Here is a 54,220-nt window from a genome sequence, read left to right as displayed (position 1 = left end):
TATCTTACCATGACAGTTGACAAAGAATCCTGGCTCCTCGAGAAAGCGGGTGTGGCGTTAAAAGCCGGCGGGAAAAGCATTCAGTGACCTGTGAAGGCGGACACACACACACACACACACACACACACACACACACACACACACGGGCCCGCTGCACTCGGTCCCAGCCCTGGAGGGCCAGGGCTCTGTCTCCACAGGAGGGCCCAGCAGAGGCCGGCCTGCGGGCCGCTGCGATGTAAGAAGGAGCGGAATGTCTCGGCGGCTTCGTCTTCCCTTTTTCCTTCTCTCTCTTTTTTTAAACCAGGCTTTTAAGCGCTGGCCCGCAGCCTGCTGATTGCCTCTCCGCAAAGCTATTTAGAAACTTCCTGTTCCACATGCTAATTAACAGTCTATGAATTTTAACTTCCACCCGGGCCCCGTGCGGCTCTGATGCTCCTTCGTGGAGGCCGGCCTGTGCCACTCCAAGTCCTGGACGTGCCTTCCCGCTTCCTCCCCGACCCGGACACATGGGGGGCCTGGCAGGATGGCCGGTGTTCCAAGGACCGCTGCAATTTGGGCCAAGGGAACTGGGGTGGCATCCTTTATCATGACCCACCTTGCCATTCTGGCAAGTTCAAGGCAATGGCTCATTCACCAAAACAGCTGCATGACAGGGGGTCTGTGCTGGGCACCCACCCCCGTCCCCAAGATGCTCCCAGCCTCAGCGCAGGCAGGTACACAGTGGTCATTCTGGGGAATATCGTGCATCTATTCTCCACAACAGCCCCTGTGGGGCCAGGGTCCTTTTCCAGACAAGAAAACCAAGGTTCAGTGGGACTGAGTGGCTTGCCTAACGACACCCAGCTAGTAACTGGCAGAGCCGGGATTTGAACCCAGGCAGCCTGTGTCCTGGGCCCATTTTCTTCTCTTGAGTTTGGTCTTGTTGGTTTGTAGGAAGTCTTTAAGTATAAAGGAAATTGTCTGTGATATCGTCTCTTTGTCTGTGATATTGTCTCTTTATCTGTGATATGAGTTGCAAATATTTCTACCTGTTTGTTGCTTGCCTTTTGGTGTGATTTTTTTCTTGCAGTTTTTAAATTTTATATAAGAATTAAACAACCTTTTCTTTATGGCATGTAAGGTTTTTTTAAATTAATTTTTTAGAGACAGAAAGGGTGGAGGGAGAGAGAGAAACATCAATTTGTTGTCCCGCATATTTATACATTCATTGGTTGATTCTTGTATGGGCCCTGACTAGGAATCGAACCCACAACTTTGGCATGTTGGGACGACACTCTAACCAGCTGAGCTACCTGGCCAGGACAGCCTCTGAGTTTTGTGTCATGCTTAGAGAAAGCACTTGCCCCATTCTGGAATTACACATGAAAATGCTGTGGCTTCTCCCAACATTTTGGAAGTTTGGCTTTTTACGCATAAATATTTGTTCCATTCAGGGTTCGTTTCGATGCCCAGTAGGAGGGTGGTTCCCCCTTTGGTCAGCTGTCACGGGGTTCCCTCAATCAGGAGAGCCACAGCCCAGAATGTGGGAATGACTGTGTCTGTCTAACAATTGTCGGTTTGGGGGATTCTGGGAAAATGGAAGGAGGCCACTGTCCACGCTTGAAATCGTGACTTAGACCAGCCTTCCTGATTCTTCTAGACCCTTTGCCACTCAGTAGCAACTGAAATTCAGGGCCCCCTGAGCTGGAGGCCTGGGCACCCTCTTGGGCCAAGTTGGGCATGGGTGCTGGGGGTCCGGGGTTGAATAAGTCAGTCCCGCCCCCAAGCACCATGCAGACCAGTGGACAGATAGACGGGCAGACAGACAGACCCGTGGAGTGAGCCGTTAGGAGAAGGCCAGCCCGGGCCACAGTGGTGAGCTCTGAGCAAGTGTCCCAGGAGAGTTTGAGACGTGCCCACGCAACTGGGTGGCGGGGGGGGTGGAGGGGGGCTGTGGCCGGCAGGGGCCGCAGAAAAGCGGGTGTGCAGAACCCAAACAAGGGGACGGAGTGGAGATTTGGCCCAAACTCGAGTGAAGGCGTGTTTCTCCCCCTCCCACCAGTGCTTGAGTGAGAAGAGACGGGAGGGTACAGCCCGAATTGCGACATGTAGGATTTCCATTGTGTTTTGGGCACACGTGTGTACAGCTGCCCTTGCTGGCCTCATCCAGAAGCTTCCTTGGGAGGCGATCGTGACGACTCCTTCCGGTTCGAACATCCAGGGTGTCCCTTGCTCAGCTGCCACCCCCCGCCCACCCCCAGCTGGGAGTGATACCGGCCTCCTGGGTTCTTAGCTCTGGGGGGCCGGGAAACCCAACTACTTTCTGCTCTGTGGCAAGGAGGGGACAACGTATACTTTTGCAGAGTTACTGTGGGACCAGATGGGATAAGTGTCCAATGCCTGGCAGGGGTTGGGTGCTTGAGAATTACAAATAATCACATTGATGTTGATAATTGTTACTATCTAATGATTATTGTCGTGTAATCAGTGTTCCACGCACACAAGTGTCTGTGTCAGCCCTCGGCTCACGGTTCCCACATGGTACCGGTGCGGGGAGGTGGCCCGTGGGGGCCCAAGGGAGACGTGGCCTCCTCTGGCTGGGGAGCTGCCGCCCTGGCTCAGTGGCCCCCCTCCTCCACCCTCCACCTGTTGTCTCTCCGACTTCCTGTAGGTGACGATGGTGAGAGCCATTTCTGCAGGCCCCGGAGCACAGACACTGGGCTGAGGACACCCCTACCCCGCCCTTGGGCGGGAATTTCAGTTTGTTGGAGGCAAGTGACCTCATGTTGGCTGCGTGGCCCTGGGCAGTTACACCTCTCGGGTCCACAGTCGTCCAGGCAATTAACTGAAGGACCAGATGCCTGAGTTCTCACTGGTGGATGATTTCACAGCTTGCTCTGTGAAGATGCCCCACACGCACTTCTGTCTTAAAGCCTTTTTCGGTGTCTATTTTTTGGCCCAAAGCATAAATGTGTCTAGAAGAGCAACTTGAAAAGCTCCTTTTTACCCTACATTGCAGGCAGCTCCAGTTACCCTGAAACACGGTTCACAGTACAAGAGGTGGGGGCAGGGGGCAGGTGGGGGGACCTCCCGGGGAGGCGGGGGCGCTGTTTGCCTCTGCTGGGCCCCCTGGGGAGGCAGCAAGATGCAGAGACTACAGCCCTGTGATGGCTGTGCAGCCCCCGGCTCACAGATGGCCTTCTCTGAGCTGAACTGCAAGGAGAGGCAGGCCCGGGGGCCCGGAGCATGCCTGGCTGGAAAGCTGTGAAAGGGTTGGGGGTGGGGGGACTGCTAGCAATCCCCCTTTTCCTGCTTTGTGTCTGGCGGATCCCTCCACTGTCCTGCTCCATCTCCTTCCTGCTGACAAACAAGATCGGGGCAGCTGGGGAACTTATGTAATTCAGGGTACTTTAGGCCGGGTGGAGGGTGTCTTTGAAAAGCTTCTAATCTGCTGCCAGAGCTTTCTCCTACCTGGTCTTTTCCAGAACTCTTGGTTAGGGGCCCTGGGGCTGGTTCCACCCGCCCCTCCTGCCTGCCGCTCCCAGCCTTGCGGGGATGACCCAGCCATAGGCGCTGCTCTGGCACCGCCTAGTGGCGGGCGCGGCGAGCGCACACGCGCCTAGACCGACTCCTGGGGTCCCGGCCCCCTCAGCTTTTTTGGCTTCCCGTGAGTCTAAGCCAGCCAACAAAACGCCTTCCCTCTTTCTCAAACGTTTAGGTTATTTGCGGCGCGTGAATTATTCCTTTTCCTCATTGGTTGGGTGTTTACATTTTATGCCGTCGCTTTCCTCATTGAAACTTCTCAATGGGGGAGCAGCCCAGGGCTGACGTGTGTGGGGCCTCACCCCGACTCTCTCTGCACCCCAGCTTTCTCATCTATAAAGTCGGAAGTCAGATTCTGGGATTTTGTGCAGCCTTTAAGTGCGATGACAGTTGTGAATCTTAGTGATGGGGGAAACGCTTATGTTGAAACGCTAGGCGAGAAAGTCAAGATTTCATCCAGTGCGGTGGAAATTGCGTTAGTTTCTATGAACATTTAACACATTTATAATTGATGTGATGTGCTATGTAAATACAATACGTGGCACACAGTACGCAGAATAATGTTTGTGTCCAGCGAGGCGGGGGGGGGGGGGCGGCAAGAACCACAGTGATGGCGGCAGGACACGCCCTGAGCTTGCCGTCACCGTTCTGGGAATTTGGAAACAGAGGCTCTTAGCTCTGAACTTGTCCTCAAAGCAAGGAGGCTGCCAGGACAGGGAGTGAGTTCCCGTCCTGGGACATCTGCTTACCAGGGTCCGATGGCCTCGATTTCCTTGGCTGCACATTAGAATCACCTGACAAGGTTTTTATAAATCCAGATGCCCAGGTCTCATCCCAGACGAATTAAATTGGGTTGTTAGGCACGGGGCCTTGCCATGTGTCCCGCTGAACTTGGACCTGTGGTGGCCGGAACACCAGGCAGGAAGAGCGGTCTCCTACAGGAGAGCGGGGTGCCAGTGCGGGCTGTGTTCTCGGGCCTCTGGTTCAGAGCTCCACCGGGCTGTGTGTATGTGTGTGTGTGTGTGTGTGTGTGTCCATGTGCACCTGTGGGAACCACTGCTCTGACAACGCGTGAGTGCTCACTTACCATCGGGCACACAGTGTGTGAATGTACGTGCACTTCCCTGCTGGTCCACCCAGGAGGTGAGTTTATGCACCCCATGTCCAGGGCGCCAACAAAAGCTGGGGTAATGAAATGAATGAACAAAGAGTAAATTCATAAGTGGACAAACAAATCAATGCGTGCCTGGAAAAATCAATAATGTAAAGTTGCAATCAGAAAAATTCAAAAGAAGTTACTTTTTTTTGGCATACATGCACATTTTCTGACATTTGACATTTAAAAAAAAATAACCTTTTCTTTCAAATTCCGTATAGAAAGCAGGGAGTCTCCATGAGCTGTTCCATGCTCAGGGCCTGTTAATGGTGGTGCGTGACCCCAGCACACACAGGTGCTAGTACACGCATGTGTGAGCTCACAGTGTGCATGTGATGTGTAGTCCTGGGGCTGTCTGTGGGTGCCTGTCGGCATGAATCCATGCACGTGCTGTGTGGGCATGCACAGCTGTGTGCACAGGTATGTGCACAGGTGGGTGCTGGCAGATGCAGGGCTTCCACATATCGCTCTGTGCACCTGGCAGGCACGCAGGCTCTGATGGGGCGTCTGTGGGTGTGCTGCTGTGGGACACGCTTTTCTGCCCACGGAGAAGAGGCCTTTCGTAGCTCAGCCACTACCTCTTCCCTGCAGTGCAAACGGCAGAAATGAAAGTCCTTAGGATGGAAGAAGGGATTCTAGAGCTGAGTGGGCTCCTTGACGCCTCACAGCTCAGACACGCATCTCCCTTTGTCTGCAGCCTCACTCGTGCGCTGGCCCAAACTCTGAGACCACTGAGCACATGCGTGTTTGTGAACATGGAGACAACCTGGTAAGTGGGAATCAGCCATCCCATCCTGCCCAAGTCCTGCATTCCAAGTCTATTACGATTAGGAAGATCTGAGACTTTTGATCTACCAGTAAAGAATGACCACAACTCAGTAAAAGCAAGGCAAGAGAGTATTCCAGCAGGTGATTACCATTTCAGCTGGTAGGTAAGGCTTGCAGGAGGGTGAGGGTTGTAGAAACGTGTTACCACAGCATTCCCACTTCCTGTTGCCCTGCTGTGATGGTGCCTCTTAGCTCCCCCTGGTGATGGGTTCTGCCTCCTGCAGCTAGATCTGGGAAGGAGGAGGGGAGAGGGGCTCCCTCTAGGGCACTACCCAGAAAAATACAGACTGTTAGCCTGGATATCCTGGAAACTCTCTCATCCTCCGCCTCCGGACAAAGTCCTGTGATCTGCCCAAGAAAGCCAAGTGACCTGCCCAAAGTCACCTGGCCCGTGCGTCCAGGACAGGGTGCCTTCTCCTGACCTGGCCGTGCTTGGCCACGCCCCAATCCACCTGTCCTTGCACCCTGCAGTCCTGGCCCCAGCTAGGTCCCCAGCCAGAGTGTGAGCAGCAGGCCGGAGCAGGTGCTAACTATGATTTCAAAGTGCCTGCACCCTGGCAATGTCTACCGTTTGTGTTCGTTCAGCCATAGCCTCAGAAGGTCCCCATTAAAATGAAACTTCCCCTACATCAACTCCGAAACATTTTCTGTCAAGGGCCAGATAGTAACTATTCTAGGCTTTTCGGGCCAGATGGACTCCGTCGCCGTCGCGAAACGGCCACGGGAGAGTGAAAGCAGCCTCCGACAATACGGGAGCCAACGAGAGGCACTCCTCTTCGTTTGTGAAAACAAGGGTCGGCTTTGGCCCCTGGAGCTTGTAGCCCACGCCGGCTCTACGGGGCAGACCTGTGCCCACCTCCCCCCCACCCCCCGCCCAGTCTGCCCAGCGAACCTACTTCTGTTGGGGAAACAAACCTCCCCGTTGAGAACCAGCCTTCCGCATTTGCAAGTGTCGGGCGTGTGTGCCCTCAGCCTTTGGTGGCCTGCTGGGCCCGGGTTAGTCCCTGTGTCCTTCCCTCTTAGCACCCCTTCAGATGCTGGTTGTTGTTTTTTTAATTTTTATTTATTAATTTTTAGGGGGTGAGAAAGAGGGGGGGAGAAACAATGCATGGTTGCCTCTTGCATGCCCCCTGCTGGGGATCTGGCCTGCAACCCAGGCATGTGCCTGAGACTGGGAATGAAACTGGTGATCCTTTGGTTTGCAGGCTGGTCCACTCAGCCACACCAGCCAGGGCTCAAATGCTAGTTTGTTCAAGAACACACACCTGACCCAGTGGGTGCCAGTGGCAGTGGGGGGTCTGTGTTCAACAGGTGGGGGAAGAGACACCGCCCGCAAGGCTGCGAGGTCTGGCACTTGTGCAGCGAGTCTGAGCCTTGAGGGAGAAACCCTGGAACTGCCAGTGGTTTCTCCCTGCTTCCCACCCTGCACTCTGGAGCCCACGGTGGGAGGCAGAGAGGAACAGTGGGAGATGCCTTCTCCCTGGTGACATCCTTTGAGCCCCTAGATCAAGCCTTACCTGAAGCTCAAACAATTGTTGGACTTCTCAGTTATGAGAGCCAGAACATTCCCTTTATGGCTCAAGCCATCTGACCTCAGTTTCCCATCACTCACAGCCTCACTCCCTAACTGATATATCACCCATATGCTCTCCTGGGGCCAGTGCAGGCCAGCCTCCTGTGTGACAACGGGCTTGAGGTGCTCCAAGGTCACCTCTGAGGTACTGGCTGTGGCCTCTCCCACAGTCGGCTTTCAGGGCAGCCTGAGCACAACCTCTCCGGGGCCCCAGGACCCTGAGCCAAGGCTCTGGCTTTGGCCTCCAACCAGGGCTGAACTTTGCCATAATAGTTGGGAAGCCTGGATTCTTTCTCCAGCCCGTGAACTCGAAAACGTTCTGTAACGGAAACATCTGGGCCCTCCTCTGGCCCCAGGGTGCACACCTCTCAGACTGCCATAAGTCACGACAGCGCGCCAAGGGTTTTATTGGGGTTATGAATTATGGATATGGCCCAGGCTGTGCACTTTTCATTATTTTTTTCCTGCCGCAATTAAGCCACAAATCATACTTGAGAAATGGGAGGGCGACCGAATTAGTCAGGATTCGTTCATAATAGGCCGACCCTGGAAAAGTCATCCAGAAGGAGGCAGATGTTGGTCAGGTCCCAAGAGTGTGGGCCCGGGGACAGTGGTGTCCACTCACCCAGGCTTCCGGCTGATGGACTTCGGACCCCGAGAGCCTCCCACCGCCCAGGCAGGGCCTTCGTTTGGCCTCAGCTGGAATGGAGAGATGCCCCACGGAGAACGGATGAAGGCGGAGGCTGGGTTGGGCCCCGCTCCTTGACCGACTATCAGACCGAGGACCAGTGACAGCCCCTGAGTGGCTGAGATGAGGAGTGACTGGGACCATCCCCAAGTCCCGAGACTCTGGGATAATAAGAGGGGTTTTACCCTGCCAGAACAGGTGACTCCTTACCTTCTTGATTTGACTTTTTTTTGTTTAATTGAAATAGAATGGACCCAGGGAAAAAGTGCAGAGCGTGATGAATTTTCAGCCTGTGGACCCGGATCAATGCGAGGATTTGCTGCTCCAGAGAAGGGCAGAGTGGGGCAGGCCTTTGGGCCCTTGAGGAGCTCACAGGCAGCCGAAGAAGAAGATGCACGAACAGCTCACAGCCGTGTTAGCCGGCACAAAGTCAAGGTGCAGGGCGCCAGCACACCGCTCTTCAGGCGGAACGTGCAGTGCTGTCTGCTGCCGCTGGGAGGAGCCCGCCTCTCTCCCCTCCCAGGGGCAGGGCGGAACTCCCCGCCCCGAAGCAGCTGGGTGGGTCAGGTGACTGGTTCTGGCCAATCAGTGTGAGCGGACATAACCCTGGTCACTTGTGGTCAAAAGATGGAATTGCTGGCCCGAGAGTCTCCTAAGACGTCTTTCCCTCTGCAATGTGACCAGCGATGACTGAGATGGAGCCGCCGAAGGCAGAGAAGCGGAGCCCACGTCCTCGGCTGGCCTCAGAGGACACGCCCACGGAGCACGCTTTCCTGATGAGCTGCTGAGACCGCGGGGTCGACTGCTAGCACAGCAGAACCCAGCACATCCCCGCTGATGCGAGGCCTCGTTCTGCTCATCCTTGCTGGACGTCTGATGACAGCTCCAATGTCAGCTGACAACCAAGGCTGACAATGAGGAGGAGTAATTTGTGTTACTTAGCTGTTGCTGAAATAAGATAGTGGGTGATGGGCGACCCGGATCACCCCTGCAGACATTGCCTGATGCTCCATCCCTGTGAACCTGCTCTCCACATTCCCGTGACCAGGCTGGCCATCTACTCGGGAGCTGACCGTCTGCCTGTCGCCTTCTCTCCGTCTGCCACACAGAGCCCAAAGTAGCGAGTACTCAATGTTATTGTTATTGTTTTATGACTACAGTCTTTGTTTGGAAGCTCAGGGTGTGAGAGAGATCCAAGCAGAGCAGCTGGGGGCAGAGATGTCACAGAAGCCCCGACATCCGCCCCGAGGAAGTTCCTTGAAATTATAAGATCCCTGCAGTGCCCAGCGGGGAGCCACTGGGTTCTGCCGATCAGAACTCTAGGTTGTAAGTAACAGAACTCCCTCCAGTCAGTTTGAAGAGGGAAAGGCGGGTGTAACAGGAGATGGGCGGCTGGCAGGATCCCCGGGACAGCCAGGGGTACAGGCTTGGAGGCTCATGGGCAGGAGCAGTGTGGGCACATCTCACCCCAGTGGAGCACCCCGTACCACAGCAGCAGGACAGATGAGAAGCAGGTGAGGATGACGCTGGGCACTGTGCATTACCACACGGAGCAGGGTGGAGTCAGCAAGGCAAGTCTACAAGGTGTCTCTCATCATTATCACTGGCTTCCGAATAAAGCCTCCCAGGGCTGTATCTGATTGGCGAATTCAAGGTCACATGGTTGCTCCCTAGCTGCAAGGGAAGCTGGGAAATAGAATTGCTGGCTTTTATTGGGAAGGCTAGGATTTCTAAGAAAGATTTTGTTTTCTTGTTGTTGTTATTTAGATTTTATTTATTTACTTTTAGAGAGAGGAGAAGGGAGGGAGAAAGAGAGGGAGAGAAACAGCAATGTGTGAGAGGTACATCAATCAGTTGCCTCTCACATTCCTCCAACTGGGGACCTGCCCCGTAATCCAAGCATATGCCCTGACCAGGAATCGAACTAGCAACCTTTTGGTTCCCAGGGCGGCACTCAGTTCACTGAGCCATATCAGCCAGGGTAGAGGGGCATCCTTGAACACAGCAAAAGGGTTCAAAGGTTCTGGGACGTTAAGGAGCACCACACACATCCTCCATATCCACACTGGTCCTTTCCCAGGCCCACGAACTTTCTTACAGCTCTTCACCGCCCTGCGCCCTCTCAAGGCTCCTTCTTGGCCCTGTTCCCCGGTGATCTCTCATCTAGCTCCCCCGCACAGAGCTTTTCCCACTTCCTCCCCCTGCTTTCCCCCTGGTCCGTGCCCCGCAGGGCCTGTGCAGACCTCTGTCCCAGCATCCGCCGAAGCCAACTGCCCTGATGGATTTTCATGTCTGTCTCCCCCCTGGACGTAGTTTCTGGGTCAGCGGCCGTATTTTTTTCCACCTCTGACCAACACGTGCAGCGGCTAGCAGACTCGCAGTCGGTGCCCTGGGCGCATGCGCAAAGGAACCGAATGAACGGCCAAGCCCGAGTCGCAGAGTTTCACGCGGCCCACGGCAAAGGCATCTGGAAACCCTCACTTGCTCGGCGATCGGAGGCTTCCAAGTGAGCTCATATTCACCGTGCAGACCTTCTCTGGATTCCCCCCCCCAAAAAACAGTCTTCCGGGGGGTCTCTCCAGCTAGACTAGTACTTGGGGGGTGAGCCCAAAGGAAAAGAACCCAACAGAAAGTGGGTCTGTTTCCCGGGTCCATGTTGCCTCTCCACTGCGGCGGGCGCGGTGGGGGGGGGGGGGGCCCTTCCGGCCGAGTTGGAGACCGGGCAGCAGGCCTAGGCTCCTCCCGTTCCCGCCCCCCCGTCCCCCGTCCCCCGTCCCCCGTCCTGATTCCTTCTAACCGCTCCAGGAGAAAAGCCGTGCCGTTGGCGGGGACAAGGAGTTAATCTGGCACTAAATGAGTAATTAAAAGTGAGGCCTTGGTTGTTTGCATAATGAGCCGAGCGTACTTTCCACGAAGCTGTCATGCAGGCTCTTTAATCAGCGCTGTCTTCACCGTTAACGGCAAACGACAGTGTTTATACAACGGCCAGGAGGAAGAGACCGCCTTCGGATGGCCCGGCCCAGTCTGTCTCCCCGCATTCCTGTCTGGGTTTCCATGTCCCTCGGCCTGCACTGCTGGGTTGGGTCAAGGCCGACCAGGATTTTGGCTCGAAGGTGGCAAAGGTTGATGGGATGGTTCCAGAAGCCGGTCTTGCCTAGATGTGGGGGTCAGGGCCAAAGATCTAAGGGAGGCCTTTAAGAGGGAGAACACATATGGTGCATGTATGTATGTATGTGTGTGTTTGCGCATGCTCTTATACGTTGTTTTGTAATTCCTCAGCGGATACTTGCCTACCCATTCATTCCCCAAAGACAAAAGCATCCAGGATGAAAAGCCTGTGGTCCCTCTCACTACCCCTGCCCTTGCGGTCCCCACACCCCTGCGCCTGTGTGCACAGATGCATGAGAGGTAGAGACAGTCACCTCTCTCTCTACTCCCCGGATGTTGTCGCAGGCCAGTCCCGTCTCATAGCTTTCCCGATCACTCCTGGATGGTAAAATGTCCTCTGTCTACTTTTAGCTTAAGAAGCAATTCCTTTGTTTAATTTCTTAGTGTAATCATGAGAATATGGAATTCCACCCAAAGGCAAACTTCTCCTTGCCCCACCACACACTCCGGTGGTGGATCTGGGGGGCCTGGGGGGCCTCCTCCCTCCCCTGGGCCTCACCAGGCATCCTCCCTGCTGCTCCAGCGGTGAGGGAGAGAGTGGGGAGAGGCGAGGTGCAGAAAGGTTCCACCGGACGGAGTAGGGGCGGTCTGGGCTCGGCGACACTCACTGACCACTATTCTCGCCAGATGCCTCTGCGGCACTCTTAGCCATTCGCCCAAGGAGCCCGCGGCCGCACTTCGTGCTGCTGGACACATCTCTCACCCTTGCCCTTGGCCTCTGGGCTCTCTCGGCACGCCCTGTCCTGGGGTGTGGCACGGGTAGCACACACTCAGTGTCTTCCAAAGGGCCAGCCAGGTGGCTTCTGCCACCAGGAAGCCACCTGCTTTGTGAGAGCCTCCTTGGCCCACCACCACCTCCTCAGCCGGGGCTCAGGAGCTCCAGGCAGCACGGGCTGGTGTCAGAGAGAGCGGCTGCTTCTCCCTCTTTTTAGAGAGGGAAGGGAAGGAGAGAGAGAGAGAAACATCAATGTGCGGTTGCTGGGGGTCATGGCCTGCAACCCAGGCATGTTCCCTGACTGGGAATTGAACCTACAACACTTTGGTTTGCAGCCCGAGCTCAATCCACTGAGCTATGCCAGCCAGGGCTTGCTTCTCCCTCTTCAACAGCAGCATAATCACCCCAGCAAATGTGCCCCCTCGATGTGCTGCTCCGGCACACTCCCTACTTGGAGTTCAAGGCACTGGCCACACAGCAAAGTCAAGAAAAAGACACGTGAACCTTCCTTCTTTTTCTGAAACGCAGATGACAGAGCCCCGTGACAGGGGTCCTCCCTGTCCCAGAGGGAAAACACACTCCCGTCTCCAAGAGCAAGAAGCCGAGGCCCAGGCTGCTCCACACCAACTGACCCGTTCCAAGCACCGCCACCTCCTGTCCGCCTCCCTCCGTAGAGGGGCCGCGTTCCCCAGCGGCCGCCCCTTGCCCCAGGCCTCCCCCTCTGCGATGGCTGGTATATGAACAGCGCTATTGACTTTGGCATGTTTATCATGTATCTGGCCACATAACTGAACTCTCATTACTTTAAATAGCTTTTTGGATGATTCTCTTGGGCTCTCTTGATATACCACACTGTCTAAAAATACCTGATTTCATCCTCCCGTCCAGAAATAATATCTGCTATTTCTACTTTATAGAGACTTGCGCTGGGTGGGAATTCAAGAACGACTTGGACAATAAAACACTCCCAGCACCCTTTTATCACCCCGATTTCACGGCAGTCCCTGTGGAACCTCACCGTCCAATGTGAGATGAAGCTCGATGCTCTGGTCTTCCCGGTTTCCTGAAAGGTCTCCGAAATGGAAGTTGAAAAGAAATATCACACTTTATCAAATGCCCTTTACCAGTGGCATTTGTGGAGACTGTTTTCATGAATGAATTTTGCTCAATTAACAGTTTACCTGCTATTAAGACGTTGTTATAAACGGATCTGATTTGGGGCTTGCGAATGCTTACCTGTTTCTCCACTCACGTTTTGTGTCGGTAAGTGCTCGTCCGCAGGTCTGTGTGTGCGGGCCATTCTAACCTTTGTGGGACCTACAGTGAGTCACCGAATACAGACCCTGCGGTCAGAGTATAAAAAGGGGCCCACCCACCATGCACCTAAACATTTAAAAGCTGTAAACCAGACTTATAAGCCACTAAGTAATGCATATTCTGGTCTGCCTCTTCACATATACCTTTACAATGACAAAACAAATAATCTGTAAAGCTATGATTTTTATACGATTAAAACTTGGCAAAATATTTGTGAAAGAACTTAATCATCACAGTGCACATGTGGGTGGGTGTTCTGGTGACAAGTATCAGTGGTCAGATGTGTAATGCAACTTATAAAGAGAAAATCCTTAAACCGCTATACATTTATTTCAAAACCTATTTTCATTTCTTCATTTATTCCTTCCTTTCAGCAAAATTGCTGATTATATCACTATGATCCAAGTTATCACACAATATTTTCTATTGAGAGTAATGAGCTAAAGCATTGAAAAATAAATGTGATTGAATTCAAAGTATGTAAAATGTGAATATGTTTTCATAAAATGTAATAAAAAATATAAAGGACAAAAAATTAAAAATTTTTGATGTTTCCTACTTGTTTTTTTCTTCTAAAATATTTACAATTATCTTTTATTAAAGGACGGAATGCGGATTTTCATTAATATAAAACTTTAAACTAGAACTACTCAAATACAGCACAATGTATTTTTAATTTTAATATTATTAAATATTTTATTTTATATTTTTCAAGATTTTATTTATTTTTACACAGAGGGGAAGGGAGGGAGAAAGAGAGGGAGAGAAACATCAATGTGTGGTTGCCTCTAGCACTCCCCCTAGTGGGGACCTGGCCCACAACCCAAGCATGTGCCCTGACTGGGAATCAAACCCGAAACCCTTTGGTTCAGAGGCTGGCACTCAATCCACTGCGCCACACCAGCCAGGGCAAAATGTTTTAATAAATACAAAACCCTTTGCAAGTCTAACATATTTGGCAACGTGAAAAACCTACCCTAAGTGTCCTGTGGGTTTGTCTAGACCTGTGTTATGCAGATTTGGGAGTAATAGCAATTATGTAATACTGGACAACATTCTCCAGCTGTTGTGAGCAACCGTTTGGGAACATGGCGCTAATCGGTGAGTATCTCCAGCGGCACACACTGCCACGTAAGAGAAGCAGAAGCACGAACGTTAGGACTTCTGGAAAATGACACATGATCACGTAAGAATCTGCAGCGTTCTTGCTCTCGGAGAGGAGGGGTGGACAAGGCTTCCTTCTTGCCCCAGCACCCAAGCCTGCCCGCATTCAGAAGCAGCCTCTGTCTCCCAAATCAACAGGGACACAGCCCACAGTCCTTCCCAGCATCTGGACACACTTATTTTCTGTTTTGACAACATGGGGCAAAAATGGTGGAGACACACTTCTTTTGCCCGGGCCCTGAACAGTGTGCATCGTGAGAGGGGGCGTGTGGGCTGGGGCTGGGAGTCAGGGGTGCCGCCTTGGTGTTCTTTAGTATATTCCAGTGCGTGTGCGCTTGCACACTGCGTGCAAGGGTCTACACGTGTGTGTGTGTATACACATGTGTCTTGATGTCTGCAACTGACTTTCAAATGGATGAAAAAAGATGTGTGTATGTGTGTGCGTGTGCACATGTATGTGTATGCGTGCACAGACGTGTGTACTGTATGGGTAGCCACAGATCGGAAAGCCGTGCCCAGAGCTTAACAAGAGGCGAGGAGAAGCCCCCCGTTTGTTGATTGGATGACTTGCAAGGGGCAGCCAGCACTGTAAGGGACGAAGGAGAGGGAGTGGGGCCTCTTGTGACACGCTGTTCGCAAGGAGCTTGAGCCTTTCCAGGTGCAGGTGATGAGGGCTTAGTCCTAGGGGCTCCCACCAAGATCGCCCCCAAGTGCAAAAGGAGCATGCGCAGCACAGGCCAGGCGGCAGCAGGCTGCTCTCTCACCTGGCCCCGGTTCAGCTTTCTCAGCGCCACCTTGATGCTGAGCGTCCACGGGGACCACGGCAAGCCCCCAGCGAGTATCCAGGGTGTATACGCTTGTGCTCAAATTAGCTTAAAATAGTTCTTATTCCAACACATGGGGTCAGTCATGCTCGATCAACATTGTTCTTCGGTGCATACAACTCCAGGTTAAAGAAGCTCTCAAAGTGGACTGGATCTACCTTATGTGACTCCTTCAGTTGAGACTTCGGTTCCTTCGGGTGGGCCAAGGAGAGACCCTTCTGCTCTCTTTTGGTCCCCTACTGGGGCTTCAGCTTGCAGATGTGGGAATGGGTGGACCAACCCATTTGGGGATGGGGGTGGAGCTACGGGAGTGCGTCTGGGAGCACCGTTGGGCCCTGACCCAGCATGGGTCAAGAAGTGCGTTGACACACCCCAAGGTGGTAGGCAGGCAGCGACAGGCAGGGCTGAGGGGTGGGTGGCAGGCAGACACCAGCTCTGAACAAGTGTGTCCCGTGGATGGACACATAATGTTAGGTGGGTCAGCAGTGCGGAACACCCCAAAGACAGTCTCCCCACAAACTATTAACCAAACACTAATAACAATAAAAATGTAGTAGGTGATTATTTTACTCCGCTAACTCAGCTGGACAACAAATGTTACATTTTCTTGTTTTTTAAATTTAAATTGATCTGGCCCCAGGGCCCCATCCCGTTGGCTGGAGCCCCGTTACCCATCCTCACCAGGAAGCGGGTGCGGGCGGGTACCCCTCTCTTCCAGGCAGCTGACGAGGAAGCTTCCGTGGGGCTCATGACATTGGAGACACTCCCGGGTCTTCTGTCCTCATGGTGCTTCCGGGACGCTCGTTGACCAAGTGCTGTCACGGGCGTGGGTCCGGCTCTCCGGTACCTGCTCTAATGGAAGTCCATCGCTATCCTCGCAGCCCCTGGGCCAGGATGGTTTTGGAATGTGGCAGGTTCAAATCCGGGTCTTCCTGATTCGAAAGCTCTTTCTCAGGCTGACCCGATGCCCAGCGTGTTCGGAGTGGGCAATGTCGGGTCAGGGGGGACCTCTGCGTGGGAAGCCCAGTTTGACCCGCAGCCCCTATGAAAGCATCCCAGCTCCCCGATGCATCATATCCCCACCCCCACCCCCCGCCCAGGTAACCTCAGGTTGGTATTTCTCAGGTGCAGCCCGTGGTTTCGGTAGATATACAACTCTCCATGTGCGCAGAGGCCTGTGGGGGCCTTCTCCACACCAAAGGAGGCCGTGAGCGCAACCGTCGCGGGAGCACCTGCCTAAGGTAAGAAGGTACGAAATCCGTCTGATGTTCTAGAGCAAGTTCATAGCTTTAGTTAGAAAAAAAAACATCTCTTTGAGCTGAAATGGAATTAGAGTGACCTTTTAAGACACTCTTGGGTCTTAGCTTTTCTGAAGGAATGCCTTCCCGCTCTGAAACACACGCAACCCCGCGCAGCAGGGAAATTGTGGTCAATTGCCTCGAACCTTCTCGGTATGAAATTTTGGAGGCACGGAGGGTTATGTAATTGTTTCTAATGCTCAGAACACACACAAACACTTCGTGTCATTCCTGGATGGGTCCTAGCCTCGGGCTTGCCCTGGGGGACCCCAGAGAACCAGTCACCCTGGAGAGTTTCTGGGCTCCCCACATCCAGTTAAAGTTGTTCTTTGAAGAGGCCATATCCCCCTTGTTCAAAATTGAAAGTGAATGAAAGACATACAATAAAATCTTCCTCCAGCCCTGGCTGGCGTAGCTCAGTGGATTGAGCATGGGCTGCGAACCAAAGCATCACAGGTTCGATTCCCAGTCAGGGCACATGCCTGGGTTGCAGGCCACCGCCCCCAGCAACCGCACATTGATGTTTCTCTCTCTCTCTCTTTCTCCCTCCCTTCCCTCTCTAAAAATAAATAAATAAAATCTTTTTAAAAATCTTCTTTATGTTCCTCAGTGACATTTAACATTTTTTCCCCATCCACAGCTTGCAGATTCATCAAGTGTGGTCCTGGACTAATGTGTTTGTCATAATTATTGCTGTTGCATGGAAAGCAGTCCTCCCTCCCTCCCTCCCTCCCTCCCTCTCCTCCCTTCTCCTCCTCCCTCTCCTCTCTCTTCCTTTTTCTCTAGCTTTCTTTGCATGTGTGAACGTCATTAATTCCCCCAGCCCCCTTTCAAATCATTAAACTGGAGGCACAGGGAGAGGGGAAGAGGCAGGACCCAAAGTTAACATGCAGGTAAATTAGAGCTGCTCAAAGACATTTTCTTTCCCGTATGTGTAACCAGCGTAAGATCCCGGGATAATGAACTTGAGCTATAGGATTATTTACAGAGTAGGCTTATTTGGAAAGCTGGCAGCATGGAGGTAAGTTATTATTATCAAGGAAAAGAATTTACTTGAAAACTCCCAACTTAGGCCACGCCAGGCACTTCCCAGGTGGTGAAACGTCTGACGGCCTCACTGGGCCAGAGACCAAACACCTAGGAGGGCTTCAGACCTGACAGCGGTTCTCAGGTACTTTGGGAAGAAAGCTGAGCTCATCGACAGTGCGTTAGAGCTAGAAGGGGTTAAACCTGGCCAGAGCAGTGGCTCTCCGCTCTGGTGGCTCATGAGCATGCAGAGGGAACTTAGAAAAAGCACCGGCACCTAAGCCCCCTGCAGACCAGTGACGTCAGAAGTCGTGGGAGTGAGGCCTGGGGGTCAGCACTCGCAAAAACTTTCCCAGGTGATTCATCTGTAGCCAGGTGAGAACCCCCGCTTTGGGCCAAAGTTCTCGCTGAGCAGGTGAGAGAGCGGGGGCAGGGAGAGGGGGGAGATGTCCCCGGCTGAGCGGGGACCAGAGCTGGGTCCCCAGGTCCCCAGCCCGGGTAATAGCAGCCAGACCCTGTGAGGCAGCCGTGGGGACATGCTCCTGAGTGCTTCAGGGTTAGTCACTCAGGTACCTCACCAAGCACCCCAACAAGGAGGCACTAAATTACCCTTTTTTACGAGGTCAGTGAAGTTAATTCTGGGACTTGCTCAAGGTCATGCAGCAAAAGAGAGCAGGAGAGAGAGAGACAGAGAGAGAGAGGAGAAGGAGGAGGAGGAGGAGGAGAAAGGGGGAGGAAGGGAGGGAGGAAGGGAGGAAGGAAGGAAGGGAGGGAGGAAGGAAGGAAGGAAGGGAGAGAGAGAGGAAGGGAGGAAGGAAGGAAGGAAGGGAGAGAGAGAGGAAGGAAGGAAGGAAGGAAGGAAGGAAGGAAGGAAGGGAGGGAGGGAGGGAGGGAGGGAGAGCAGAGCGAGAAAGAGGCCCTAGGGTGGCCTGACTCAGAGGCCTGAGCGCCGCAGGCCGGCCTCTTGTCCTCTCTGGCCATCAGACCCTGGGACAGTACCTGCCACTTCCCCCTCCCCGGGAAAATAATTAAATTCTGTATCAACCATTGATGTCATTAAGAATCATTTACATTTTAACCATGTTCAGCAGTGCAACCTCTTTCTTAGCCAAAACCTTACTTCCCGAGCAGGGAGCGGAGCCGCCCAACCCCAGGGCAGGATGGGGGCACGGAGCGCCACCTGCTGGCCCCTCTGCCCCTCAGAGAAGCTTCGTTTGAAAAGCGCAGGAGGGCAGGCTCTGGGGACCTTTGCCCGCTCTGACATGTGACGACAAAGACTGAAATAGGACAGGAACGAGAGGAATTTGCTATCCATCCGTCCCTGCACGGGCGTTCAGGCGGTCTCCACCGCTCGGCTACTGTGACCAATGCCGCAATGAACGCGGTGGGGCAGGCGTCTCTCCGAGACCTTGATTCAGCCCTTCTGGACAAACATACCCAGAGCGGGGGTGCTGGACCATCTGCTGACTCCAGTTTTGGTTTGCTGAGACACCTCCAGGCTGGTTCCCGCAGCGGCTGCACCAGCTGACATTCCCGCCAGCAGTGCTCAAGGGTTGCGACTCCCCCGCGTGGTCGCTGCCGGCACTCACCTCTTGCTTGCTGGATAATGGTCGTACGAACTGGTGTGAGGCGACGCCTCCTTGTGGTTTCCAGGTGCATTTCCCTGGTGATGGGTGACGCTGAGCATCTTCTCACAAAACGGTTGACCATTTGCGTGTCTTCTTTGGAGGAAAGCTGTCCATTTTTAACAGGGTTGTTTGTGTTTTGGGTATTACATTGTAGGGGTTCCCTCTACATTTTGGATAGTAACATCTTGTCGGCCACATGGTCTGGAAATAAATTTCACCTATTCTGTGAGTTTTCTTTGCACCTTTTACATACAGCGGAATATTATTTGGCCTCAACAAAGAAGAAAACTCGGAATCTGTGACACGTGGTTGCACCTGGAGGACGTGATGCTGAGTGAGCCAGACGCGGAAGGACAGAGACCGATTGGCCCACTTCTGTGACGCATCTAAAGTGGCCGGACTCACGAGAGGAAAGACCTAGATGGTGACGCCAGGGGCTGGGGGGCAGGGGGAAACAGGGAATCGTTATTCGGTGGATATAAAGTTGTATTACACAAAAATGAAGGGTTCTCCAGGTCTGCTGCGCGGTACTGTTCCTGCAGATAATGATACAGAATCATGCACTTAGAAGTGTGTTAAAGGCCCTGGCTGGCGTAGCTCAATGGATTGAGCGCAAGCTGCGATCCAAAGTGTCACAGGTTCGATTCCCAGTCAGGGTACATGCCTGGGTTGCAGGCCATGACCCTCAGCAACTGCACATTGATGTTTCTCTCTCTCTCCCTCCCTTCCCTCTCTAAATAAATAAATAAATAAATAAATAAATAAATAAATAAAATCTTTAAAAAAAAAAGAAGTGTGTTAAAAGGGTGGATCTCGTGTTGAATGTTTTTCCGAGGACAAAAGGAAACAAAAGGAGGGATTCTGCTGGGTCCCCTCACTTCACGCTGCATTTCCTCCAGAGCTTCCTGTGAGCTTTTTGTGTTTGAGATTCTCGGACCCCAGACCCAGCAGACAGAGCCCCCTGCTTAGGGACGGCCTGGCCTCAAGGGCCACACCTTTGGGACTCTCGGGTTACCCGCCCGGCCTCTTGTGTGATGAGCAGATGGGCATGGGGGGGGTGTACGTGAGGACCAGCCATATTGGACCACTTTTCTCTGCCCCCCGCCCCCAGGCTCAGGGCAGTCGGAGGCCCGGATGCCAAGCCTGGTTTGGGGAGATTTTCTCCAGCAGGCCCCGTCCGCCCCTGCCCGTCCCCCGCCTCCTCCTGGCCCTGGCAGCTGCAAGGGGACCTCTGGACCTGCTAAGTGACGGGTCTGCAGGGGCCGGGGGCCAGCTCCAAACTGCCTCTGGAAACAATTTCTTGCTCTGCTCTGGGAATCGGTGCAATTTTCTCTCCTGTCTCCCTGCTGCCTTTCTCTGCGGCTGTCCCCCACTGGGGGCCTGCCTTCCCTCTTACCCTAGCCTGCTGTGTGTGTGTGTGTGTGTGTGTGGGTGTGTGTGTGTAAGGCCGAGGGTGGGCTGTGTTCACACCTCTCTTTCTCTCTCCTGGACCTCCATTCCTCTGTCCTCTGCTCTCATGTGGGGACGGCCCAGGTCTGCACAGGTCCAGCTGGCGAGCATCCCTCCATTGCCCATCCTGGCCCAGGCACTGCCTCGGGCCCCTGGAAGGTGGCTTAGGTGTGGTTCTCTGTGCTGTAGGCACGAGAGATGGACACTAGACCCAGGATGCCCAGGAGGGAGGCTCAGGGCTCAGGGGATGTGTGGGGGACACACACTGGGGGCTTCCGGGCAGACATGGCCTCCTTGTGGGGACTCAGGGGAGGAAGGTACTTAAGCCTCTGTCCCTGAGTTTGTTCTGCTGTCCAAACATAAGGAGCCTCTTCCTCAGAGGGTCGTAGTGAGGACTGGGGAGGATGTCGGGCTCTGAGACGGCCCCTGGTGGGGGGTCAGCGTCATTCCAGGCTCCATTTTACAGACACGTTTGCTCATGGTCACACAGCTAGCAGCCAGCATCCTGCTGCCCCTCGGACTTGAGGCTCCCAGGGTCTCCCCGCTGGGCCACCTGCCCCCTCTCCTCCTCGTCGAGCTAGATCTTTCCTCAATTCGCCCCCCACCATAGCCAGGGTTGTCTGACATTCGGCCCTGGTGGGCACGGCCCCAAGTGAGCACCCCCAAGGTGGGGACTGCATCAGGCTCCCCTGCGTGAGGCAGGGCGACCTGACCCAATGTTTCCTGTGCTGCTGGGGGGCTTGCTTGCCCCAGAAGGCAAAAAAGCCTTTGAGCTTCATTGTTACAGGGATTTCGGGTCACAGAACAGAGAACCACATCACCAGACAGCCAGGGGCCCCTCCGGCTGTGGAACTGTGGGTGCCTGAGGACTGGGACCAGATCTTCTGTGGACAGAGACAGATGAATGGCCAGATCAGAGTGACCAGCAGGAATGAGTCCCTTACACTGGGGAGGGAGGAGGTGGGGTACCTCGAGCAGGACACCAGCCTGTCACTCCCTCACAGACGTATGGGGTCGCCTGGGCCTTGGGAATGGCCGCTCAGGGGTAGGTGGGAATGGCCGGAAGGGACAGGTGGGGGTCCTTGCCAGGACAGAGAGGGTGTCTCCCAGCTAGGTCCTCCAGGAACAAAGTACGAAAGGGGACCGCTTTCCATATGCGCCCAAAGACCAACAAGCTATCAGTCAAGCTAAAACCAACTGCTGGATAAAGCTCATCCCTTGAGCTGTGGCTGGTGTGGCTTGGTTGGTTGGAGTATCATCCCATACAATGAAAGGTTGTGGGTTCGATTCCTGGTCAAGGTGTGTATGGAAAGCAACCAATCAATGTTTCTCTCACATCAATGCTTCTCTAATCTTTCTCTCCCTTCCTCTGTCTCTAAACACAATGAAAAAAGTGTCTTTGAGTATAGATAAAAAGTTTCTTAAATTCCCTTGAAAGACAAGACCCTCAAAACAAAAGACCTGAAGATTCTGTATACAGCAATAGTTGTACACGACTGAAAACCAGCGAAACACCAGCGATGACCGAGGTTAGTTTTCCTTGCACGTGTCTAGGGCCGATCATGTTTGGATGGGAAACAAAACACAGACACGGGTATGTCACAGATCTTCATATGCTTCCCATAACACTTGTTGCATTTGCCTTCACGTCAGCAAAATCGCTGACATTGTCGTGCTAGTTGTCTTCGTATAAACTGGCTCTGTTGACAGAAATCGTCTAAAGGATGAGTCTTGCAGGTTTTTTTGTCAACCGTGGTCAGAGATTTCTGGGTCCAGACTTACGTTTGCCGGGGATTTCAGTCCGGGTCACACCCCAGGGCTCCTCAGTCAACCCAAGGCACCTTGGGCCAGGGCCAGCCTCGGGGACCCTGCACACTGACCTCCACTCTGACTGATGCCTTCTGGGTCCCCGGCTCGCTTCACTGACCTCCCTTATTGTTCGCTGCTTGGTTGTTTTCTTTTTCTTTTTTTAATTGAATGTGTTGCCAAGATTCAAAAATGGAAACATTTCTTACATAAAAACCCGGATTTTAGTTTCTCTCAAAACTTGAAAAGCCAGCAACCCTTGGACACCTTTCTGCAAGGTCTAACTGAGGCTGGCAGGAGCTGAGGCAGAGGCTGTGCAGGAGCGTCCCTAATAACCAATCACCCCTTCTTCTAAACTAAGAGAACTCCCAGTTTTGGGCTGGGCACAGGGCCACCCTAGCTAGAAATGGCATTTCTCTGCCTCTCTTGCAGCTATGTGTGTCACGTGACCAGATACTGGCCAATAGGAAGAGAGCTGAAGATATGTGTATCATTCTTGGATTGTACCTTTAAAGGGAGCGAGTTTGCCCTCCCTTTTCCCTTGCCCCCTTCCTGCTGGCTGGAAGGTGGAGACGTGGGTTGGTGGTCTTCAAACATCCAGAAGAAGACGACACCCTAGGAATAGCAGGCCCACAGTTTAGAAGAAGCCTGGTTCCATGATGACGGGGTGAACTAGAGCTACCATTCACACTGGCACTTTTATATGAGGGCAAAATTTAAATTTCTCTCTTCTAAGCCACGGTCACAGGCAGGCCACCACTGGGTGCCCCCTTTAGGTGAAGCCCCACTTTCCAGTTTACCACAGTCCCCACCACTCCTTACGTTTCCCCAACACCACGGTCAGGTGATATCTGCTACTAAACTTGTGCTGTTATTTTTTTCCCCAATCACTGTCTACTGCCCACCTGGCCTCGTACACATTAGGGTTTAGGACCCCCCACTATCAACCCTCAAAAAGCAAAATGTAAGAAGACATCCAGTTTCCAGCACTTTGGGGCTGCTCACCATCTTTTTTAGGGGATACCCTCAGTGGCTCTGGGGCTCCCCTTTCTGGAGAGGCCAACTTTCCTGACTCTTTGGTGCTTTGTTGGGCACCTTCTCACTTGAGAAGAGGAAAAATATCAGTAAGTTTTATTTCTGGCAGTAAATGTGAAATGAAGTTTTAATGGGATCGCACGCCACAGCGCCTTGAGTGGCATTCAGCTGGCTCTTTGGGTCTGCCTGCAGTCCCCGTCACCGCCCCCGGTGGCACCTAGAGAGCTGGGGGTGGGATTTGGTCTTGGGTGGGTCTGGCCCCAAAACCTGTGTCACTCCTTCTGTGCAGTCGGAGACACAGGGACAGGAGCCAGCTGACAGCCTAGGTCTCAGTTGCAATGACTGACGTGGAGCATAGCCCCCACAGCATGCCTAGAATGGGCAAAAAAGCCTTGGTTTGGGGCACTTATTTCCCTCCAAAATGCTCATTAACAGGCGACCCAAAGCTAGCTTTGTCAGCTGGCTTCATAGGGTGTTGCCAAATCTGTGCTCAGCCCCATGGATGCATCGAGGTCCAGGGCCACTCCTCTGCCCTGCTGACCACACCAGCTCAACCCCTCCCTGGGTCATGGAGACAGAGCATTTAGCACCTGCTGCTCCCGTGTGGTCACCTGACCAGCAGCCTCAGCATCCGGGGACCTTGTGGGGAACAACAGACCTCAGACTCCAGCCCGGACCTGCTGAATCAAAATCTGTTTTCCCCAAGATGCCAGGGGATTTGTGCACGCAAGCAAGCGAGAAACTGACTTAGCAAAATGGATGAAAATGCAGAGTTCGGGCTTTGAAATAAACAGCCCCCAAATCCCAGCTAGGCCGACTAGCCACGTGACCTTGAGCATGCGCCCTAAATTCTCAGCCTGCGCTAGAAGAAGGGAGAATGAGTATCAGGTGAAACCACACGAGGTCGCCCTTTGGTGCGGGTAAGAGAAAAAAGGCCAACTATAATCAGTCTCATATGGTTCAACCTGCTGCTAATCTTGCTAGGCTGTTGTGGAAATTAATTTTAACATGAGATAAAATGTACGACGCATCTGGTGCTTAGCAGATGTTCGCTCGCTAGCGCCGCCTCGACCCCCCATTTCTGCCCTCGCCCCGCGGTCCCCCGTGAGAACCGCAGGAAGGACAGAGCCCAGGCGTGCAGAGCCCGGGCGTGCGTGCTGTCTCATTGCACGAGGTGCTGCGGCAGGGGATCCCTGCGCGCAGGCAGGGGTTCCTCCGCGGCTGCGGGAAGCCTGTGCAGGGGCACCCACCGCCATCGCACTCTGGAATACTTCCCATTTCACTTCCAGACGGAGCAGGAACCCCGAGCACCCTGCTGAGGCCCCCAGGGCCCCCGCGGAGCCCTGGTTGCCGACTCCGTCCCCCCCCCCCCCCGCTCCCAGGCGCACCCCACAGTCACCCCGACGGGTTCACCACCTTCCCCAGGAAGAGCAGGCTTCCCGTCTCCATGTGGAAGGTCATCACCAGGAAGGGTCGATGGAACCCGGTGTCCGGGGCGGGTGTGGGGTCAAGGTCAGGGTGGGGCCCTGGAGTGAGCTGGATGCTGGTGGCAGCAGCGGCCTCGGCGCCCTCCTCATCCAGAACCATCACAGCCTTGTGAGTGACCTGCGAGGGAAGTTCGGGCGTCGTCACCGGACCCCACGGGAGGGACCAACCAGACCTTGGCTTTCGTACCAGTCTTCCTAGTCCCTCACCGAGCCCCACAGCTAGCCGCTCGCTCCCTTACCGGCCCACCTGCTCTGCATGCACCTTTCGTTCACCTCCTGGCACCCGCGTGTGAGCATGTATTTTGCTTGTTCATTGTCGTGCCTTCCCGGCCCCGCCCTAGGCTGTACTTGTTCTGTTCTCTGCTCTGTCCCTGAACTTGATCTACGCCTGGGACCTTCCCCACGCTATCAACGCATCACCTTCGTCGTCACCGCTGCCTGTGGACGACCGCCTCACCTGAAGTCCGAGGGCCCAGCCCTCCCCAGCCCCTCCGACGGGGCCCAGGGCCCCCGGTTATCCACGAGGACGCCGAGGCTCAGCCAAGTGGTGTGGCCCGAGGTCCCACAGCCAGGACGGGACAGAGCCAGGGCTTGGGCTTGGGTCTGTCTGACCTCAAAGCCCACACTCCCTCACTCACCCTCCACTGTCCCTTCAGAATGTGTGTGTGACAAGGAGGCCACAGGGACCCAGGGCCGTTCAAGAAAAAGAATGTCCTTCCGGCCAAGATGGAGGCGTAGGTAGACACACGCTGTGCCTCCTTGCACTACCAAAATGAGGACAACGACAAACTTAAAAACAAGAAACAACCAGAACTGACAGAAAATCGAACTCTATGGAAATCTGACAACCAAGGAGTTAAAGAAGAAACACTCACTCAGACCGGTAGGAGGGGCGGAGCCAGGCAGCTGGGCAGAGAGGACTCTCAGCAAGGCGGTGGCTGGAGGACCAGGTGGTCCCACCTTTGCGTGCAGATAAACCGGGAGGAACAACTGGGGAGCGAGACAGACCATGCAACCCGGGGCTCCAGCTCCGGGAAATAAAGCCTCAAAACCTCTGATCGAAAACACCTGTGGGGGTTGAGGCCGTGGCGGGAGGAACTCCCAGCCTCACAGGAGAGTTCGTTGGAGAGGCCCACAGGGTCCTAGTACATACACAAACTCACCCACCTGGGAATCAGCACCAGAAGGGCCCAATTTGCTTGTGGGTAGCAGGGGAAGTGACTGAAAGCCGGCAGAGAGCAGAGCAAATGGCATTGTTCCCTCTCGGACCCTCCTCCACATACAGCGTCACAAGGCAGCCACATGGGTTGCCCTGCCCTGGTGACCACCTAAAGCTCCGCCCCTTATACATAACAGGCCTGCTGAGACAAAAAAAAAAAAAAAATACGGACCAAATGAAAGAACAATTCAAAGCTCCAGAGAAAATACAACAAAGCAACAAAGACCTAACCTATCAGATGCACAGTTCAAAACACTGGTTATCAGGATGCTCCAGGAACTCACTGGTTACTCAACAGCATAAAAAAGACCCCAGCAGCAATGAAGGTCACATTATGCGAAATGAAGAAAAATCTACAGGGAACCAACAGTGACGGGAAGGAAACCAGGACTCAAATCAACGGTTTGGAGCAGAAGAAAGGAAGAAACATTCCACCAGAACAGAATGAAGAAACAAGAATTCAGAAAAAATGAGAGGCTTAGGAACCTCCAGAACATCTTTAAACGTTCCAACATCCATTTATAGGGGTACTAGAAGGGGAAGAGGAAGAGCAACAAGTGGAAAAGTTATTTGAACAAATAATAAAGGAGAACTTCCCCAATCTGGCAAAGGAAATAGACTTCCAGGAAGTCCAGGAAGCTCAGAGAGTCCCAAACAAGTTGGACCCAAGGAGGAACACACCAAGGCACATCATAATTTCATTAGCCAAGATTAAAGATGAAGAGAGAACCTTAAAAGCAGCTAGAGAAAAGGGGACAGTTACCTACAAAGAAGTTCCCATCAGACTGTCAGCTGGTTTCTCAAAAGAAAGCAAGAAGGGGCTGGAAAGAAGTATTCCAAGTCATGAAAGGCAAGGACCTACATCCAAGATTGCTCTAACCAGTAAAGCTGTCATTTATAATAGAAGGGTAGATAAAATGCTTCCCAGATAAAGTCAACTTAAAGGATTTCATCATCACAGTCCTTATTATATGAAATGTTAAAGGGACTTATCTAAGGAGAAGATGATCAAAAATATGAACAGTAAAATGACAACAAACTCACAGCTATTAACAACCAAACCTACAAAGCAAAACAAAACAAACTAAGCAAACAACTAGAACATGAACAGAACCACAGAAACGGAGATCACATGGAGAGTTATCAGCAGGGGAGTGGGAGGAGGAGAGAGGGGGAAAAGGTACAGAGAATAAGCAGCATAGATGGTGGGCAGAAAATAGACAGGGGGAGGGTAAGAATAGTCTGGGAAACGTAGAAACCAAAGAACTTACATGTACGACCCACGGACATGAACTGAAGGGGGGGAATGTGGGTGGGAAGGGGGTGTGCAGGGTGGAGGGGAGTATGAGGGGGGAACAGGACAACTGTAATAGCATAATCAATAAAATATATTTAAAAAGTGTTTTAAAGGACAAAAAAAACGAAAAAGAATGTAGGCCGTTGATGTTAAACGGCTTCAGTTGGGCTTGACACTGAGTAGCAGTCGTGACCTGGGGCGGTTTTCTTAGCCTCCCTCAGCCTCGGTCGCCCCGTCTGGGAAATGGGAATGACGGCACGCACCTGACCCACGTCCTGTGAGACGCGGCCATGGTGCCTGGCCCAGAGCAGTGCCCGGTGAGGCCCGGCGTGGGCGGCGTGGAGGCGAGGCTGGTGGTGCTGTGAGCCCCGAGCTCCCCCTCCCGCTACCTCCTCCCGTGGGTCTCCCCGGGGCCCCCAGCCCTGAAAGCTGCCCTCTGTTCTCGGTACCTCGAGCCGGGCTGACCTGTGCCCTTCTGCAGATCTTTCTGAATCTTTCTAGAGCACAAGTACGGTCATGCTTACAACTCTGAGTCCATCCCTTATGGCCTCAAGACAGAGTTCCAGGTCACCAGCGTGGCCTTCAGGGCCCTCTAGGTCCTCTGCTCCACCCAGATGAGGGACTCTCAGTTTCTATGGCACCAGCGTCTCCTCCCAGGCTGTCCCCGTGTTCCCTGTCAGTCCCTGCTTGACGCAGCTTGTCCCAGGCCCACGAGCAGGAATGCCTTGCAGGGAGCTTCCTCTGCGTACCTGTCCCCTCCTTCCCCTTCCTCGTCTGTCGCCTGAGGGCGGGGATGGGGACCTACTCCCGTGGGCCCCCATGTCTTGGGTGGTAGGTGTGCAGTAATGTGGAGGAAATGCAGAGAACAAATACACAGTAACCTGCAAAGCTACAGAAACAGCCGCACCCGTGTGTGTAAGGAGACCCTGGACGTCTCCCCCCAGCAGGGGCCCACAGACGCGGAGAGCCCGCCACCGCCCGGACCCTGACTCCCGGCTTACCCTGGAGATGTTCAGTCCAGGCTGCCCGGGGGGGCCTCCGCCCACCGGCTCTCGGGGGAGGAGCAGCTCCAGCCGGGAGGTGCTGGAGATGGAAAATTTGGGGAAATGGAAGTCGAGTTCCCTGTGGAGAGACAGAACGGGTTTGCTGTTGAAGCCCCGAAAGGGAGGGCGGAGGGGCCTCAGCGGGCTCCAGCCTCCGCCCTCAGCAGCCGCAGGCCCGCGGCCTCCTCACCCTGGTCCCCACCCCCCGCTGGTCTCTCTGCCCCCGGAGCCCCCACTCAGAGACAGAGAGCTTTCTAAAGTGCATGCTGTCCCCCACTGTTGAACTCTGCCTGTCACGGGGTCACACAGGTTGGCACCAGAGCTGGGACTAGAACCCGTGCCCCCCACCTGGCCCCGACTCCTGGTCCAGTGCCACCGACCAGGTCCCACCCTGACCCCTGCAGGGAGGCCAGGGACAGTGCCCTGGGAGTGACAGTGCCCTGGGGTGACAGTGACTGAGGGCTCTGCATGGTGGCTGAGCAAGGCGGCAAGGAGCCGTCTACCTGGTCCTGAGCAAACTGTCCCACTTGATCAGGGTTTCGGGCAGCAGGGCGTCTTCCAGCCGCCCCAGCGCGCCCCGCTGGGGGAAGACGAAGAAGGTGGCGGCGTCCCCGGCGTGGTCCATCTGCAGCACGGTGCACTGCAGCTCGGGGTCGTGGAGGAAGCGGTGGCGGGCCTTCTGCCACATCATGGGCACCGGCACAGTCCTGTGCTCGTCCACAAAGAACTCCTTCGGGCGGGTGGCCTGTGGGGCGAAGGGTCTCGCCCACCCGGCTGAGGGCGGAGAGACGCTGATGTCACCATGGAGGGAACTGAGAATGGGCTGGGGGGTCACCCATGTGGCAGCCCGTGGGAGTGGGGAGTCCACAGTACGGACGCCACGCCCGGCTTCATCACTCCCTCTCGGCTTGTCCTCTGTCACCTGTGTGACCCGGGGGACCGAACCCTGGGCCGCCCTGAGCTTCCGTCTCTCGTGTGCGAAATGGGGATACGTGCTGTCACAGTGTCGCAATACTTTTATGCTAGTGGAAGCACTATTTCACCCTCTGGTCTCCTTGGTCTCGTTCACAGGTGGCGAATTTTAAAGGGAAAAAATGCACCACGTGGTACAGGCCGCTCTGCAAACGCGTGGATCTGAAGGCGAGGCTCTGCCCGGCTTGCCGGTGTAAGGCAAGTGGCCGCCCACCGGGCCTCGGCTTTCCGTCTCTCAAGTGGACGCAATAATAACCACCCTGTTGGGTCTCGAGGGGAATTCAATAAAAATTAAATAAATAGGCACAGTGACCAGTGTGATAATAGGGACTTTACACTTCAATTGTATGTGTGTGTGTGTGCAAACACGCCTACAGAAAACATACGGTAAGTACTCCTAGGCGTGTATTTGAGGAAGGCCTGAGTGGCTCAGGCATTCACTTCTTCGGTTTAAAAGCCTGTCTGCTCACCTGTGAGGTGGGCACATCCATCCTAGCTCTGCCAGCCTCCCCCACGGGAGGAGGTGGAGTGAGTTGGGAGCGCGAACACCCCCGGAGACCCGCAGAGCACCGCACAGGGTGAGGAGGGCAGGAGGCCTCTGCGGAGTCAGGCGTGCGCCCTTGCTGGCTGTTTTGGGACAAATAAAGGGTCTCCCTGCCTTGGGGTGCTCCCTGCTGTAACCCATGCCTTCTGGGACCTGCTGGAGGAAGGGCATTCACGCTCCTTGATGCGGTTGCTTTTGGGGTTGCTCAAAGTGGACATCAGGGCCTCCTACAGCAGAATCATCCATGGGGGGGGAGGAAGAGGCCTGCTTCAAATGCAGGGTCTTGGGTCCCTGACTTACCTACTCCTTAAATCAGAATCTTTTAGGGATCAGTGCAGGACACCTGCATTTTAAACAAGTTGTTTGAGGAGTACTTACGCACACTCAAGTTGGAAGAATTCTTTTTAAAGAAAATCTCAGTAAGTAGCATTAGAATGGGATAGGTGATGAGCTCCCTGTCACTGGAGGCATTCAAGCAGAAATGTTGAGGATTCAGTGGACCTCCTATGTTGAAGTCAGCAGGGGAGGCTTTCTGGGTGCTGCAAGGAGCAGGACTGCGGTGTGACCGGAGCCCAGTCCCCAGAAGGAGATTCCACGTTGGATACACACCGTCTTACCTCTGAGAAGCACATGATTCACAAGGACTGCTGCGGTTTCGTTCCCGAGTTCCTCCACCCAGGCCCCAAGCTTCCCCTGGGTCTGCTTCTCTACGTACTCCTGGATGCATTTCTGGGCCTCCGCCGGGTCCCGCCCAGCCCCGGGGCCCAGGCTGTGGAAACTGCGCTGGCCCACAGTCAGGAGGAGCCGGGGGTCCCGCGCGGGGAGCCGCAGCAGCAGGTCCTGAAAGGCCTCCTGGATCTCGGCCTCGGGCACCACGGTGAGGTTGAGCCCCAGGCCCTCCAGGAGCTGGGCCCTGCTGGCCGCAGGGGCTCCGAGGAACAGCGCGGCCAGGGCCGAGGAGATGCTCGCTGGGGAGAAGAGGATGTTCTCTCTGGGGGAGGTCAAAGCCAGCTGTCTGTAGAGGTTGAAGGCGAAGTCTATGTTGCTCACGGAGAGCTTGTGGCAGGGCAGGGCCGGCCGCGGAGGGACGTCCCCGGGGTCGGCGTGGACGGGGTCGGAATCTTCTTGGCCAGCCGGGGCCAGACAACGGCCCACAGCCACGAGCGCAGGGACCAGCAGCCACCACGGAGGGGCCCCCATCCTCCGGCGTCCTCAGCCTGGAAGCAGGCGCGTGGGGGGGACAGCAGAACGACAGTTGTCATTGTAATCACCGACAGTCACACAGCGTCCACCCCGTGTCGGGCACCGTGCACCTACTTCCCCGGCGTGTCCTCTCGCAGCCTCCCCACAGCCCAGTGGGGGAGGCACCGTGTTTCTAGCCCCATTTGACAGGTAGGAAAACAGAGGCCCGGAAGGGGTCAGGGATTCCCCCAAGGTGGAACAGCGGTGGGTGGCGGAGTGAGGACCTGAGCCCCGAGCCTGTGTGGGGTGCATTCACGAGGAGATGAGAGGAACACCCACACGGACGCCCTGTCTGAGCAGACGCACTCACACCCTGCACACCCGCCGGGAGCGCCCCGGCCCCAGAGCGCATGAGCAGGCTCTGGTTGTCCCCAGGGGCAGCAGTCCTGAGTCGTGCAGGTCTCCAGTCGGCTGAGTCTCCTCCAGCTGTCTCTGTGGCTCGGGAAGACACCCTCTGCCCTGGGTGGGGCGGTCCCCTTGGGTCCCCTCTCTCCCAACCACCTCCTTCCTGCTCACACACAGGGAAGGGGTCTCATCGGACACTCTCAGACCCCTCCTCCAGCTGACCCCCCTTCAAATCCTGGCTCTGCCCCATCCCAGGATGTGACCCGGGGGTGCTCTCGGACTTGCAGAGAGCCCCCGAGGAGGGATAGGTCAGCAGGCCCTTCGCTGCGCGGGGAGGAGTCCTGGAGACCTGGGCTCAGCTCAGGCTCCGCTGTGACGTGGGACCCCAGAGACTGGGACGGTGTTCAAGTCACTTGACCCCTCTGGGCCTCTGCTTCTTCTCCAAGGGACAATGCTAAGAACCCCCATGTCCAGGGTTGTAGAAAGTCAAAGCACTCGTGCCCCGAGCTGACCCTGTCCAGGTCCAGGTACAGGCTAGGCCCCCGGAAGCAGCGGATATTGTTACCCCAGAGAACCTGAGGCTCCCCCCGCTAGCGATTCTGACTCAGCAGACCCATCGACCCTAGGGTTTATTTTAGCAAGGGCCTGATTTGACCCCGTTGGTCCACTCAGGACAATTATTGGGCAATTATTGACAGAATTAGTCAATACTACGCCATCCTGCTTCTGAATTTTCCACATGACCTTGGGCAGTCCTGGACCTTTCTAAGCTTCCGTTTTTCCACCTGTAAGAGGGGAACTCGGCCTTGAGGAGCACCTCATGGGTGAAAAGCTTGTTCCGTGTTGTTATCTATCGGCAGAGAACCGACAGGTCTCCATTTGTCCATGTGCCCGGTAATCTGCTTTGGAGAATACCTTGCTTTGATGACAAGTTGGTGAAAAGTTCATTCCCTTATTCCATTTAACATTGATTCACTCATTCCCTCATTCACCGAACAAACATCAACTGTCGGTCTGTCGGGGCTTGAGCTACAGGCCGGGGGTGCAGGATGGATGAGAGCAGTTGCTCCCTCAGGGGACTCGGGTTCGCTGGGGGCAGGCCCGCAGAATCCGTGCAGGGCACTGTGTGAGCAGGCCCCCCAAACCGCAGAGCTTTCGAGCTGAGAGGAGGTCACAACCCAGTTCGAGCATCGTGCAGACAAGAAAACTGAGGCCCGAGAGATGCTTGTTCAGTCCTGTGCCGGCTCAGTCACCGAGGGTCAGGGGGACAGGCAGGACTGGCAGCCCGGGCCCCGGCTGGAAGACGCTCGCCAGCCATCAGGAGGGATGGAAAGTCAGATTGCTGATTGCAGCCCCCCAACAGCGGCAGTCAGAGGGGCTGCAGGAGGTAGGATGTTCCTGGAGGGCTCTCTGGAGGAGGCAGCCCCCGACCTGGGACTGGGAGATGGATCAGGAGAGAAGCAGGAAAGGGGGTTCAGCAGAGGGGAGAGCATGCTCAAGGCCGTGGAGGCAGGGTGAGCCAGCACCGCTCCAGACTGTTGCCTGCAAGTGCAGTTCTCAGAGCAGGAGGGGTGCAAGTAAGTGTACGTGTGTGCGTGCCCCTGTGTCTGTGTGCACACGTGTGACTTGGGATGAGATACCTTGGGCAGGTTCACCAAGCTGGCTGGGGGCCCCTGACTCCAGCCGCACCCACAGCCCCATGCTCACCTGAGATCAAATGTTTCCCATGAACCTCCAAAGGAGAGCTGGAGAGACTCAGCAGGTCTGCATGGCCCTGGGCACAGACGCCTGTCCCTGGGGGGAGGACTGGGGCAGGCTGGACCTCTGGGGCCAACCGACTGACCAAACGGAGGCCGCCCTTGGCCCAAAGTCAGCGGTCAGCTCAGCCCACAGCAAGGACGACAGCCGCCCCTCGGCTTGCGTTGTGCGGAACCCCATGCACAGGGAGGAGCTCTGGAGCACAGGGGTGGGAGGGGGGATGGGGGTTGGAGGGGGCAGGGGGCCCCCCGAGTCCCGGGGCTGAGTCTCACTTCCACCCTATTCACAGCGTGATGGTCTCCTGAGTCTCGGATTGTTCTTTGCCCCTCTTCCCACTCAAGGTTGCCATGAAGGTCAAATCCAGGGATGCATGTGGACAGTCTGTAGATAGGAGGAGAGGCTGAGTCTGTTGGGGCCATACACCTGTGGACACCTACTTCCTGCCCTACTTCCTGCCCGGCGCGGCACAGGACACAGCCCACGTCCCAGTTCTTGCCTCCACGGAACGTGGGCTGTGATTCTCTAAAATGTGCTTGCTGCTCATTCTGGTTGCAGCGTTTTCCAAGTTGCCGTGACTAGTTCTTCAGAAACGTCGATAGACCTTGCCACTTTCCGCAGCACAAACAACAAAGTCCGTGTGTACTCGGCAGCAAGAGAGCTTGCGACACTTCCGCAGCTCAGATGCAAGCTCTGTCCCCGAGCTGGCTGGGAGGCAGGGAGGGTGCAAAGGTGGCCTGTGTCCCGATAGGGATTCTGCGGGCTCCTGGGTATGAGCCAGAACTTGTTTCCTCCCAGGTTCGTTTATTATTACTATATTTTTATTCTCCTCATCCACACGCAGTCTGGACATAAACACCCACGCAGCCACTTCTTGTTTGGCAGCTCGGGATTTTCAATCTGTCTCTTGATAGTCGCTCAAGGGAGATACAGCGGGGTCTCTTCACTCATCACTCGCTATGGAGCGCCCAGTGCATGCTGGGGAATAAGGCACGCTGCTGCCCTCAGGGACGTTCTTTGTTTCAAAGGTGGATGGCAGGAGAATTCAAACACACGCAGCAGCAGAGAGAATGCTGCAGCGAACCTCCGGTCTCATCGGCAGGTAATGGCAACGTGAGAACAACATCACTTCCTCCACCCATTCCCTCTCCCCTTTGGGTTGTCTTAAAGCAAATCTTCCACACTTCATCTACAAGGATTTGTAAAAATCCTCGCCCTGGCAGTATGTGTCACGCCTTTGAACACCCATAATTCCTGAATATCATCGGATTTCAAGCCATTGTTTCCCTAATTGATTTCCTTTTTTTTTTTTCACAGCTGGTTTGCTTGAATTAGGATGCACACCAGGCCCACGCAGGGCTGTGAGTCCCTACAGTTGCCCCCCCCCCATCCACAGGGATGTGTTCCGAGACCCCAGTGGGCGCCTGAAGCCGCAGCGGGGACTGACCCCTAGGCCGCGCCTTCTCCTGTACACCCAGACCCAGGATGGAGTTTAAGTTACAAATTGCGCTAAGTGCTCCACCACAATGACCCAGAATAACACAGAAGGAGCGGAACGACACACTCGAATAAAAGTTAGGTGGACGCGGTCTCTCTGTCACACCAGCCCGCCGTCCCGTCCTCGCCCCCCGCCCCCCCCCCCGTGATGCGGGGGCCGCCAGGGCCCAGGGGAGGACTCTGCTGCGGGAGGCGTGACTGTGAAGTCTCCGCTCTTCTTCCTCCTCCTTCACACGGTCACAGGTAGAACACCCGCTCTTACTGGAGATCTCAGCAACGTCAGCGTACATATCACTTTCTTTCTCTGAAAGTTGAGAACTTTGGCCTTTTCACCTAAAGGAAGGACTGGATGGATTCTCCGGGGCCTCCCCACATGGCCCATGTCAGCACCCTTGCACTTGGGGCCATCATGAAGTCAACTAAGGGGGACTGCCACACAGTACCGTGACACTGGGGGCCACCGCTGCACCCCGTGGGCCTATTCATTTGCTGGTTTACCCCCAAGTCCCGTCTCCTGGTTACTCTCCTCCTGGTCCTGGGGCAACACTGCTCCACCAGTTCTCCCCGCCCCCCCTCAGTGAGCGGCCCTTCCTCAGACGACCCCACAGTGGACCATTGTCCTCCTCTGCACACCCCGTGGAACTCATTTTAGGGGACCTCCTCCCCCTCACTGCTCACCTGCCCATCCCGGCGGGGGCGGGGGGGAATCCTGACAGCCCCCCTCCAGCCCAGATTTTTTCTCCTGCACTCAGTGGAGCCTGTGGCTGTCTCCGGGGAACCACAGGGTTCTGAGTGTGTCCACGTCTGAATGTGCCAGCTTCTCCTCCCAACACGCTGCTCCTCCTGGTGTCTTATCTCAGGCAGCCCTTTGCCGCCACCAGGAGCCCCACCTGAATGCGGGTGTTTCTCCTTTCTTCCCCTTTCTTCCCACATCCACTCACGAGCCTCACGGGCTCTCCTCGCGGCCTTCCAATAGCCCCCTCTCTCCCTCTCCCGCCGGGACCCACTTTTGCCTCGGTTCCTGCAGCAGCGCCTCGAATGTCCAGCCCGCCTTCCTGGCCCCAGCCCTGAGTCACTTCCACACCAGCCGGAGACATTTTTCTAGTGTGCAAATCTGCGCACAGAGACTCTCTGTGTAAACTCCTGCAAGGCTGCCTGCGGCCCCAAGGGACCCCGCCAGAGCCCTTTCTGAGCTGCCTGGCACTCAGAGGTCCGGCAGCTCCCTCCCCGTCCCTTCCTCTCCGCAGCCCCACCATCCGTCCTTGCTCCGGAACTGCCCAGCTTCTTCTGCTTTCTTGAAAATGTCCCCATCAGCCCTGGCTGGTGTGGCTCAGTGGATTGAATGCCGGCCTGCAAACCAAGGGGTTGCCGGTTTGATTCCCCGTCAGGGCACATGCCTGGGTTGTGGGTCAGGTCCCCAGTACGAGGGCACATGACAGGCATCCACACATTGATGTTTCTCTCCCTCTCTTTCTCCCTCCCTTCCCCTCTCTAAAAATAAATAACTAAATTAAAATCTGTTTTTAAGTTATTTTAAAAAATGCCCCCATCACTCTTTCTCCTGCCCAGAACATTCTCCTCTCTGTGGACTTAACCATCATCTACTCTTCCTCTGATGGCAGGACAGAAGTCACCTCCTTCAGGAAGCCTTCCCTGACTTCCCCATCTGAGTTGGGTGCTCTCTGAGTCTCAGCTTCCAGGGTTTTGTTTCATAATCTATCTTGCCCATCAGGCTGTAAGGCCCACGAGGGCCATCACTGCGATCATCTTTAAGGGCAGAGCCGCTATGTGGTTTAGAGTGGTCCTGAGATGTCAGACGGGTTGGGAGGACACCCTGCTGGCTACAGCTACCGGCTGTGTGGCCTTGTGGGGGATGGGGATCACCAAGCCCGTGTTCCCCAGTGTCCTCACCTATTAAATGAGACTAATGATACGGCTCCTCTCTCACAGGGTGGGCACAAGGACTGAAGGGGTTACTGGGGGCAGAGGTCTCAGTAGCTTGCCTGGCAGGAAGATCTCGACTGTGCATTCGTCACCGCTGACGTCTTTGCTGGTGCCGGCGTGACCCCCGGAGACCACGCACATGCTTTCGGGCCCCGTCAGAGCAGTGAGCGACTGCGTGATCGCTTTTACTGCAGGTGTGTGTCTCCTGCTCATTCGTTCCCACGCCCTCACTCTGGTTGCTGGAGCAGGGGGTGGGGGGGGGTGGCCCTCTGCCAGGGGGAGCACTCAGAACTGGGAACCTGGGAAGCAGCCCCTCTCCTCAGGCTGGGGGGTGCTGGGAGGGCGGAAGGGGGGCGTCCTCAAGGGGGGAAGACCCAGCTCAGCTGCAGGAGTAAGAGGCCCAGGGCCTGTGTCCGTCATGCTCAGGGTGGGGAGCCCCTGCAAGGGTCAGCACGTGGGCAGATCCTGGGGGAGGGAAACGTGGCCATGGACCTGGGGACCAGAGAGCCCACAGACGTAGGAATTGCACGGCAGGCCCCCCTCCGGGTCCTGGCCAGGCTGCTGAGGGTGAAGGCAGGGGGCCCCCAGCCTGGGCAGCGGGGCAGAGCCCAGGAGGGAGGTCTGGGGGCTCGGCCCTATGCACGGGCGGCTGGCAGGTCAGGGCAGAAAGGCACAAGGAGCACGTGCAGTCCAAGGAAGATGGTTTATTGCTTCTGGAGAGCCTCAGAGCCCCTGGACAAAGAGTCCGTAGACTTCTTTTGCGTGTAGGAGCCACCAGGCAGAGTCCCTGGCACTTTTCCAAGAATGAGCAAGCGGGGCCAGGCTGTGCCCAGAGACCCCGGCACCCTCAGCGGGAAGGCCCCCCCCTCCCCCAGCCAGCTTGGAGAGGGGCGCTAGGTTTCCTTGGGGTTGACGACTTTGGCCAAGAAGAGGAGGCTCTGGGTGTCGTTGGAGAGTATGCCTAAAAGGAAGGGCCTGTTGAATGTCACGCTGATCTCTGGGAATCTCATGGACGTGAGGGAAATAGCGATTGCTGTGGCGGCAGCTGCTTCCGTGCCGTTCTCGCCCACGTTGATCAGGGTCTTGTGGACCACCTGTGAGGACAGCAGGGCATTACCCACCAGCGGCAGGGCACGCGGGAGAGAAGCAGCCTGCCTGCATGCCTCTGCAGGGACTGACGCTTACCGAGGACCCACTACTGACCTGTCACCATGCTGGTCACCTCATTCAGTGTGTCTGTCCCTCCCAACGACCCTGCCAGCTAGTTTTGCACAGGTACACTGTGCAGGTGTGCAAACTGAGGCTTGTGGTGATGAGTGACATGCCACGGCCAGGGTAGAGACTAGGGGCGCCCTGGCCTGGGCTCCCCACTGTCTGAGCCCAGAAGCTGTGCTGCCCCCTCCCAAACACCCGCCCTTTAGGCGGGAGGGACAGCGCGGAGGGCTGCCCGGCCGCTCCCCTTTCCTCTGCTCTGCTTCTAGGAACACAGTGCAGGGTGCCCGGTCTCCTCCCCTTTGCGTAGTGTGTCTGCACTGCAGTTGCCCTATAGCCATTGTTGCTACCTGTTGCCTCTTACCCGCGCTGCTGGGCACTGCACATGAGCCAAAGCCCACCACCCTGTGTCGCCGATGATAAGACCGAGGGGAAGAGGACTTTAATTATTTGCCCCGGAGGCAGTAAAGGGCAGGGTCCGGGATGGGATCCGCGACGGGCTCTTCCCCTGACCAGCTCTGTCACTTGGTTCTGCAGGGCTGCGGGGACCAGCCCCCAGGATCGTTATAACCCGGCGCTCCGGCGCTCCGCCGAGCCCCGGGGCGGGAGACTGGCCAATGAGAAATGCAGTTCCGCGTGCAAAGTCGAGGGTCCCCAGACACTGCCCGGCCCTCCCGATCCCACTCCCACACGGAGGGCGCGTTGTCCCAACTGTGAAGGCTCACCTGAGTGACCTGCATGTTCTTGCCCCCTGTGATCCCCGACAGGTCAGCCTCGGTGGTGAAGACTTTCCTCATGCCCAGGTGGGGGAGTATCTTTTCCAGGTTGTAGTTGCTGGAGACGGAGAACCTCGGCAGGGAGAGGTCTATCGGTCTAGAAAAGTGGGAAAATGAATTTGAGCATCTGCTTGCCCCGGCGTGCACCTGCCTCTCCCCTCACGGTGTGGTCTTCCTCCCTGCCTTCCCTCCAACCACCCCTTTCTCGCTGGAAGTAAGGGTTTCTTCCCTCCCTCTCTCGACCTTGTGCTTCTTCTTCTGAATTCATTATTATCGACTGGTGTCAGCAGTGCCAGGCCGAGTGCTGGGGCCGGGGCCGGGGCCGGGGCCGGGGCCGGGGCCGGGGCGGGGCATGCGCCTGGCGCTGGCCCTCCCCTGCAAGCGTGCAGTGCAGCGGGACTCACGGTCACCCAGCAGAGATCTCATGGCATGCCGGGCGGCCGCGCTGGGGCAGCCGGCTCCCTGGGCACCGGGAAGGTTCCCCGCAGGAGGTGACAGCAAGCCTGGGTCCCAAAGCAGGAGAAGGAGCTAGCTGGGTGAGCGGAGGGCGGGAGGCAGATGCGTGAACTTACAGGGGAAGAAGGCGGGGATCGTCCATGACGCAGAGGGCACAGAGGGAGGGGTCAGACGGGGGCTAGGAGAAGGGCATGAAGGGGCTGATGCGAAGGGCTTCCGAGAGCCGGAAGTAACCGAAGGCCCCCAGCTGGCCTCCCCAGCCAGCTCCTTGTGAGCAGAGGCTGCTGCTGCTGCTGCTTCCGGGCAGGGCCGGCTGAGGGCTCTTGGGGCCAGAGGTGATCACTCTGGCCTCCGACCTTCCCTCTCTCACTGTTTCTACCCCTCTAAGACTCTTGTCATGGCAAGCCTCGTCTTACAGCTGCCAAACACAAGGACACTGGGTCTTCCATGAGACTCTGAGTCCCATGGGAGCAGGGACCTGACCTACCAACGCTCCCTGTCACTCAGCCCACTCCAGCCACTCAGGTCTCTCTGGTCCTCGAACATATGAGCCTTGTTCCCGACTTAGAGGCTTTGCACTGGCTGTTCCCTCTGCCTGGAATGCTTTTCCCCAACACACCCACGTGGCTGAGTGCCTCACCTCTGCCATGCTGATACTCAAATGTTACCTACAATGTCAAATCACAGACTACCTTCCAGTCCAGTTTTCTTAACCCTCTTACCTTAAACCTACTGTCTCCCCTTCTCCTTTCTTACCCTTTGACACACCAAATACTTTACTTATGTATTATGTTTATCTAATGTCTCTCTCCCCCAGTTATAAGGCAAGCTCCACGAGGCCATGGGATTTTGTGTTCTATTTGCTGATGTACCCTCAGGGTCTGTGTGCTTGGCACACAGTAGGTGCTTGATTAACCATTCAACAAATGCTGAATGAATGAATGAATGAATGACTGTAGTAGCCAGTGCAAAGCTGCCTCTCAGAGCCTGTCTCACCCCTGCCCTTGACCGATCACACTTCAGCCCACCCCCTCGGCCCCCAGGAGGCCGAGACAAGGAGACAACACGAGGGCATGTTGGGGGTCGTGTGGAGGCTCCCTGGGACTGAGAGAGAGAGTGTTAGGGTCCGAGGAAGCCTCAGCCCCCACCCCACCTGATGCTATCATCTTACAGAAGCAAAGCCACCCAGGCCCAGAGCCACACAGGCAGCAAAGGGCGAGGCGATCCTGCACGCACAGCGCCTGCCCCACCATCGCACACCTGCCCCGGACCTCAGCAAGGCCTGAGCGGAGAGGGGTGGGGACGGCCGATGGCCCCAGGGCCCGGGGACAGGCACCTCATCTGCAGTGAGCCCGTCCACCTCCTCAGCGTCCCCGGGAGCAGTGCGGCCTCCACCTCCTCCATCTTGCCCTGGTCCGGGAGGACGAGGAGCATGCTGTCGTTGCTGGTGTACCGCAGCCCCACCACCGTGCAGGAGAGCTCCTCGTCCCGGAAGTAGGGCGTGCGCAGGTTATTCAGGCTCATCATGGGCACCATCACCGGCTCCCTCGGGCTCACGTAGAACTGGGACTCCATGGTGGCGTAGGGCTCGAAGGGCGTCATCCACTTGGCTAGAGGCAGAGGGAGTGGTGGGAGAACTCGGTGAGTGCGAGGGCCGCCCTGCCTCCATGCCTCCGCCGCTCCGAGGACAGCGAGGACTGTCCCCACCCCACCAGCCAGGCCACAGCTCCTCGTAGGGATGGTTTGCAAAAACACCTGGGCAGGTGGGGAAGCTTCACAGGGGAGGGTCGGAAAGGGAGCTGTGAGCCGAAGACCTGGTTAATCGTGCTCAGCAGAAACCCACAGGGATCTGGGCATAGGAAAGGCTGGAGAGAACCCGGGCCTCGGGGAGCGGGGAGGGGCACGATGGTGCCGTGGCAGCCTGGGCCTGGGAAGAGATGGGAACCCCTGACCCCTTACAAGGCCAAACCAGCTGTCCGTCACTGGCGCTGCAAGACGGCGCGTACACCTGGAGCTTGCAAAACAGGCTGAGGCAGCCGCACAAGGGGAACCCCACTTGTGCGGCTGGGCACACAAGTGGGGTTCCCAGGGCGGGGAAGGGCGAAGACCACCTGAGGACAGGAGCCCGGGTCTGCCCCCCACTCCCCAGGGCGGGTGGAGGTTCCTGGGGAGATTATCCCCAGATCAGAGATCTGGGGCTTCCTTGGAAATGAGTAGCCACTTCTACGGTCCCCTTTGTTTTCCACCCCTGAGTGTCCCCGCGTCCCCATTGTTAGAGGCAGGAAAGCGGGGGAGCAGCTGGGCTGGCCGGCATGTCCCTGGGTAGGAGACTTTGGAGGAGAGAGTCCCAGGATAGGGCAGGGTGGTAGGGAGGAAAGACACAGGAGACGCAAAGACCAAACGCAACACGCCAAGCCTGGCTCCGTGTGACCAAGGAGCCCGGTTCCGTGTCCTCACGTGCCGATAATGAAAACGGGCCCGGAGGGCTTGCCCAGGCCTCGGCCGGGAGCTCCTGGCGCAGGGCTTGATGTCTCTCCACAGCTCGTGTGTGTCAGGCACCTCACCGCCCCTGCCTCAGTGATCATGCTCTCTCTGCATTCCTGTTGAGTTTTTGTCCCCACGGGGACTGCTGGCTCCAGGAGGTGGAATCTCTCTGCTCACACTCCGCCCCTTTGACACTCATGGGACAAGGTTTGCACTTCTTGCATTCCCGTATATGGGACTGGGCACTCAGCCCACTGGGAAGGGGTCCTGTCTCCGACAGTGCCCGCCCCAAGGCTCTTCCCAGCTGGTGGCCACAGCGTGTCCACCCTTTAGATTGTAGGACAGCACAGTCACAGAACTGGACACGGCCAGATTCCTTGGAGGCTAGCTTCCTGCGGCGATGGCCACCAGTCCTGCAGGGAACCTCTGTGCCACCTAAACCCACCCAGGAGCGATCTGGAAGGGACAAGTTTAAGTCCGAATAAGAAGTACCACTCTGGCCCAGATAAGCATCAACGGGCTCCCCCACAGTCATGTCCCGGAATGAGCAGCTGATGCGGGAAACCCCAGGAGAAGATGCAGCCACGGTGCCCCTGCTCCCTCTCCACCCCCCACCCCCGCACACACACAAGCCAAGGGCACCCTCCTCAATAGCAGTTTCCCTAATAGCACAGGTCACTGAGCTTGGACAGCAACAGCCCTGACAGCTCAGAAATAAAGTCTGTTTCCTTCCGAACCCCGGGCCAGCACCCACCTTTAAAGAAGATGTAATTCACAAGGACCATCACTGTTGCTGCATCAAGGCTCTTCATCAAATCCACAATTTTCCCCTGGGTCTTCTCCTCCACATAGTCATTGATGAGCTTCTTGGCCGCGGCGGAGTCCCGGAAGTTGGTGGAGAAAGCCTCAGAGGCGTACAGCGCCTTGGCATCGTCCTTGAACTTGTCCAGCAGCTCCAGCTTCTCTTGGATGAACATGGCGTTGCCCACGCTCAGCTGCAGCGGGATGTCGGGTTGGCTGAAGGCGCGCAGGAGGTACTGGAAGCCCTGATGGATTTCTGCCTCAGAGGTCTCCGTGAGGTTGAACTTGAGGCCGCTGAGGATCTCTGTCAGGGTGGTGTCCCGGGCCCCCAGAGACACGAAGGCCAAGGCCATGGAGATGCTCATCGGGGAGAAGACGACATTCTTATTGGGGTTCTTCAAAGCCAACTGCCTGTAGAGGCTGAAGGCAAAGTCGGTGTTGCTGGAGGCAAACCTGAGGAGGTCCACGGGGGTCTCCTTGCTCTGGCCCCCCTGGGTCACAATCTTCTGTTCTGTCACAGCCCCTGGGAGGCCATGGACAGCAGGGCAGAGTCCAGCCACTAGCAGCCCCAGGGCCAGAAGGAATGACATTTCTTTTGCCCTTGACTCTGAAAAACAAAGCTCCTGTAAGTCTCAGAGGGCCAGGTGGTGCCCTGACCACCTCCCACCACCCTACATGGTGTTTCCTGCCCCGTGCCCCTTCAAGCTTCATGGCCATGACCTCCCAGGTGTCAGCTATCTCCCAGGCACCCAACACACATAATCACGCTCTGTGCTCCCTCTCACTGTTTGAGGCAAGTACTGTAATTATTGCCATTGTCCTCCAGTGGAGAAACTGGGCACAGAGAGGTGAAGGGGCCTGCCCAGGGTCACACAGCCAGCCAGTGGCAGAGCAGAGGTGAGCAGCTCAGGTTGCCGGGCTCTAGTGGGGAGGCTAGTGATGGGCGTGAGGTGCTACCGGTCAGAAAGCGCCCTCTGCTCCTGCTCGGTGAGCAGACGCCAGCCGGAGGGAACCAGATCACAAGGCCCCTTTTCCTGTATGTCCCTTGTCCACCCCCCAAGGAGCACCCCAAGGAAGGAGCGCTGGGCCACAGCCCTGTGCTGGTCTCACAATGACAAGCTGTGGGTAGGTGCTCCCTGCGCGGCAGCTGGCCGCAGTGGGGGCTCATTTAGAGAGGGCGTGGAAGGCCAAGCCGCAGCGAGGGGGCCCTGAGAAGAGCCAGTGCCACGGCCCCCGAAAGGAAGCACATTCTTTTCAGCCTCTGCCCAGTTGATAGCAGGTGCTTTTTCCTACCTCTTCTCCCAAATGCCTGGGAAGGGATCCTGGGGGGGTGGGGAGGGGAGCAATGTGGGCTTCCAAGTCGCAGAGGCCTGGACTAGGATTTCATTTTGGCCACTTGGGATGGCCGGGTGGTGACGAGCAAGGAACCGAACCTCTCTGAGCCTCCATTCCTGTGTCAGTCAACAGGCTGAGTCACTCAGGAGAGAGAAACAGACGGACAAGGGGGGCCTGGCTCCCAACAGGTGCTCGAGGGATGTTAGCGCCTCTCACAGGCCTGCGGGGAAACCACAGGCCAGAGCTACGATTCCACGGGAAGAGGGAATGCGGCCACTGAGGACCAGGGGGTTCGAAGCTGGGGACTGAAGCCAACAGGGTTGTTTACCTTCAGCCTCTGCCCACTCAGCCCCTGAGTCCGGAGGGAAGAAGGGCAGCTAAGGCGGCGAGGAGGGCAGGGGCAGGGAGAGGAGGAGGGAGGGAGGGAGCTGAATGAGTACCACCCACAAGGCAGTGGGACACCCTTCGGACGAGCCCTGGGGCAGAGGCAGTTCAATTCCCTCAACTGTTTGCTCTCTGGATTATGTAACCGTTCATTTCTTAGGGAAAGAGTTCAACCTTTTTTCTTCCCCCAAAACTACTTCTGGAGACAGAAGGCTTGTCTGTGTGAGCAAGTTGGCAGGCCAGCTCAGTGTCGGAGCAGCCTCTTGGGTAGCCAGACAGCGGCCTGCTTGTCTCCTTGGCTGGCGGGAGGGTCGGGGGAGGCCGGAGCCTGGGGGCAGCCCCCACTGAGTCCCTGTGGCCTCTGCCCAGGGGACCTAGTGCAATACTTCTGTCTGCATGCCCTCTGAGAGCAACCCCCTGCACCAGGCGAGGGGAGGCTCCTCCTGCCCCTGGGGGGGGGGGTCCGGTCCTGAGGGTGGACACACAGCTCTGTGGGGCTTGTGGCTGACTCAAAGCAGAATCCAAGTGTCAGGCACAGAAATGACCCTAGATGCCCTTGTGGTACGTCCACCTGTTTGCAGGTGTAAAACTAGGGCCCAGACAGAGGATGGTCCTCAGAGGGCACCAGGACTCGGGCTCGGGACTCAGGGCTCCCCGCACTCTGGCACACCTCCTCCTGGCTCCTTCCCTCCTCACAACCCACGGCTCCAGGGCAAGACCTAGAACCGCCCTGGAAAAATAGATTCCTTCGCTCCCAGCAGGGGCAGCATCAGGGATTACCTGCCTCGGAGAGCTGGGTGTAGTAAGAGGATGCCAAAGCCGCCGCCTGTCCGGGTGCTGGACCCTCTCAGGTGCGAACGTGTATTTATCCCTGCCAAGGACTCCTCCCCTCGCTTAGGCAATGCTGGCAGGGAACGCCAGTGCTCTCTTCGCAGATTGGAAATGACCCACTGAGCATTTCTGGGAACAGGAGCTTACCAGATCTGCTCAAATAATCCAGTTCTGGGTACAACTGAGTTTTTGTCTCTTAAAAACCAAACCAAACCTTTCCTTGGTTAGTTTTTTCCTTGTTTATAAAATATTCATTGAGGAATATGTAAAAAGCCAGACATATATAAGAAGGACATTGAAAGCTATTTCCCAGAATAGTATCACCCAGGGAAAGTCCCAGCTAAGCTTTATGGAAGGTCTCATATCATTTTTCCTTGGTGTGTGTGCGTGTGGGTGTGTGTGATGACTCGCCATACAGAAACTCAGATGTATTTTTCAAAAATATAACACTACTTAACCCTGGCTGGCATGGCTCAGTGGATTGAGCACGGGCTGAGAACCAAAGTGTCGCAGGTTCGATTCCCAGTCAGGGGACATGCATGGGTTGCAGGCCATGACCCCCAGCAACCACACATTGATGTTTCCCTCTCTCTCTCTTTCTCCCTCCCTTCCCTCTCTAAAAAGAAATAAATAAAATCTTTAAAAAAAATATCACTACTTTTACAGCTCAGTTTGCATTCGGGGGCATCTCTCCCCAATTCCCAGAGATGTGCGTCTGAGGGCCTCGTGCGTGTGGAGGGCACATGCGTCCTGGGGGCCACCGGTCTCCAGCCCCGTCTGTCTTCAGGGGCTTCTCTGCACTACAGGTTCACCCTGAGAGCTGGCTGACCCTCATCCCCGACCTCGAGGTCTCCTCAGGTCTTTCTCTGAGCTAATCCCAGGCCTTCCTCGGGCTCGTGGGGAAAACCTTCCCCCTGGTCCCAAATCATCACAACCCTCCACCTGTGACAACCTCCGACAAACCTCTGTGGAGTCCCCACACAGAGCACGGCTTAGAAACCACTGGGTCCGTGGGGAGGGAATGGCTTTGGCATGAGGAAAAACTGGATTCTGGAGGTACCAGTCACCAGCTGTGTGACCTCAGGAGGTTTCCTGGAAATCCCTCCGTCTTGAATTTCCTCCTCTGTGAAGCACAGGTGAGGTTTCCCTGACAGGGCGGCTGTAAAGATGAAGTGAAATAATACTAAATGTAAGCTCCATTAGGACCAGACTCCCATCTGTCTGTTCTGTGTAATGCTGAACCCTGAGAGCCCTTAATAAGTGTCTGTTAACTGGAAAGCACTGAGGTGATCAAGAGGAGTTTGGCCTCACCCTCCGTGAAATGGGGACTTAGGTCCTTCTAGACTCCAGCTGTTTTCAGAATCGAATACATATTTTTCAGTGACACGGAATTCCAAAGAACTAGTGACCAAACAAGACTCGATGGAAGCAGCGGGTTGACCTGGCAGCTCCACATTGGGAGGAACCCAGGCTCCTTCCCTCTTGTTGCTCTGTCACTCCTGGTGTTCGTTTCACCAGGTCCAAGACCACCGATTGCTATGTCCACCTCCAGTTAATAAGGAGGGCAAGAGGGGAAATGAAGGGTATATCCTCTTGTTTGAAAGTAACGATCTATAATATATATGTCACCTATTTTATTTCCATTTGTATGCCACTGGCTGGAGCTCGGTCATAATGCCACATCTAGCTGCAAGGGAGGCTGTGCAGTGCAGCCAATATTCTACACTACATAGCCATGAGCCAGCTTAAAATGTGGGATTCTTAAAATTTGGGGTTCAAGAGAGAAGATAAAAATGGACATTGGGCATGACTAATAATCTTGCACCAACATGGGCCTGAGTGTTCCCAAATTCTTCAGCCCCTGGAAAGCCATCATTGTCTTTAAAACGTAACTGACTTAGTGTGAAGGAAGAACATTTTCTACCTTCTCCAAAGACCTCTGAGGATGCTCATGGGGGGCTGCCATGTCCTGGGCCATCTGTTACCCAGAGCTCCAGACTGATGCTCCAGGGCCACACGCACTATACTTCTTGCCATCTCTTGGCCTCTTCTCTGGGCTCCGACAGCCTTCCTGGGTCTGCCTTGCCCCAAGCACTGGTACAGGCCCTTCAGTTCTGCAAGCACTGTTCACACAAGGGTGGCCACGCCACAGAATTCTCTGTGGCCTGGTGAGAGCAGAAGGGAATCACAACAGGAAAAGAGAAGCGAAACTAATGGAAGATGCTATTATTCCAGAATCCACTGGCTTCTCCTCTTCAGCATCGCCCCTTCCTAGTCTCCTCTCTTACTGGCCACTGAGGCTGCAGGATCATTGGAGACTGTCCTGTGGTCAGTAGTTCTTTGAGAATAGTCTTTCTTCTGAATCAAGGGGACCCCCACCATATTTCTGAACCCCACAGAAAAGAAAATAAATTAGAAGCATAGTGATGTCTGCAGATATGCTGGTGCCCATGAAAAAGAGAGCTTTGACACACTTACACACGTGCCACACTCAACGTGTGAACTAGCAGCAGAGAGCTTGTTCAAAAGACAAACCCTTGGGACCCACCCCAGATGTATTAATTCAGAATCTGCACCCTAATAAGCACCCCAGGTGATCTGTGTGCACCTTGTAGGCTGAGGAGGTGAAGGGAAGCAGAATATCTCACACAAAATATGACTTTCTGACTGCCCTTTTGTAAGGGACATTTATACTTACAAGAGAAATCTCCATTGTAAAGGTGCCTTTCTCTCTGTATCAGGAAGGGGAAGATGGGTAAGCCTCTAGAAACTCTTCTCAGTGGAGGAGGCTAGGACTTACAAGGTTGTGTCACAGCTATAACCTTGACTGTGGTGCTTTTCCTGCCCACCTCCCATGACTGGCTCCTCCCTCCCCCAATATCTTCTTTTGCTTTTAGCCAAAGATAATATTTAAGGTTCTGGCTTGGGCCATTTTGGGGAGTTACTTGGTTTACCTAGGTATCTTCCATATAGGCAGGAGATATCATGTTACTAAACTTGTTTGTTTGTTTTTTCCTATTCATTTGCCTTTTATTACAGGGGTAGAGTCTCAGCCAAGAACCTAGAAGGGGAGAGAGAAAATTATTTTTTCCCCTACACCTGATTGGGATCTCTTCTCTGCTTTTGCTGCCTGGCTTGACATTCTCTGCCTCTGCATAAAGCCGCTCCAAACCCAGCTCTCCCGGAACCCATGGAGGGCCTTGTTCAAGGGCACTGGAACCCTTGGAGGACCTTGTTCAAGGGCAGAGCCCAGCTTCCCAGCCAGAATTAGAAGGGGCCGCAGATTTTGAACGAGTATGTATTTTCGTCTTTGTAACACACGAACTTTTTAGGTTACCAAGTGCTTCCCATACATCACTCACTTACTCATTGTTTCCTGCTTTTACCCCACAAAAATTTGCAGAGCGATTTCACGTGCCAGTGATTGAGGCCCTGGGCATCTAGTAGGGAAAGAAGCATGTAAAGATTCTGCTTTCAAGGTGACCTGTCTCTGCAGGTCTGGGCCATTGCCCTTGACGGGAGGTGGGGACTGCAATCCGGGGTCTGCAAATGTTTTCTGGAGAGGGGCAGATAGGAAACATCATAGATTCTGGAGCCCACATGTGTCCTCCTCGTCCTCCTCCTCCCCTTTCCCCCTTCCTCCTCCTCTTCTTCTTATCAGATGTTTCTTAAATGTAAAACAAAATTGTTCCTAGCTTGCAACTTGCACAGGAACGAGCAGTGGGCTGGATCTGGCTGGCGGGCTCGTTGTGGTCAGACACACGTTGGGTCCACGCCCGTGTGCCAGCATCTGTACTCTTCCAGCTCGGGCTCCCCCCAGAGCTTCTGGCCACGCGTTCCCGGGGAGGCCCGGGGTCGGGGCGGAAGGAGCGACTCCAGCATCGGATCTCATGTTGGCCCAGGGCCCCCCACCCCCCGCCCCCACCTCCGTTAGGAAGTGATAGAGCTGGTGGAAATTGGGCAAAACCAACCCAATGCCAAATCCAGGCTCTCTCTATTCTTCCATGCTCGTTCTTAAACAAACAAACAAACAAACAAACAAATAAATAAATAAATAAGTGGGAGAAAAAGAGAAGAAAAAGGAAGGCGTGTGCATCCTTGAGCGCGGGAGAGAGAGTGGCAGTGTCGGGGGTACAACCCTCGGTGAGTGTGGGGTGACTGCTTGTTCAGGCATCGGTGTTCTGCGGACCTGTGTCGGGAGGGCTGCCTCCTGTACGTGGGCGGGGCGGCGTCCCAGCTGAGCGGGAGCTCTGGCCTCGTCAGTCGCTCCCCCCATCTGTGACTGTGAACGGGTGTGAAATGGACCCAGGCCGGTAGCCCACGGAGAGCTGGAGGGTCTGTCCTGGCTTCAGTGGGGTCAGAGCCGTGGTCTCCAGGGCTCAGGAGACCTGGGGGTCCGCGGGTATAGAAACGGGCCCAGGCGGGAAGCGGGACCAGCCCGCGGGGCCCGTGCCAGCGTGGCTGCAGCACCTGCCTTGAAGGTCGGGAGATAAAAGGCATATCTTGCGTGCTCAGTCCAGACCTGGGCTCACGGGTGCTTTGTCCATGGGACGGTCACTCTCACTGTCCCCAGACACACAAGGAGTCCACGGGAACTGGACTGGCTTGGACTCCGCAAGCTTGACCTTTATGATTGTTCACTATTTTCACAGGCCTCGGGCTGCTGCTCCTGGCTCCTGAACGCCGGCCTGGCTCAGGTGGGCTGAGGAAAACCGGAGGCAGTGCCTGCCCTCGGGCTGGGCTTGCAAATGGAGACACAGGTATCTCTGGGGCTCAGCTGGGGTGTAGGGGGAACAGGGGATCCAAGTAGGAGGGTGTCCCATCTCCATACAGAGACGAGGCTGGGAGGGACCAGTGCTTGTTCCTCCAGAGAGCTCTTTCCCGGAGCGGGAGCCAGCGGGAGTAGTGGGAGGGGCTTGCTCACTCCTCTTGCATCGAGGTTCTGCCACCACGGACCAGCTGGGTGACTTCAGGCCAGTCACGTCACCTCTCTGAGCGTCTGCCGTCCATCCTAGCTCCTTAAAGAATGCTTGGGAGGAAGCAACGAGGTATTGGCAACAGCCCACCTCCCAGAGCAGGTCCCGTCTTCTCTCCTACAGGCCGGTTGACTCAGCTGTCTGTTGGAAAATTACAGAGCCCCCCGCCTGTTGTCGCCCGCCCCCCAGGCCACCCGCTGGCTGTGTTTGCGCTGACCTGGTTTGTGGTCTTCGGGGAGATGCTGGCTGTAGGCCTGTGACACATTTGCAAAGTCCTGTCAGCGTGTCCCCATGTGGTTTGGAGGTCCCCGCAGGCATATCTGGCAGGAGCAGGGGAAATTCCTGAGTCTGTTTTGCGAGCTGCTTAGTCACTCATTCCTCCCACGTGCTGCGTCTTGTATTCTTCCGACGGGGACTAGCGACTACGACAGCCAGCCGTCTCCGGCTTCTGTGACCACACCGCCTTCCTTCCACACTGCAGGTGACACCGGGCATTTCCGGCACACGAGGGCTCTCGCAGAGAGCAGCCCGCCCCTGGCTTTCTACCCACCAGCCCCACACGCACTGCAACTCCCCTGTGTGTGAAGTGGGGCAGGAACACCCTCCTGGTGCACCTGTGTATTTATGCGTTCATTCGGTCCACCCGTTTTCTATTAAGGCTCTGCCAGGAGCTCCTCTCCGGGATTCTTGGGTTACCGCATTCCGATGAGTTTAAAGACGTGTCCACACGATTTTAGATAATCCTGACTTCAAGAAATAGAGCTTAAGGACCCTCTCTCTCCAAGAGTTGGACCAACTTAGTGACTTGTTGCAGGTGAAGTGAGCATGGAAAGGCATGGAACGTTATTTCTGAGATATTGGGTCATAAATTGACCGTGGCTGTTCTTCTCTCTCTCTCTCTCTCTCTCTCTCTCTCTCTCTCTCTCACACACACACACACACACACACACACACACACACACACACACTCCACGAGAAGTCACGTCTGAGCAGCGCTGTGAACAGGCCAAGGAGCCAGAGCTTCTTGCCAACAGCCACCTGAGTGACCTTGGACATGGAATTCAGCCCCTGTCAGGTCTTCAGGGCCCGCAGCCCTAGCCTGTGGTCTGTGCACAAGCTCATGAGAGACCCTGAGCCGGAGACACCCAGCCCAGCCTCTCAGAAGCTGGGAGCCAGCAAACCGTTCTGTGTCCCAGGCTGCAAACTGTTGGAGGGAGTTACTCGGCGGCTGTAGGTTAATCCAAACCCACACCACCTGCCCGCTTGGCTCTTAGGATCAGGAGAAGGCTGTCATCAGAGAAACTTGAGTATTATATTAAGTAAAGGTCAATCTCACCAAACAGCATGGTCCACATAGTTGATGGCTCAGTAAATGGGTGTTCCTCCTGACTTCCCTATTTTTAAGCAAGCTCTTCCCCACCCACACAGAGGCCCGGTCGTGACGATGATATAATCACAGTTGTGCTGTTCTATATGCAAAGAGTTCTCACCATACCCACCGCAGCAGTTCAGTTATTGAACTTGACACACGAGGAAACTGAGGACAGGGAGATGAAGCAAGTTCCCGATCTCACAGGCGGTAAGCGCCCGGCTGGGACTGGGCACCGGGCAGGCTGCTGGCCCCGAGCCCACACTATTGTCCTCCTCCGGGAAACGCTGTGCCACTCTCTGCTGACCCGTTCCCAGCCCGGCCCCGAGACACAGCCACCTCAGACGGGAGCAGCCCAGCGGGCGGGTGGAGGCGCCTGGATGCCAGCCCAAGGCCTTGCCCGTGTTCCCTGCCAGCCTGTAGAGAGATCCTGGCATGGGGTCCAGGGAGCCCAGGCTTGCCATGCTGCCTGGGGGGCTGATCGTGAGTCACGAGGACAGTGGCAGGTTTCTGATTTCAGGGGCCTGGGGGCATGGAGGTGCCTGCAGAGCTCTTTGCTGGCCTGGGTGCTGTTGAAGGGAGGGCCGGGCACCCGCACTTCCTCTGTGTCCCCCACCACGTTCTATGTCCCGTTGGTCCCCTCCTTCTTCTTCCGTGGGGTGTTGCTGAGGTTCTTTCTGTGTTTCCCGGATTTGCGGTAACCAGAATTTTGACACCAGTGCCTCCTCCGTGGCTTCTCACACCGATCACGCCCTAAACAAACCCCCTGCTGTCCTCTGCTCCCCCATACTCCTCCACACCCCAGTAAACACTGTCCCTGTCTCCCAGCTCGGCCAGGAAATGGGGCTCAACCTCCCCCTCCCCCTTGCAGTGTGAGACGGGACCCTCCTCTCCTTGTTCCGGAACCGCTCTGCACTCTCCGTCTCTGCCACCCACTCTCCGGTCCCTGCTGCAAGTGCCGTGACCACCGCTGTCCGCACTCCTCCCGCCTGCCACCTGAGCTCATCCCCCAGACTGCCGGGCTGCTCTGCTTTCTACCCAGTCTCCAGAGTACGTTTACGCCTTCAGGGCATTCAAGGCATTCCCTTGCTGGAAGATTCTCCCCGCCCCTCCGCTCAGTCTAGAAGGGTCCACATGGACTGGCCCCACCCACCTCTGCAGCTGGGACACCCGAGGGCCAGGGCCCTGCACGCATTCCCTCCAGCAGTCCTGTCCCTGCGGAGTTCACGGCCCCTTGGCTTGATTCAGGAGAAGAGGGGGTTTCGATGCCCTTTACAAACCTTCCGTCCCAGGCTTCAGCTGGACTCGAGCACAGAGGGGTCGTCTGTGCTCTACTCCAGGCCGCACAATGCCCAGCAGGGAGGCTTCCGTGGTCCTTTTCGGGGGCCGGACCCTCCTCTCGCTCACCCAGACCTGTTCCCACTCCCCTTGCAAGCAAGCAGCCTTGTCCTGCTGCCCCCGTGACTGACTTCCCCGCCTCTCTGCAGCAGCAAGGACCGTTGGCTCCTGGCCGTTGGAGTGGCTGCTTCTCACGCATCCTGGTTTCCTACAGCTGGAGTATCAGCAACCCCGCCTGCAGGGCAGCTCAGGCTGTGTATGCTGGGTGGGGTCTGAGGCTCAGGCAGTGGGCTGAGGGGCGTGTAGGGGCCTGGAGCCTTCCCTCACTCAGCCCTTCCTCTCATTCACCCAACACCTGTTGAGAGCCTGCTTTGGGCCAAGGCCGCAGTGGGGGGCTGGGCCGGGGGTGCAGGCATGAGCAGAGCCCTCGCAGATTTTCTGGTGTGTGAGAGCCTCAGACCCAGAGGGACAGTGACTGCACAGCGTGGATGGTGATAGAGGGGAGAATGGGGGGCGGTGGGAGCCCGGAGGTGGGCTGGGGGTCAGCTGGGTCTGGGGGACCCCTGGCCAGAGTGCTGAGGCTGTGCCTCACCTCGGGTTGTCATTCTGTGTTTATTTGTTGGCTCACCTGGTGATTGCCCGTGCCTGCTGGGCTCACCGGTGCACCCGGTACCGGCTCCACGCTGAGCCCCATGGGCAGCCCACCGGCACTGACCTTCGAATGAACGAGCTAACGAGCAGGTGCAGGCTGGGCACGGCTGTTCAGTGGGGCGTGGAGTGTCTGCTCTGGAGCCCAAGGTCGTTCTTTCTGCTGTGGGTCCCGCAGGGTCAAGTGGGGGAGGAGCCCCCGGTGTGTTGGTGGCCGTGGCTCCCAAAAGGAGGTCCCGGAGGTGTATGTGGTCAGAGAGGGAAATAAAAGTATTTCCCTACGGACAAGAATGAACTTGGCAATAGGTACAGGAACTCAAAGTTGGGGTGATGATTATGGGTTACATTGTGTCCCCCCAAATTCACAGGTTGAGGACCCAACACTCAGCCCCTCAGAATGTGACTGTATTTGGAGGCAGGCCCTTTACAGAGGTGACTGTGTGGGAATGAGCTCGCAGCTGGGCCCTGATCCGATGGGACTGCTGGGGGTTGGGGGCTGAGGGGACTCCGATGCGGAGAGTCAGACGGAAGGCCACGCAAAGACACAGAGAGAAGATGGCCATCTGCAAGCCGAGGGGACCTCAGGAGGAACCAACCCTGCCAGCACCTGGACCGCGGACTTCCAGCCCCCAGGACGGCGAGGGAACACAGTTCTGTGGTTAGGCCGCCCAGCCTGGGGCATTTTGTTATGACAGCTCCAGTAGACGAATCCTAGCGGCTAAGAAAGAGGGTCCTGGGGGGACAGTCATGCTTCTATGTGCAGGCACCCTGCAGACCTCGTCACCTTTTTACCAGGTGGGATAATGAGGCCGAGCAGAGGAGCAGCCAGTGGGCGCTGGAGCAGGAGTGGATGGACGTGAGCGCCCCCTAGAGGGCTGAGTGGGGATACCTGCTGATGTGCCGATGGGACAGTGAGGGACGAGGAGGGGTCCAGGGGATGCTCAGGGTGTGTTGTGGTGGCCAAACTACCCTGAAACCGGGGTGAGAGAGAACAGACAAACCGTCACCCTTGCGTTCAGGGTCCCTGTCACTGGACCACCAGCACTGTCCCCCTCTTCCCCCACACTG

General features: G+C 55.8%; 2 protein-coding genes across 8 annotated transcripts; both read right to left on the bottom strand.

Annotated features, from left to right (window-relative positions):
* Positions 1-15,520: 15,520 nt before the first annotated feature.
* Positions 15,521-33,263, bottom strand: LOC123808934 (putative serpin A13). 6 transcript variants are annotated; one of them, XM_045823903.1, is made up of 7 exons: positions 33,054-33,263; positions 30,377-30,976; positions 28,747-29,017; positions 28,202-28,322; positions 24,614-24,802; positions 16,061-16,191; positions 15,521-15,802 (listed from the first exon to the last, which is right to left on the bottom strand). In XM_045823903.1, exons 2-7 carry the CDS (start codon positions 30,957-30,959, stop codon positions 15,553-15,555), a joined length of 1,545 nt encoding a protein of 514 aa, XP_045679859.1. In that variant the 5' UTR covers positions 30,960-30,976; positions 33,054-33,263; the 3' UTR covers positions 15,521-15,552. The 6 variants fall into 6 exon arrangements, with proteins under 6 accessions (XP_045679859.1, XP_045679862.1, XP_045679864.1 ...); XM_045823905.1 differs by lacking the exons at positions 15,521-15,802; positions 16,061-16,191 and adding exons at positions 18,331-19,443; positions 20,378-20,539 and having other exon boundaries at positions 33,054-33,262; XM_045823906.1 differs by lacking the exon at positions 16,061-16,191 and having other exon boundaries at positions 15,521-15,807; positions 33,054-33,262.
* A 3,968-nt stretch (positions 33,264-37,231) lies between these two features.
* SERPINA3 (serpin family A member 3) lies at positions 37,232-44,878 on the bottom strand. 2 transcript variants are annotated; one of them, XM_045823792.1, is made up of 5 exons: positions 44,771-44,878; positions 42,225-42,878; positions 40,323-40,596; positions 38,480-38,627; positions 37,232-37,636 (listed from the first exon to the last, which is right to left on the bottom strand). In XM_045823792.1, exons 2-5 carry the CDS (start codon positions 42,859-42,861, stop codon positions 37,436-37,438), a joined length of 1,260 nt encoding a protein of 419 aa, XP_045679748.1. In that variant the 5' UTR covers positions 42,862-42,878; positions 44,771-44,878; the 3' UTR covers positions 37,232-37,435. The 2 variants fall into 2 exon arrangements, with proteins under 2 accessions (XP_045679748.1, XP_045679749.1); XM_045823793.1 differs by having other exon boundaries at positions 44,775-44,866.
* Between the last annotated feature and the right edge of the window lie 9,342 nt (positions 44,879-54,220).

The sequence above is a fragment of the Phyllostomus hastatus genome, unplaced genomic scaffold (genome assembly GCF_019186645.2).
Source record: "Phyllostomus hastatus isolate PE091 unplaced genomic scaffold, TTU_PhHast_1.1 phas_scaffold_501, whole genome shotgun sequence".
NCBI classification, from domain to species: domain Eukaryota; kingdom Metazoa; phylum Chordata; class Mammalia; order Chiroptera; family Phyllostomidae; genus Phyllostomus; species Phyllostomus hastatus.
The sequence above is the reverse complement of the archived record's forward strand: the minus strand, read 5'-3'. Positions and strand labels throughout refer to the sequence as shown.

What these genes read in the sequence shown, in the direction of transcription:
- LOC123808934 (XM_045823903.1), bottom strand. Translation starts at nt 30,959, where the DNA reads ATGGGGGCCCCTCCGTGGTGGCTGCTGGTCCCTGCGCTCGTGGCTGTG. An exon ending in GACAGTTTGCTCAGGACCAG is followed by an intron (nt 28,323 to 28,746) that starts GTAGACGGCTCC and finishes GTCTCTCCACAG; the next exon opens with GGAACTCGACTTCCATTTCC. An exon ending in CTGGACTGAACATCTCCAGG is followed by an intron (nt 24,803 to 28,201) that starts GTAAGCCGGGAG and finishes CTTCCCTCGCAG; the next exon opens with GTCACTCACAAGGCTGTGAT.
- SERPINA3 (XM_045823792.1), bottom strand. Translation starts at nt 42,861, where the DNA reads ATGTCATTCCTTCTGGCCCTGGGGCTGCTAGTGGCTGGACTCTGCCCT. An exon ending in GAATTACATCTTCTTTAAAG is followed by an intron (nt 40,597 to 42,224) that starts GTGGGTGCTGGC and finishes CTCTGCCTCTAG; the next exon opens with CCAAGTGGATGACGCCCTTC. An exon ending in ACGGGCTCACTGCAGATGAG is followed by an intron (nt 38,628 to 40,322) that starts GTGCCTGTCCCC and finishes CCACTTTTCTAG; the next exon opens with ACCGATAGACCTCTCCCTGC.